The following is a 60843-nucleotide window of genomic DNA, read 5'->3' as shown; positions in this document are numbered from 1 at the left end:
TGGCCTTTTCGGGTATTTTTGGTAACTGTAGCTGTAAATTATTAAAAAAACTTTTTTTATAATGTTTATATCTTTTAAATTCGAATATTTCAACGATTTTTTTTTGCTTATTACATACGAATTTTTATGTAAGTTTTGTTGCAATACTTAATTACTTGTAACGAGTACGATAGGAAATGACACAATGTTCAAAATCTTCGAATCAACAAAATCTAAAGCATTGTTTATCAAAATAAATTTACGTTTATAATTTTTACCGTCTAAAAAAGTTTATAGTTTATGGTTTTTCAGGAAATTTTAATTCAAAAAACCAACTAAACTAAAACACTTAAACTCGTTTATAAAACTTGTGATAATAAGCAAAAAACTTCATCTATAAAAAGCGGCAAAAGTTCTAGTTTTAATCAAAAAAAATTCTTGAATTTTATTTCAAAAATAGAAATGACTACGAATTTTTTCTCTGCAATTTGCTTGAATTCGTGCATGCTTTGGTTGTTTGAATTTTTAATGACGACGTTGAGCCAAAAGGTGAACAGTCATCTATCCATGAGCACCTCCTCAACAACCCTATTTGTGCTGAGAACTACCTAGGTAGTAGGTTCAAAATTCTATCCAGAGCGAGAAACTCTTAATATCTCTTAGATCTAGAATCTTTGTTTATTAGATTTCGCGAGCCGAAAGTTTGCAAACAAAAATATTTTTACAATTTAAAGCTTTATAAATAGCGTTTTTTAGTAATATTGTTGTCGTTTTTTTTTCGTATTTTGTAATGAACTTGTTATTTAATTTAGTTTCAAGTAAAATTTCTACTACCTTAAGTGCTTTTTTGAACAATTTTGTCTTTATATGTAACTTCAAGTCAGCAAAGTATAACTTAATTCTAATTTAAACCTTTAAAACAGACTTTTACACTTTACGACGTAAATATTTTTAGTTAGATATTTCAAAATCATTGTAATGATAACTAAATTTACATTATGTTACTGTCAGTTTTTAGCAAGATTATTCTGATGATGCGCTAAATGAAATTAATTAATATACGTTTTTAAAATGAATGACTTATGTTTAAATTTTAAAGTTAAAAACAGAAATGTATACATTACGATTTTGAAATACTAAAATATATATATTTTTGTAATATGTTGTCATATTTGAATTAAGATTTTTTATGTCTGAACTAAATGCATACTAGTCAATTTGCATTCTTTCATTAAATAATACTTGTTCATTTTAACGAAGTTTTTATAAAGTAGTTTAGCCTTAACACATATACTGGTTATAAATTTTAGTTTTTATTATATACGAATATTCCTAAAATTCTATAATTGTTAAAGTCTTTTAAAACTCTAAAAGTTTATTAGTTCTACTTTAATAATTTTTTAAACGGATATACTATTTTTTAATATATTTTCAGTTTATACAAGCTTCATCTTATAAAATGAGAAAACAAAACAATTAGATATTAGATACAAGCCAATCAAAATAACTCATTATTTGTTTTTATCCTTTTATTGCGTTTTTTCTAATATGTATGTTTTTTTTACTAATTTTGATATACAATATCTTACATTTATTTGTTTAAACACTTTTTTCAGGTCTAATTAATAACTGAAGGTCTCTTATAAAAGTAAAACTCTATATTGTTTTTGATAGTATGTTACAAAAAATCTAATCATTTCAAATAGTTAGTAAACAAAGTTAACTAATAATATATGAAAAAATTATTAAAAGATATTGAAGTACATTTTTTATTCACTTTTAATTAGTAAAAGTAATTTAAAATACTTTTATTTAATACTTTAAAAAATGCGACACTTTTACATTTATTAAACTAAACAACAGTTTCAATAGCAAATAAGTTAATTAAATTAGGTACCGTAAACATTAATTACTTATACTTTACTGAAATTTAAAGTTTAGCAAACGGACCTATAAAATACGTAGCTAGGAAGAAAAAAAACTGAATACGAGAGACAAATAGTTTTTCAGGTAACATAAACTGTCATCAAAAATAAATAAAATACAAGTAGTTCTGTATATTCCCTTTTGTATTATTTTATAAGGTTTTGTGATGTACTGTTGTTTTAGTAGTTAATGTTATGTTAAATTTTAGTGTCAAAAGCTTTAAATAACTTTTTCTAAATGATTTTTTATTTTATGAATCAAAGTAAAAAGTAGAAAAGTAAAAATTGTGAAAAAAAGTTTTATTATAAAAAAAAATTAAATTATTTTGCTAATACTAAATTCAAAATTTCTCGTGATTTTGCTTTATGTTTTAAATGAAGTAGAAAAGTATATCATAAACATGTTAGTTGTAAGAACAGTCTATAGTTAAATTCATTAACCAAAATCAAATAGCTTATTGTTTTTAACAAAAGAAGTAAACAACAAGTAGTTTAAAACAAAAAAAGAAATATATTTTAAAAGTTAAAGTCATTTATCTAGTGCATAAAACGTTAATTACAATACGTGTAATGATAGACTATGTCTGTTTTTACAAACAAGTCTACTGTAATAAAACACCAATTTTTGTTGTTTAGTTTATCTTTTTTAAATACCATAGTGTGAAAAACTTAAGAAAAGCTTTTATTTAATTACCAATTTTCATATAAACATATTGTTTTTTTATTAAACATTATAAATGTTGGTTTACAGTTAAGATGTTTGTATCTTTTTCTAACAACATATATGCTTTATCTGTGTATTAGCTTCAAGTTGATGGAGCAATTAAAATTAGAAGAAACGTTTAATTAATTTTTATTTTTTGTTAAGCCTTAAAAATTATATGTACTACTTACGATGTAACTAGTTGTTTTGTTCTACTATTCTAAGTTTGCTTAGTTAAACTTAGTCATATAAGTGTACTAATAGTCATAGAAATTGCAAACATAAACAAAATCAAGTAAGTATTGCTTGATACAAAGTTTACAAACTTCAAACGAAATTTATATCTTTCATACATATGCATATTTGAATGTACTAAAGACTAACATAAAAAAATCATTTGTTTTTTTTATTACGAAGTGCTTAAGCTATTTTAAGCGTAACTTATTAACAACCTGTAACATTTATTGATTTTTTATCTAGAAATTAAAAAAAATTGTTATATCAAAACTAGATCGTAACTGTCTCTTTTCCTAGAAACTGATAACTATTTTTTAACATTTGAAATTGCCAGAGCTTGCAATTTGTCTATTACAATGATAAATTACAAAATGATAAATAATGATTTTTTATAATTTTTTTAAGTTTTTTACGCTTATCTTTATACTCTTAATTATGTAAAGTTAAATAAAAATTTCATAAGAACTAACTTATAAAAACAATTAACAATTTAAGGTTTTGTCAAAAAAAAATCTATAAAAATCATTTTAAGTTTATTATATTTAATTTTTAACGTTGAAAAATTTTACTTTAAAAAAGTTTAAACCGGTAGCTAAGTTGATGGGTAGTAGTTGACTTGAGACTTACTTGATTATTTTACATTAACTGCATTTAATATCATTTTAATTAACTTTAATAGTATATTTTTACAAATTATCAAAACTCTGCTTACTCTACGAAATAGCTACAATTTAGTTAAAACTTATCGGGCTTATTATATACGTGTTAAGCACTTTCAATTTTAATCAAAATATTTTAATATTTATTATGTACCTAAAAGCTGATTAGTTAATAAAATAATAAACTTAACTTACAATACCGTTAAAAACTTATCTTTAACTTTATAACACACAAAATAAAAATTGTTTCAGGAAAAAAAGTTTTGCTAAGTTGTTAATATATGCTATCAACAACCTTAAACTTTTCATTTACTTAGGTATAAATAAAACTAAATCTGTTTAGAGTCTGAACCTTGTTTCATTTTGTTTAAATAAAATGTCTTATGTTTTAGATATAAAGTATAGTATGTTTTTATGTAGTTTGGAGAAACAAAATATCAAAATATGCGCTAATAAGTTTAACCTTTTATTACAAAATACCAAATATTAACTGTTTGTTTATTTTTTTTTTACTGTTAACAATTCCGCAAACTTTGATTTTGTACTGTTTCCTATTTCAATTAATCCAAGATTACAAAAGTTTTAAATTGTAAGTTAAAACAGTTTTTTTGTAAACTTACAATACAAGCTGCTTTAATTTTCTTGAAATTTAAACATGATAGTGTTAACAACAAACGGTAAAAATATTGCCCCGAGCAAATCTATTGCCGCTGCTACATGTTTCATCTCCTTTTTCAAGAAGGGATGTCTTCAACTTTCAACTGTCTTCAACAAGGGATCAACTCTCTTTGCATTGCAGTTATCGTCACAACATGCAGCTTTGACACCTCTGAATAGTTTAAGCTGTTAATTGTATACTGTTTTAAGTTAAATTTAATAGACATATTCATTTCAATAAGACTAAAAATGTTTTGTTTTGTAATTTTTCTTTAATCAATGTGAAGTACCTGTTTTTTTCTTAAGTTAATGCGTGAAGAGTTTTTACTTTTAATGAATTTTATACAAGTATTTATGCTTTGTTTGAGAAAAACCATCTATAAACTAAAGCAAGTTTATTTACTGCAGTTTGAATGTTAACTCTTTAAATATTTTAAACCTATTTAGTATAAATAACTTAATTACTTTACTGCGAGTGAATTAACGAATTCGCTATAAACGATTTTTGAAAAACTTAAAATCTGATTTAACGTTTGGTGGTCTAGTTCAGGGGTCGGCAAACTGCGGGCCCTGGGTGAAGTCTGAACTGTCAAAAAAACACATTGGATCATTAATTCCTTTTTAGCTAAAATACAAATATTAAAGAAAAAAAGATTGAATTTTTTCCTAATTATAATTAACAAATGCACTTTTGTGCATTTGAGTCAACTTTGTTGAGTATTTTACGTTTAATTCGTTACATAGTTGCTTGACAGGTTACAAAACGGTGTTTGTAAGGCAAACAACTTGTGCTCAGTCATATATTAAGGACTAATGATTTCACTCGTTGTCAATGTTTCATTAGAGACGACTCGCTCAATTTAAGCATGTCACCAAGCGGAAAAAATATTTTTTTTACAAACAATGCAAGCTCACCTCGCTTCCGTTGCAATCATGTTGTGTTCAAAAAATTTAATCTTTCCAACGACATTGGACCGCCCGCCCGAAATCCTCGTCACACTAACTCACACAATAAAAACTGACCATGTTACTAACAACTATTTTCAAATGTTTAAGAAATCAATTCTAACTTGTTTATCAAAAGCTTCTAAACGGAACTTCACAGCTTCATTAAATTCTAAGAAATAAGAAGCAAAAAACTTTATGGTTACGGCCGCAACTAACCATGAAAAGCAGTGAAACTAAATTGAGGTTCATTGTTTTTCATGCTAGTGATACCACTAATGAAGCAATTCAGTGTTCTATCATAGATCAATTAAAATAAATTTTACTCAAACAACTCGTCAGTTTCAAACCGCAGACACTTCTGACCTTCTTGGTAAACATGGTCTCGAGTATTGCCTTCTGCCCAATCGCTATGTTGGCATTTTAATTTGGAAAACGCCTGTTTTGGACCGTAGCCTAAAAGCAGCACGAAAAGCGGTGTTTTTTTATCAAGCTTTTCTTTTTTGTTGACTTTTTTATTTCCCTTGTTTAGATGTCTACTGCTACGCTTGGAGTTAAGCTAGTTAACAAATCTATAGAACAGTGTTGTTTTGAAGTTATTTTGTTGAAAATGACAAACTCGCAATGTGAATGACGTCAAAATACAAATTGTACTTTTTGTCGGGCGTTTTATGTAAGTAAGCTTGGATGTTATAGTCTATCAACGCTTTTCATTTTCTTCTCAAGTACTGTTTGTGTTTTTTATAAGTAACTTTTTGAATTTAAAACTTTGTTAAAATCTAAAACAAATCTCAATTTTTAAACTTAAACAAAACTAAAGTTAAAGAAAATATGCTGAAATACAATTTAAAATATGAGCTTTTTATATTCTTTAACTGCTGTTATTGTTTTCAAAAGTAATTTGGAGAAACCGTTGTAAATTTAAATGTATTCAACACAAAATCGATGTCAAATAACAAACAAATGTTTGATATACGACGTTCTATGCTTACTGAAAAAAAAATTATATACTTATAACTTATTTTTTTAAAACAAAAAAATACTTGAAAAATTTTAAAATTATTTTTCTAGTTTTATATATTTATTAACTGTATATTACAAATTTAAAAACTAACTTAAAACATAAGGTTGTAAAATTAACCGATGTAAAAAAGTATATTTTTCAAATATTATAATTTAGTTGTTTTTTTTTAAAGTACTACAAAACCTCTAAAAAACAGTTAGAATACAGTTAGAGCAAAAGTATTTTATTGTTATAATGCATTCTCAACTAAATTTGTAAAAATTTCTCTATTTAATTGCATAAATAAGTTTTGTTTCTTAGACAACGAGTATTAGGCTCTTCAGATCTGAAAAACAATATACAAAGCATACAAAATAATTTAGCAATTAAAATAGTTTGAGTTTTAAGTTGTAAAATTTTTATCTCAAAAGAAATAGAGAGTGAAAGAATGTTTTTTAATGCATCGTTTAACAGTAAACTTATTTTCATAAACACGTACATTTTTCAATAAACAAACTTCTTTTCTTTTTTTTTCATTTTTGGTTAGTAAACTTTTCTATGCTATCTTGGGCTACCCAAATGAATTTCATGAAGCAGTGGCCAAAATTTTGCCATCATCGTAATTATATAACTCCGTGCACCTTTACTTTTTAGCTGTAGCGTTAGTGAACACTTGTTTGGGAGATTGAACTTTTAAAATTTTCACATATTTTTTTTAATTATTATGCTTTGAAACTGTAAGTGTACAAATTATGCCTCCAAGGTTGTTCGTAAAAATAAAAGATACAACTTTTTTTTTTGATATTATTTAATACAGAGACAAGTATAACTACACACGTTGTAACATGTACTCAGTTAAACCTTGAAAACGCCTGTCGTTGCAGAGGTAATATTTTGAAACTAAAACATATAAAACGGTGTTTATTTTGTTTAAATATGTGCTTTTAGTCAATATGCTCTTAATTTTTTTTTTGTGAGTGATGGTCGTTTTTTGAACGCTTTCAAAAAGAATTCTCTGCCTAAAGAACAAGTGATATTTTGTTTGCAACTACACGGTTAAATTAATATACTGTTCCTAATAAACCTCTTATGATTGGACAGTGCTTATGATACTTGCAATCCAGCTGACTACTTTTTAAAAACCTAATGCGCTTCTGATTGGCTAATATTTTACTTGTTATTGTTTTCACTTAATAAAACTTTTTTTTTCATTAATTTTTAACATACTTGGGTAATTTGGGTTAGGGAGAGGAGTTTAGATGTTATTTATGTACTGCCGTATCATTACTTCACCTCATTTGTATAATGTTAAAATTGTATTATGTATGAATTGAAAGTTCCAAAACTTTACAACTGCGGCCGATAGCTCACTTGAATTTAAACTGCGTCATATATCGAGGGAACAGAAGGAACACTTTTATTTGTATTTGCTGTTAAACTTATGACAAATCTTAAATTTAATGCCTCGTGAGTTAACACACCATTCTGCAGCTTCTTATTAATATCCTTACAAGATACTGATGTTCGGTCATAAAACTTTCCTAATTAGTATTGGGTGATTATTTATCATTTTTTCATGAAGTTTGTACGTGCTTTCTATCAAACCATAGGAAGGCTTCTGTTAGTTTAGGCTTGATTATACGAATGATTAAGAAACATTTTTTTTGTTTAGTCTTTTTGTGGCAACCAAATGAAAAAGTTAAAACGCAAACAGTCTTATATTTAATCGTAAAGTGTTATCGTAAAATGTTTTTTTCTTTAAATGTCAGGTGGACTTGTAAGTCTCAGTATTGAGAAGTTTTTTTAACTACCTCGGTGAAAAAACAGACACCAATTGAATAATTGAAAAATATTTTATCAATTACTACTTTTATTGAACGACACTAAGGCGCTAAATTACTTGGTCCTAGGACCTGGTGCACGAAAAAACGTTTCGGTTATTGAGTTGCACATTACTTGAATACCTTTTAACGTCTTGTCCATGACGATACGTTACATGTTAGATATATAAAGTCTTCATTCTACATACACTAGAAAAAGTGAGTATAGTATTCTGTTTATAGTCTTAAATACTGCAATTTTAAAATTAATTTATTTCATATTAACATGTGTTCGAAACTAATCAAATATATTTTTTAATACAGTTGAGGAAATGATCTTTAGTACAGCAAGATAGATTTTTTTAATAAAACACTTTTAACAGAAATTTTTATTTCAAATAAATAGTTTTAACTATTTTGTATTTATACACCGCATCAGCTTATAAAATAAAGTTTAGACTTTTATAAAAAATATTTTACCTAAACTAAAAAAGTATTTTTTAGTAGCTTGTATAAAATTAAACTTATATAAATTTATTATAATGACTATGAGTCAGAAGAATGCAAAAAGATTTTTTCGTGGGTTTTTTTTATGTATTTATTACTTATTTATAAAAAGTATTAATAAGCTCCAAATCTAAGTAATACATTAAAGCTTTGTCAATTGAATAATAATGGTAAAAAGAAAGTAAAATTTTAAAAGTTATTTTATTGCTATAAATTAACTGTTTAAAATAGTCAGCTGCAATACTTTACAAAACTGCTTTATACTGTAAAAATAATAGTTGTTCAAAAGCTAAGTTAAACAAATTTATAACTGAACAAAAGTCAATAGATCACTTGATTTTTTTTAGTGTTAATGTTTTGCTGTACTATTCTTAAGATTTTGTAAATACTAAAATCTCAATACGTTAATAAATACTTTAAATATGAGTGGTGGTTTAATAATCGTTATATAAAATCTTCTTTTAATAACATTTAAACTTGTCTCTTGTCGTAATTAAAACTGTATTTTTACTCAGAAAGATAACTAAAAACATTTATTAACCAACTAATTTCATAACTGAAAACTTTTCTAGGAATACAAAAATACAAGATAAAAAGTTTTAAAAAAGTTTATTTTAAATTACGAATTATTAGTAAAAATGCTTAATCAAAATTTTTTCCAAAAGCATTAAGTGAAAAAAGTATGTGTTTTTTAAACTAATATTGCGTTAGTTTTTGAAACCATAACATCTTAAAAGCTATTTAAGTTACACACAAATATTTTTAGGTACTACTTCAATTTATTTCTCAACAAGAAAAACAGTACCTCTTTTACTTCAAAGTTTTTTATGGCATACTGTTATCAGCAATACTCTTATGCAGTAAATTGCTTGCATAGTAAATAAAATAAAAAGTATAAGTACAGTAGACTACCGCTTAAGTACGCACTTTTTTTGGTACGCATCACGCCTTAAGTACGCACTTATCAAGAAAGGTAGAATGTCCAACCTGCTGAGTTAGCCTAAGACTTTCACAAATTTTAAACTAGGGTGAGTAATCCTTAGTAGTCTAAGTGGCATGAAATTGTGACAGTCCTATTATTAAATGTTAATAAACTAAATACTTATGTAGTGGTTGCAGAAAAGTGAAAAGAATAATGATATTTGAGCTGTAATGCTAACAAATAAATAAATCTACATGACAAAACTAAAAACCTACAAATACAACATAGTTAAGTCATAACTTAATTTAGATGTACACACATTGATGTTTTCAAAATGTTTGGTAAACATAATGTAGTTTGGTACTTTACCTATAACAAAACAAAATATGGCTTAATATTCTTTTCTATACCATTGACTGACATTGACTTTCTATTTTAATGGTATGTATTAATTATGTAGAAACGTTTTATAGACAAAATAAATCATTTTAAAATCTAATAAAAAGTTTTGCAGATTAGAATTATGTATTAAATGTTATTTAAAATAAAAAGACTTGTTTATTTGAATTAATTATTTAATGGCTAGTTGTAAGAAAGAAAACAAACAACTTGAGTTCATATTATACTATGTCTTCAAAAAGTACGCACTACCCATGCTAAGTACGCACTTTTTGGTCGGGTTCAATTTGCGTACTTAAGCGGTAGTGTACTGTATTTCTAACTACAATACATACGATTTTTAAACGACTTTTTTTTTAAGTAGAAAATCTGTTTAAGTTACAACCGTAAAGATTTTATTTGTAAAAAATAATGTTTATAAAAACAGAACTAGTAGTAGGTTTAGATGATATCTTACAGCTACAGAACTAAATACTTTTACCAGTTTAGTATAGTAATCACTTTAAAGCAAAAAAAAAAAGCAAAATTAAGATTTTAAAAACACTTTTGATATATACATAATTGCAATAAACTACAAACTATTTACAAACTTTTTTTAATAGAAATTGCAAAGTAAAACTTGATTATTGCAAACACAGTAACGATACATCCACAGTGATTTTATAGGTAGTAAATAGAACTTCACAGTTGTGTAGAGAGTTGTTGCAAAATGGTTTCAAACTGATAAGACATGATCATAAATGCGGAATGTGCAATATTCTGTTAAAAACTGTGGTAAGTTTTCATTTCATAAAAATCTTTAAACTATTACTTTTCAGTTTTTAAAAATATTGAAACAAACATTAAGTTGTAAAATTAAAATATCTGCTTAAAAGATACATGCAAAATATTAAGCTAACAAAGCTATCAATTTTTAATTATCAAAACTAAACTTTTTCAATGCAACATAAACCACAGTCTTATATTATTGTTTGTAAAATTGTACTACACACTTTAATTATTTTATAAAACAAATAAAAACACGCATACCTTGAAATTGAAGTCGTTTATTCATCGCTAACCATGGAAGTTATGCTTTTTCTGCGTGAATCTTTTGCGGCACGCTGAATGTTTTTTTAAATTTAAAGTTTAAATACAAGATGACTTTTATAATTTAAGATTAAACTTATTAAAGAAGCAAAGCAATCGTGGTGAATGCTGATAAAACTTTTTCTGTAAAAACGATGATTAATTTATATTGCCATACTAATAATAAAAAATTATAAGTACAACTTCGTGTATAAATAAATTAAAAGCTACAGAAATAGCAGAGAATTTTTTTTCTCGGAAACTTTAAAAATCTGTAAATAAAACAACGTATGAACATTTTGTTAAAAATGTTAAGTACTTTTATTTAAGTTTTATATTAAAGCAAATTTAACTTGTTTAAACGCTTCTACTTAGTTGAAATACCACCAGTTTTATACTATTTTCAGAAATAAAAAGCTATAAACAAAACAAAAACGGCTACCGGCTAAAATGCAACTTTTAAAACTAAACAGTCTTGTAACATTATTGAAAAAAATTTAACTTGCACTGCTTGAAAGAGTCTTCACGCTATAACTCAAGTTGAATTTCTTACAAACAAAAACCTAGCAGTTTCATAACAAAATGTTTATCATAACATTTTTTTTATCAGATAACTATTTTTTCATCCGACTCACTTGCGCCGCCTGCTGCTTCATCTTTCTGCTCCTCCTCTTCCGCAGCTTCTCCTGGAAGCTCTCCTGCTGCCGCTCCCTCGCCGCCTCCCGCTCCCTCATCAGCGTCTCCTGCTGGTCCCGGTACACGTCCATGATCGAATCGAGATCTCCTAAAAAAAACTTTCAAAATATGTCGTTCACACGTCTCCCAGCTAAAAAAACTCAAATAATGTTTTTTGATAGAAAAAAGTCAGTTTGACGTCATGCTACAACAAGTTTCTTGTTCACAGCTTCGAAAAGTGCCATAAGAAGGTTTTTGAATTTTTTTTAACTTAAAGAAAAATTTTTACTATTTAATCAATATTTAAACAACAAGAACAAATCAGTGTAAAAAAAAATTGAATAAACTAAATAAAACCGAAAAGTTCTTCTTTAGTCGGCTGCGGAGCGAGTTCTTCATAAGATTTGGGTTTTTCCCCTTGCTGAAGCTTCTCGCCAGTTTCTTGTGACGGGGTTTCCCCTCCCAATACCACGGCCGCCAGATCTCCCACATCCTCCTCTGATAACTTCTCCACCGATTTCGTACCCTGAAGAAAAGTTTACTTTTATTCTGCGACAAAACTTATCTACAGTTTTGTCTTTGGAAGATAACTAAAATGACATTGATAAAAATGATATATTAGATTCATTTGGCCAGTATTTATTTCGGCCATCATCAACAAAGTCGAGATGTTTTATGCCATCGATAATAAACAATGAACTTCTTCGCACGATCAACAACAACAGTATCCGAGACAATTCTACGACCGGTTTCGTCCTAATTATAATAATTAGATAATTAGGACGAAACCGGTCGTAGGATTGTCTCGGATGCTGTTGTTGTTGATCGTGCGAAGAAGTTCATTATTTATTATATATTAGATACATGAAAGCTTTTTTTTAAATAAAGCTTTACTCATTAAAAAACTTATGTAATTAAGTATTCATAAACTTAACTTAAGTATGAAAGTTTACTTCAACTACAACTTACATCACCGTCCCCGCAGTCAGGTGATGCGACATTGTTAGTTTCTTTATCAGTCGCCCCATCATTTGAAATGACACCAGCAGTTGTAGAGGCATCTGTTGCAATGTCACCATCAGCTGTAGTTAGATCATTTGAATCGACGTTAGCTGGATCATCAGCAACATTGTCACCAGTTGAAACGACTCCAACAGTAGTACTAGCATCAGCTGAAACGGAACCTGTTGAATTGTCATCATTAGCGTTAACGGCTTCATTTAAAACGACATCAGCCTGAGTGTCATCTGTTAGAATTGCGTCATTTGCTAAATTACCAGCAATTAAAACGTCATTAGATGAATTACAAGCTCTTGAAGAGACATCAGCTAAATTGTCAGTTGTTGAAATGTCATTAGAAAAACTTCCAACGTCATTAGCCGAATTACCAGCAGTGAAAACGTCATTAGATGATTTACAAGCTGTTGAAGAGACATCTGCTAAATTGTCATTTGTAGAAATGTCATTAGATAAACTTTCAACGTCATTAGCTGAATTACCAGCAATTAAAACGTTGCTATCTGAATTACCAGCAATTAAAACTGAATTGTTAGAAAATGTTGAAGTGACACAGGTTGAGCCATTTAAAACTTGTTTACCCGAAACAGCGCCTGTTGAAACGACATTAGTAGTTGTAGTGACGTTACTTGCAACGACATTAGAACTTGTAGTAGCCAATTTAATTTTCTCATCTAGTTGTTCGCTCTCGTTTATTTTTTCGGCTTCGACGACAACAATTGCTGGAATTGCTGGTTTCATTTCAACAACTTCTTCTTCTGAGTTATAAATTCACAGATTAATTTGATTCTTATGCAACTTTTAATTTTAGCGTTAAAGTTAATAGCTTGAATTTTTTTCTAAAATTAATATTGAAACCTTATATAAAAAACCAAACCAATTAATCGAAGTCTTACAAAGTTTAAAAAAATAGCATCAAAAAACACGACAACCTTATATTTTTAACTTTTGGCCAATCAAAGAACACATATAAACAAAAACTATTTATTATAGACACGTGAATAATATTAACTATTCTGGTAATAATATCTTCAAATAAATAAATACAAAACTTATTTATTAGATTGGAAAAATTCTAAAAACAATAATAAGATAACTATTATCATAACTACCAATACAGTATAAATAACCTAAGAACGTACAGATATAAACTTATAGATTAAAAATCTGCATTAACGTACAATTTTTCAATCCATGAATTTGTATTAATATCATTCAACCTGTATTTAAAAACAAACTTTCATCTTGCATTTGAGAACAACTTTCAAACCTGAACTTATGTAACAGTCATTTAAGCTGAATTCATTTACAAATCATACAATCTCCATGCAGGTGCAAAACTCAATCTGGGTTCAGGTACAAAGCTTTCAACTTTAATTTGTCTGAAAACCAACCTTCAACGTTCAGGTGCAAACCTTCTCCCGTTTCCTGCTCCACCCTCGCCACCATCAGCCTGAGCCTCTCCTTCTTCAGCTTGGTGTTGACTCCCGCGTGCGTTTCCCTGGTGAGGCGCACGTCCGACAAGATCTTGTTCGTTTTCACCTGTTGTGTTGCAAACAATTAAACACCGAGTTAGAATCAACTCCTCGTTGTTCAATAACTGACAAGTGAGAAATAGTAAAAGATTGTTGAACAAACAGTTCAGATTTGTGGTAAAATTAGTTGTATACGACAAAGAAAAATAAGTAATAGTATTCAAACACTTATTAAAAAAATACAGGTAAAATATATTTTTTCATAAAGTGTAGTTTATTTATACTATAACTTTTGAAGTCAAAAAAATAGTTGATAAATTTTTATTCACGTTGGAGTAATAGCACCTGACATAAATAGTTTGATAGTATGCCAACAACTACAAAAAAAAAAACCAGAAAAGCACTAAAAAATTTTTACACTCAGTATAAAATTAACAAGCCATGTACAAACTAAATTAAGCAAAATATTGATTCTGAAATTGATAACAGAAAAAAAAATGGCAGATAAATCAAAACCATGTAGAAATATTATATTTATGCCCACTAAAGGTTTTTAAGAAGTAATACTAAAAGTGCTAATATAAATGACAGAAACTATGGACATTATAGACATCACGTTTACAACATGTAGACATCAAACTAGTAACTGAAAAAAGCAGGAAAAAAAAGTATATTTGAATAATCACTACCAAAATATTTTTTTATAGTTTTTTTGAACATTTTTCCAACTTTTTGAAATATTAGTGCTTTTTTATATATCTTAAATTTTATCTAGTCTGAAAAAAAATATTTTACTTGTTTATTTACGTCTGTTTGTTTAATAATTTAACGATATGGAAAATCTTATTTTAACTAGAAATTAGAAGCAGTCATATTGGTTTAAATCAATTTCAAGTTATAAGTTATATTATCATCAAGTAAACACCAAATGTATACTTATGCTTAACTAAAGTTTTGATTGACTTCTATATTTTTCACGAAAAAGCAAGTTAATCTAGTTAACAAACAGTTTAATAATAATACAAAGTATATAAACTATTTAATAACAATAAATAATTAAAATATTTGCTATTCTTTTTGCAAAAAATAAACTAGCATTCGCTTAAGTTTTCAGTAGAAAACCTATAAACTCAGTTAAAATTACAAAGTTAACAACAACAAAGTCCCTTACATGTTGTATTACATATATTTAATTAATTACTATTAATAAATACAGCTACATTACAATCATACTCACAGCAGTGATCCACCTCAACAGAACGACGCTCCTCTGTTGAGTTGTCCTGTACACGTGCAACGCGTGGTGCTGTCTGTCGTGCGACATGCCGTCTATGAATATGTACGATATCGCCTTTCCCAGCGTGTCAGTCTGCAAATTTGAGAAATGAAATAACTCTAGTTTGGTAAACAAAACAGTTTTTTAGACTCATTTGCCTGGTTTATAAACATTAAAAATTAATTTTCAATGTAATAAACATTTGATGTTTTCAAAATAATAACTTCAATAATATCATAAACATTGTAACAAAATAACAACTCAAACAAAATAAATACCCTGTAATAAACTTTGCATATCAAATTGTATTTAAATGTTCAACCTTGTAAAGAAAATGAAGAGAGAAAAAACATTTTTGCTAAAAAAGAAGCAAAATATTGAATGTTTTGTACAACCTCACTCTTGTCGCAGTAGGGAACTCTCACGGGGCTGACCAGCTTGTGGACTTGCACCAAATTCCTCTGTGCTGCCAGCAAGTGGTTGCGCGATTCCGTCATCGCCTGCATGCGCGTCATCGCGTAGCTGTGACGTAATAACAACGTTTTAAAGATTATACAGTAATTATACAGCTTGATTATTTAGAGATTGTAGTAACTGAACAAGATGACCTTCGGTAAATTGAATAAATGTTGTTGAAAACTTTTTAAAGATATAATGATTGCACTATTAGTGTGTATATAAAATATTGTAGATGATATTTGATTGTAAGTAGAATAGCTCATTGATATTATTATGCTACTTTTTGTGTTTTATATTTAGAATAGACAAACTTCATTGTGTACACATATTTTTACTAATACTTTTTTGACGGAAAATAAAAAAAACAATTCATTTATATACCTCAAAAAATGCACAAAAAACTTTTGAATTACAAAGTTATATCCGAAAACTAAACGGCAATATATAGTTTAAAAGTACAAAAAAAATTAAAAGAATAAATACATTTTTCAGTCATAAAATTATTAGTAAAAGTATGTGAATACCATGAAGTTTGTCTATTCTAAATATAAACTACAAAAAATGGCAAACTAATATTGATAAACTATTCTACTTAAAATTAGATATGTTATTTGAAAAATATCGTCTACAATATTTTATATACACACTAATAGTGCAATCATTCTATCTTTTAAAAGGTTTTAACAACATTTATTCAATTTACCGAAGGTCATGTTGCTTATATCTTACTTATATTTCTAAATTAGCTTGTTTAGTTTTTTAAGTTCTCACAATTTAGTGTGCTTAGTATTTGAAAATTTACTACTGGTAATAAGCTAAGTTTACTGGTACAACTATATAATTATCTGATTACAAAATAAACATATACCTGGAATTAGTGATGCTCATGACATCCTTCCACCTTCTGCACGCGTAATCCAGCTGCCTGCACGCAGCTTCGCATGTTGCCTGTTAATATTTGTTGCATGTTTATAAAGATTTTTTTTACAGTTGCAAAAATTTCCATGGTTCGAGCAAGCTAACTATTAAGAATCAAATTTAAAAAAAGCATTTATTGCAGCTTGAATCAAGGCTTGAAATTTTAATTAAACTATAGTGGGATACAGTAACCTCTCGCTTATTTACGCACATTGTGTCCACAGAAAAAATGCGTAAAGATACGAGAGGTACCAAATATACTTACTATAATGCTGTTTTTTGAGATTGCTTCTAATTAAAATCAGACTTGGGACTTTCCCACTTTTAACAATTTTTTTGCTTTATTTATAAATATGAAAACAAAAGATAAAACTATAAATACATATATTTAAAAAAAAAAAAAGGATATTAATTTATATGAAATAAAAAAACTTGTAGAAAAATTTTACTAATTTAATAGTAAGTAGATTTTGTCTTTATCTTTATTTATATGTGACTTATTTGATACTTAATATTTATATTCTAATCTACAAAGCAAATTCAATTTATACTTAAGCATTTGCTTACAACTAAGAAATGGTGTGGTGTCTATATTAAAATCTATTTCTATAGCCTTTTACAAAAATATGCATTTGGTGCTGTAATGGATTTCTTCTTTGGAACAAAATATATAAAATATAAGAAAAATGTTTAATAGAAATTGTTTATAATACTACACAATTTTTTGTCTTAAGATATAGAGAGGTGAGTTAGCACTTAAAAACATATTTTAAATTAAAAATATACAATATACCTAATTTGTGCAATATTAAAAAAGATAAAATTTATATTTTTTTCAACTATTTAGAATTCTAAAATGCGTAACTAAACGAGAGTGCGTAACGTCACGAGTGCGTAAAGATGCGAGAGATTACTGTACTTTAAATTTAGTGTTGACTACTTTAAGTTATATGACAAATGTTACGTTTTGAAAAGATGAATGTAAAAACCTTAAAAAAATATTACGTAAAAAACAAAACCATACACTTATATAAATTTTCAAGCTACATATAGATCGAGCTAATGCTTTTATGGAACAATGATAACAAGCCTCAAAAAACTGAGAAAATTTCATTTTTATTTACTTTTTACAAAAATTTATTTGAAATACTTCAAACAACTATTTAAATCTAGTATATCTAAATTTTTAATACTTCAAAAAAAACGGCTGCAACCACCAAATACTTTAGCATAGCTACTTTGAATTTAATATTGACTACTTACTATACTAGTAATGTAGAGAAATTTATGTTTTGTACTTAATTATGTGTGAAAACCAAATAAACAATTTTCCTCAAAAACAGAACCATACACTTGCATACTTTTTTGAAGATACATACATCGAGCCAGTGCTTTTAAGTATCATTATAACAAACCTGAACAGTATAAAGAAAAATGTTTATTCTTTCATTCCACTTAACAAAAACATTTGAAGCACAATTAGCAAACAACATAAACTTGTACAAACTTCGGCCTGGCTCCACTGCTGCAGCACGAGTTCGAGTCTTTCGAGCTTGTGCTCCAGCTCATCGCCCTCCTCCTCCAGACTCTGCTCCAGCTTGCTCCCGTACTCCCCATCGAACACTCGCTCTGTTTGTGAGTTTGTTGTACAACTTTGATAATTTGATACCAGCTTAACTAACAGAATAACTGTATTTAAAAAAAATATATATATGAAAGGAAAGAGATCAGGTGACAATAGTAAATCTTTAAAAGCACTTTTACCAATAAGTGCTTTTTAATAAACATAACACTTGAATAGATTTAGTAAAGCATTTTGAGAAACAAAGTTTTTAAAAAAAAAATTTTTTTGAGAAATGTTATCAACAAATCTATATAAAAACACTTTTTAGGGCAAAAAAATTATACAGTTTACTTTTTTGGACTTAATTAAATATTAGCGTAGTGATTTTAAAACTGTTAGCCATATAAATTTACAAATTTAAATACCATTTACAGAAAGCAACAAGAAACAGGATATTATTGTAAACTGACTATTTTTTACATTTTTTGATAAATAAGAATAATTTACCAACTAAATTTTTAAAAAGAGCTACAGAAAATATTTACTTTAATTATGTGAAAAAACTAAATGTGATAATATTTTTTATACTTAGAATAGTTTTACTTAGTTTTTATTTTCTTTAATTTCATTAATACAAGGTAAGAGGCAAGAAAGATGTTAGTAAAATAAAATAAAAATAGTGTTACAGTGACAAAATTTTACTTTCATTTATATCTCATAAGAGGCAAAAGTTATGTTTCAATGGTAATTTTAATAAAACTTTCCAAAAATAAAACTTTGTGTTTGCTAAAGAGAAATTAAACTCAACAAAATATATTTTGATTAAATAGTTGCCATTGCAACCATGAAAACAAAATTACTCAAACTATAAAACACCACAAAGAAAATATTAGCAAACAAAAGAACAATAAGCACTCATTTATAAAATCAATTCATCAAATTACAGCTACTTGTAGAAACACCCATGGCTACGATTGTTTACAAACGCTTTGTACTTTAAATATTATAAAACATATGAAACTATTTAATACCATTGAATGAGTAAAACATAAATTTTATACTAGAGTTTTAAGCAACAAATGACAATTATTAAGGTTACAATTATGGTAAACTCCTGATTAACGTTTGAACACCCATGTAAAAGATGTCATCTAAAATTTTTTTAACATTAAGAGTATTTTAATACTTTTTGCCAATTAAGAATATTTATAATACCTTACCTTATTTACAAAACTTAGAATTACATTGTTTTTAAGTAAATCAAACTTTAGATGTATGAATAAATTTATCTAAAAACACTTTTATGAGTATACAACTAATTTTGTATGAAAATTGTACTCAAAGCTTTGTAATATATTTAGTTTTTATTTTTATAAAGACTAAAAGTTCTAAATATTCTTGTTTGAGCTGCCTCTGCAGTCTGAAAACTTACTTTAATTTTCTTACAAAAATTAAATTGAAATTAAGTTTGTTAGGTACAACACTAGGTATATTTATTAGTTTATAACAAGAGTCTGCAGCATTTTATAGGTCGCATTTTTTCTAAAAGAAAGTTGACCTATGGCAACATATATTTAAAATAATTTCATTAACCAATAAAAAATTTAAAAACCACTATTTTAAACAAAAAAAAAACTAAATAAGCCATATTAAAGCACTGGTAATTTGTAGTTATTAAGTTGAAAGCTTAAATAAAAGCTGTACTTCAAAAAAATTATTTTACTGTTTAAAAAATATGAATTTATACTTAAAAACACACTGCGGACCGCATATTTTCGCTAACCACTAGTTTAGACACTACTAAGTAATCAAACAATATCATAAGCTTTTTTTTGACAAATTTCCAAATAAACTATGAAAAGTATAATTAAAGTTAGTTGTAAATAGTGTTTGCTAATAAACGATCCAAGCAAAACAAGATTTTTGGAATATAACAGTTATATGGATTTTTTTTATAAGACAGAAGTTTTTTTTTAAATCGGTAGAATTGAACTAGTTAGAACATATTTTTTTAATAAATTGAGAACTTTTTTGATCGTTTTAGTATAATTAAAACAAAACTAATATGTGTCAAATTTTTTTGTATTTTGTCTAAAATTATGACTACATATTTTAAGTTCAACTTAAAACATAAAAAAATGTTTTAGAAAAATGAGTGATTAAATATTTATTTAATTTTTAGGGTCTCTTACGTGAAAAATTGCCATTTTTTTGAAACATTTATAACTCTTTTTAAATATTTATTTAATATATTTTTTTATTCTTAGTCAAAATAAGTAAAAAAAGACATATATAATCTTACTTAATATATTCTGTTGTGTAACTTTACATGCTTTGAACCTAATAAAAATATCTAAAATATAATATAAAAAAATTTAAATATTAAAAATGAGTAATTATGGCTACTAAATTAAATTGATTACTCTTATATTTCATAAAGTTACAAATAATGTTCAATTCATTTTTTATATTAAGTAAAAGTTTAAAAAATTGACAAAAATAAGTTAATAATGAAGTATATTTTAAATTCTAAACCAAAAAAAAAACAGTTCATTTTGTTTTTTTTTACTTAACTTTTTATTCATAAAAGTCAAGGTTAAATAAGGATTTCCAGAAAACGTTTTATTTATTTTATAACTATTTGTTTTATAAAATATGTCCGAACATAGGTATAGTGGAATTCCTTAAAGACTATAATAAAATTTAATCAATAATATATTAACAAAACTTTTATCTTTTTTTATTCATACGTAACATACCCAGTATGTTGTCGCGTTTGTCGTACAGAGCGGCCAGATGCTGTTTCTCCATCGTCAGCTCTTCTATCTCTGACGTCACTTTCACTTTCTCCTTTCTGACGTCACAGAGCTGCACGTGACAGTTCTCCTCCTCACTCCTCGCCTGCACGTACTCCTGAAAATATAAATGGTTTGTGAAAATGTCTTTTTATTTTGAGCAATACTTTACAGTGAAGTGAACTGAACACTTTACAGTTGAGAAAGTATTAAATAATTAAAGGAAATTTAAAAACAAAATACATTAACTTGAACATTGTTAAAATGTGGTTTTCGATTTAAAAAAACTCGTTAATACTTTACTAAGTCTTACCGAGTGTAAAGTAAGGCGAAAGGGGGTAAATTAAATAATTAAAATAAATGTTAGTTTACAAAAATTAACATTGATCCTTGTTTTAAATCAATAATTATGCACTAGAAAAATATATTTAGAGAACATAAAACTTTGATTTATTTTTAAGATTAGTCAGTTTAGCAAAACTTTTGGTGGAAAGATAAAAATATCTCAAAATTTAAAAAAAATAACACTAAAAATGAGATTATCAATACTTTCCTTCATTTTTAATCAATTGACCTCAAGTTTTAGGACGATTCTTGCATTATAAGAAAAATTTTACTGTAAGATTAAAAAATAAGAATTTTCTGATCAAAAGTAAAAATATTTTTTCTTTAGTAAAATATAAATTTACTTATAAGTACATTTATGAAATTTCTATAGTTGGATTGTTTATTAAGAAGTTGAGACTATACAGTTTAGGAACAGTATCTTAAAAATATTAGAAAATAAATATGCCTGTTAAATTTGGTCCCAAAACCCTACAATTTTGAATCCCTATATCTCAAATAATAGTTTGATTAAAAAACGGTAAAAAGCAACAGCTAGCTAGGTTGAAGATCTTTAAATTACGAGCATCTTGATTAAAAATTGCTTAAGACCACAAAAACCTTAACACCCACAGCAAATAAGTTTGTGTTTTTCAGTTGCTATACAAATAAAAACTATCAATTCTTTGAATTACATACTTATTAAAAAGTTTTTAGTTTACTTAAAAAACAATGATTAAAAATAGTCTTTTTCAACATTTTTTATAAGAAACGACATATAAAACTCTACTACTAAATTTTAAAACATGAAACTAATACTGTAATAAGGTTTTTTAATCCTAACACTAGGAAGTAAAATAATACTCATGTATTCAAAAGTCTAAGAGTGTCACTATTATTTTTGCTAAACTTTAAACTTTAAATTTTTAAATCATTAACCGATAACTTATAACAGACGATGCCAGACGTTGGTAAAGCTTTTATATATCTTAGAATAGTCAGTATTTTTCTGAAAAGTATTCAAAAATTTCATTAAGTATGCCTTTGTTTGTGATATGTTTTGTTATACTTAAAGTTTTGCAATTAAGTTTTAAGACAAAATTTTGTGGAACTCTCATTGAAATTTTTTGAATAATATAGTAGCTTAAGGCCAAGCTTTATTTAAAAATTTATTTATCATTTGGATAAAAATAGTGTTAAAAATAGAATAATAAATAATCCCTTAACTAGTCATTATGTATCAAGACTAGAAATCAAAGTACTTTTAAATGTACTTGTAATTTTTTTATTCAATATATTGACTTTAGAATTCAGACAACAGTCAAATACCAGCAAAATTTCACTTTTAACAAAATAATTTTACTTATAATAACCCACACTAGTAAAATTGTAAAAACCCGAAGTTAAGGTAAGACTTAAAAGTGCGACAATTTTTTTTTCACTGAAACAAAAAAATCTAACACATACAATAAATAAGCACAGTTTTATATGTGCATAACTAAAAAGTTAATTTTCATTAGAAAACTAACATTAAAATACTAAAACAGTTTTTAAAACTGATCAATGATAAGTGTACCTGTTCTTCTTTAGACAACTGCTGATCAAAATGTTCAGTTGTTCCAAAGTATTGAGAAAATGATTCTGATTCCTTCAAGTCTTTCAAACTAAGAACGTCTGCATACTCTTTTTCACTGAATTTATAAAACAATGGAATTAATCAACTTTTTATTTTGTATAACTTAAAAGGTAATAAACACTAATCAGTTCAAAAAGTACTACAATGTTTGTAAAAATTAATGAATCAAACTTTTTTTAAACTATAACATAGTTTGATACCAATAACTACTTTTTACACCATAACAATACGTATATAAAAACTAACTAATAAGTAAAAACTCTATAAACTTTTGATTTAGTTTTTAAGGCAAAAGTCTAATTGTATTTTGATAAAAAGTTAAAGCCAATTATTTAAATATGAAATAATAGTAGTAAATACCTTTAATTAAAAATTTATCATTTATTAAGTGTTAATAATTTTTTTATGAGTTCATAAAGCTAACAATCTTTAAAATAAAATGTTAATAAAACATTTAGAAATTACTGTACAATGTAGCTCCAAATACAAAATAAAGAAAAATAAGATTTTTTTTCAACTTTTTTTTAGCTATAGTTTTTATGTAAAACATAAGCTATTTATAAAATTAATAACTTAACAATATAGACAAGAAAATATTTAAGAACTTAATAAAATACTTGTGAAAATGTTTAACTAACGTATTAGCTTGAAGTACTTTATACTTTTCTTCTAGCTCAAGTAAATCTTCATTAACTGATTCTTCTTTTTTCAATGCGCTTTCTAACAAGTATGAAGTCTTCTTTCTTTCCAAAACTTGTATTTGTTGGGTAATTTTTTGGAAATCAAGAACTATTTCTTTTGTCACAACTGTCTTTTTATCCAGCTGCAAAAAGTTGTATTTAAAATGAAGATGTTTGATAACATTTTTAAGCTATACTTTGTTAAACATCGTAGATACAAAATGAATGAATGAGCTGAATTTCAAAATTTAAATAGATGGTTAAAAGTTTCAATGTTAATTAAAAGTTATTTAAGACTACTGGACTTAACATAGCACTAAAACAATCCAACATATTTTTAAACAACTAAATATTCATATTAGAAAACAGTAAGTAGACCAAGATTTCCCAAAGTTATCGATGCAAGTAAGGGGGCCAAAGGGGGACAATGACAATAAAAGAGACCATATGGGGATACTTAGATATGTTTCACCAGATGTTCAAAACTTACACTAGATATTCTGGAATTTGTATTGAAGAGCAAAAAAAATTCAAATGCAAAATTTACCGCAGATTCAAAACTTATAGAAGTTATTGTGGGGTTAGTCATGAGTGGGGCCACAACTTATAAAATTTTGAAAAAAAGTTGCTTATGAAAATGAGTTTGGAAACCCTGGATTAGACCAAAGTTAAATAAAACAAAAAAAAAAGTTATATTTAATATATGTCTTTTGTAAACAAAACTTATTGTTGTAAAATAAGAGGTCAAAGAACTAATAGGGAAGATTTTAATTTACATATAATTATTTGTTTTAAATCTATATCATCAAAGTATAATCTTACAACTTATTTTTGTTTTAGTAAGATAAAACCATTTTAAAAATTCTGATCTTAAAAATACTAACAAATTTTAATAAATATATCAAATAATGTTTGCAAAATAATTTTTGATACATTAAGATATTTTTCACTTGTAAAAGAATTTGAAATATTTTAGGAAATTGTATTATTAATATAATATTGTTATCATTAAATGAAGCTCTAGCTATGCTATACTGAGTTTTGTTGGTTTTTGGTTTAATGTAAACTCCATAGTTGATTTATATTTAATATGTTAATATGTTATGTCCTTTTTTATTATTGAGATTGACATTTTTTCGTGGTTTCTGACTGATATTAAAACTAGTGTGTATATAAATTATTCTTCTATGCATAGTGAAGAATTGAATAGTAAAACAAAATAGGTGAACTTTCGAACTTCATCTATTTTAAGCTCTATTCTTTTAAAGAAAAACTTCAAAAGTATTTATAACAGTATTACATAGTAACAGAAAGCAATTGGATATTTAAACAAAATTGGTAAATTTTTGAACTCAAGTTATTTTAGATTCTAACTTTTCATTAACAAAAACTTTAAAAGTATTTATAACAGTTTTACTTTGTATTAAAGCTACGTAATTAAGTAAAATATATATAAAAATTTATACAATAATATTGCAGTATATTATAACATATTAAATATTAATCTAATTATACATTTGATCAAGGGCTAATTTTACTTTTAAAATAAAAACTTGACAACCTTGTCAACGAGTTTAGGTTACCCTATGTGGGTGTGATGTTAAATATAAACTTTAAAGCATTTCAGTTAATAAAAATAAAACTATATAATTAAACAAAGTCAAATGGTATATTTCACATCAAAAAATATATATGTATGATCTTTGAAAAAAAAAGTTTAAAAACATCTTGATTTACTTTTTGTAAACATCTAACTTCAAATAAACTGTTTTAATTTTATCTATAATAAACCTCTAAATTGTAACTTTTAACACTTCCACTAGATGAAGATGAGGATGATGAAGAGGACTTCCTGCTTTTTGTTTTGTTCTCAGCAGGTGTATGAACTGTTGCTAAAGCTTTTGCTTGCTTCGATATCTAAAATATTTTTATATTTAAAATTCCTTTCTAGAACTTAAATTATTTTACTACTTAAGAAAAGGTTTTTGTAAAAAGTTTCTTGCATTTTTACAAATGTATTTATAACTTTATAAACACATTTACAACTATATTTTACACATTTTTAATTTGTAGTGCAGTTTTACCTAACTATCATTTTCATAACTGAGATCAAAAAAGTTAGATTATAATTGATTACTTAAATTAATCTTCTGTTTAATAAATTACTAAAAGCCATTTATCAGATAGAATTGATTAGATATAATTGATTAAAAAGAATTAATTAATTTTTTTTTAAATGAAGTTAAAAAGTTTTAGTTAGATTTTTCCATACTGCACTATCCATAATATGGTTAGGTACATAGTTTCTAATACATTTTTCAGCATTTTCAATAACTAACCTTAAATATACAAACATAAATAGCACGTTTTTAGCACTAGGTTTAAAGATTTTAAAGCGATAGTAGTATAAAAACAAACTAACATCATTGATTTGCTCATTTACTTTTGCTGATTGGCTAGCTGAGCAACCCATTTTTCTTCTAGTATTATTTAGTTATATAACTGTAAAAAACAATAAAAAATCTTTTTTTAACAAAAACAATATACACCAAAAACACTGATTAAAGACTTTTCAAACTATTAAAAAAGTATTTTGTTTGATATTTAAAAATAGCATAATAAAAAAATAAACTATAAATCAGCATTTAACTTTATGTATATGTGAACAAAGCAGATTATTGAAACATATTTTAGAATAAAAAATATATTTTTATCTTCAATGACAATTTATTTTTATTGTTATAGCTTTTTCTACAACCTATAGATTTTGCTTAAAACTATAAATAATGTTAACCTATATATTTTAGCTTTACTTTTATTTAAAAGCAGTAGTGTGTATATTATTAAAACTTTTTTTATTAGAATTTTGGTTTTCCTAATTTACTTATAGAAACTTTACTGTTTATTTGAATTAAAAAGTTAAAGGCCATATGGGTAATGGCATTTTGTTTGAAAAGAAAATTACCTCTTAAAAAATTTTTCATGTACAAATTATAAAATTATTATGTAAATTTTTATTAAAACAGTTTTATTAATTTGAAAAACAAAAACCTTTCAATTTTAAGATACAGTCACTAAAAAACAAAAAAAAAGTATAATTTTAATTATAACCTACTTATTACTAAACTTTGAAGCACTTGTTCTAAAATTCTCATTAAAAGGCTTATAAATTTTTAAACATGCTCTCATTTGAATTTATTCATTTTTATAGGAAAAATGTATTTAATTAATCAGTTTTATTTCTAGCGTTTATATTGAAAAATATTTAAATTTTGCTAATTATATCTGATTTTTCATAAAACTAATGCCATAAAATCAACTGCTTACTTAAAACAATTCAATCACCTATTCAAAAGACAAACTGATTCTCAAAGATAGCACATGAACCAACAAAATCTGACATAGTTAATAATGCCATATAAACTTATTTAGCCGGACATGTAAGAACCTGACATGTAAAAACCTTGCTTCTCTACATGATATGATGTCATCATAAGTTGCCACTACTAATAAATAAACCTTTTTATATAATTTAATCAATAGACTATCAATAGTTTAAATTAAACAGTTGAAATAAATATAATTGGTGTATTTAAGTAATGTTTACAATACTTTGTTTTAGAAGCACATATTTTTAGCTTGTTTTAGACTTAAGTTTTTAAATTTTAAAGTTTTAGTAAAATGATTTTTTATTAGTGTATTTAACAGAAACTTTTTCTTGGTGAGTTTTAGAGAAGTGGTTACTTTAATGGCAATATTGTTTATTATATTAATTGGAGTAAATTGGTTAAACTTAATTAAGCATTTGAACTCTAGATATTCTTTAAACATGTAACAAACAAACATATGTACTATGTTCTAACAGCATGATGCAAATGTTATTTGCTCAGAAGCAGAGCAAGTTATCTGATATTTTAAACCTGTTCAATTTTTGGACTGGTGGTATTTTGTCATAATTAAGGCTTTTAACTCTGTGAGTTGAAGGTTGCAAGAATGAAACCCAGTGGTTAAAACATACAATAATACAAACAAACAAACATAAAAAATAAAAAATTAAAAAGTTTAAATTTCTTTAATTTTAATATTTAACATGAAGTTTTTGAAGTATATTAGTTTACTTGGTTTTAAAAGCATAACTTTCTTTTTGGTTAATAGCTTTAGATCAAAACCAATTTGCCATTTATTTATTCAATTGCTACTACCAACCATGTGGTAGAAATTTTAAACTTGATTATAAGAAGTCCCCTAAATAAAACCAGTAATGCATTAAAGCTTGTTTAATTGAGTCACCTTATACTGCTAATTTTTGTTTTTGTGGGGAAAAATAGTATATTAGGTTAACATAACTCTATTAATCCTAAAAATATTAAATGGTAATTAGATCTTAAAAATAAACTTGTTTGTTTTTAAACTTACCATCTGAAATTAGCAATCAGTAAAAATTTTGAATGTACTTGTGATTAAAAAAAATAACATACGTTTGTACTAGACTAAAGCACAACCTAAGAAATAAATAACGCTAGAAGTCAAAAAGCTCAAAATTTATGCGCAAATAACTGTTTTTAATGATATTTGCATGTAACTTATCGTCTAGATAGTTGTGCAGACGAATAAAACTGATTAACATAAACTTACTTTAATGTCTTGAGAATTGAGTGAAGAGCTCCTTCCTCGCTTTTTCAAGTGTAAATAAACTGATACTTTTTATATCGGACCAGCTGAATACAACGTTATTTATTTTTTGAAATCTAATGAGAATTATAAAAAAGTCTATTTTAATTTAAGATCAGTTAGCCGTACAATAAACCTTGGTCAAAATGAATTTGTCAAGCAGACGATTTAGTAGATAACTTTAAGTCATCTTTGACCTTATTCTATCAGGTTATTTTGACCATTTTTTGACAGCTTTCTTTATACTTCAAGTAATGATAGTAGTTTTCAGGGAAGAAAAACAATTAGTTAATTCTTTTAAAGTAAAAAACATAACTTCATTTAATAAGATATAAGCTTTATACATGCTTATAGTGAAAAAAATACTTAATTTGTAAGCGTTTTTATATACAAACATGATATGATTGTCATTTACAGCTAAGAGCTGGTGTACCTAAGAAAAAGATAAACATTTACTCTGCATGCAACAATATGTAGTTGTATATATTGATAACATTACTTAAATAAAAATATTGACATAATTTCAATTTGATAATTTACTTTACCTAATTCGAGTTTTAAATTTTGATGTAGGGTAATAACTAATAACTATATATAAGTGTTCAAATATTAAAAATACATAGTTTACAATGAATAAATCTAGATTAGATTTTAAAGTTCAATTTTATGTATTTAGCTCTGTTTATATAAATGTTATTATGCGAAAAATAGTTAGCTAATAAGTTAATCAACTGACCACTATGTTTTATTAGAATATTAAAGTAAACTCTGTTTTAACTTTCTTCAAAATAAAGACATTAATAGTTATTGATAAGCTTTCAAATACTTTACACTAGGGGTGGGCAATCCGACCCGGAAAGTGAAAATGACCGGCCCGCAAGCAAAGAGACAGGCCCGCGAAAGGTCAATATCACAAAGTTTTATAAAACTTTGCATCATATTTTTACAAATCAAAACTGTGAGAACTTGACTTTAAAAACATGCTAAAAATGACTTTGTAAATTAATGTGTACCAGGCACGTAGCTTTGTTTGGTACGTTTCTGCAAATATGCAGAAACGTATACTTTTGTGTGAAAAAACTTGCTTTTGTTTCAATTCTTCAGTTTATAAAGGCCCTGCTTTCTTAGCTTTTAGTATTCATTTATACCTAGTTTTGTATTTCTAAGAGATAATTTTGGAATGTACGTACTATTTAGGACTTTTAGTGTCGTAAAATTTGACCAAATTAGATACAATCGTATACATAAACTCATATTAATTTTATTTAATAAAAGCTACGCATTTTAAAACTGATTCTAATAAAGCCTGTGAATTTTCTTCAACACGAAGGCACTTTTGCAAGAAGGGACAAAATTGCACGAAGACACTTTAGCACGAAGACAATTTTGCACGGAGGGTCAATTTCGCACGAGTGAAAGTTTTGCACGGAGACTGTTGAGACTAAATTGATAAAAGAACAAAAAAAAAAATAAAGCTACCGACCGAGAGTAAGGGGTAACAGTGATAGTAAGAAACAATAAATTACTAAAAAGTAAAAAAAATAAGTTACCGACTGAGAGTAATGGTCAGGGGTAACAGTGATAGTAAAGATAAAATAAATAGAAAATTTGATATAATAAAAAAAAACAGGAAAAAAATTTAAAAAATACTCAACCCGTGCAGAAATGACCCTTTGTGCAAAAGTGTCTCCGTGCAAAATTGTAGCCTCGTGCAAAAGTGTTTTCGTGCAATTTTTTCCCTTCGTGCAAATTTGACATCTAGCCAGTTTAAATTGTTCTGTTCCCGCTAGGACGTTATCACGCGTCATTTCAGGTGGTTTATTTATTTTGCAGATTCATAACTTTTTTGAGCTAGCTACTTCCTTGCTATAGAAGTTTCATATTTCTCATCAATTAATCTAAAGACCCTTTTTGCGCTTACTTTTTATCTCCAAAGTATATATTGTAAGATAAAAGATAAACAAAAACTAACTAAAGTGAAACTCCGGACTTTTCAAAAACTTTGATTAAATATTTTAATTACATTTTACTTCTCATAAACTTTGGACTATATCGTAAGCTAAGTTTATAAAACAATTTAATTCCACTCTAAATTATACCAACTCAAACTTAACTTTCTTCTATATTTTTAATTTGACGTACTTTTAACATAAAACTTATTCAAAAACACATGAGCGTTCTTTTTTATAAGTAAATTTAACTTATATACAATTTATCAAAAATATTAACGTTCATTTTAAATGTAAACAGACTACAGCCTTACATAAAACCGATATTTACAAAAAAATAAATAAACGATTGTTTAAAAATCTACAAGTTTATTGCATGCGAGTTCAAATCGATTTCGGACAACAGTCCTTCATCAGTAAATTTAAACTAGCAGAACTAACACACATTCATGCAACTAAGAAATATAAAAAATATATATTATTATGACGTAGTAGTTTAAAACTGTATATAAAACCAAATTTTTAAAAGCTAGACGATTATTTATATTATAATGATACTTTTGTATTATAAGTAAATCCAAATGAAATGAATACAATAACAAACACTTTACCGATATAAACTTTAAATTAAAAACTATCTTAGTAAGGAACTGTTTGATGTAAGTTATTGGTAATAAATAATTACTGCTATCGGCGATATAAAAATAAAAACTTTTCCCAAACAATACTTAAAGTAATAACAAAAACCTATATTAATAAGAAACTGTATCTTACAAACTTCTTATTATAAAGAAATAGTATTATCGATAAATAAAAATAACTATTTTTAAACAAAACCTAAGTAAAAAAATGTTACAAAATTTAAATAAAGAATTAAATTAAATTATTTTGACAGCAAGCTATTTTCCCTAAAATATTGTTTTTAAAGTAAACATTTTATCAAATAAACAAATGATTAAAAACTATTCTGAAACAAAAGTTATTCTTAGTAAAACTATCCTATTAAAAATTGGTTATTGTAAAATTATTGGTTTTATATGTTTGCTATTATGTATAAAAATGCAGTATTGTTTTATTTATGTTTATACTAGCTTGTAATAAAATAACCCATTTACTCTCTAAATAATCTAAGTTCGTATGGTTGCTTGTTGAGTCTGTAAAAGTGATTCAATATGCTTCTTCAAAGGTTTTGCTCGATGTTGGATGCTTGTTGGAATAATGAAGTTTGAGTGCAGCTCGTTCATTTGTCTCGCTGGGGGTCAATTTCTTTCAGTTATGTCTGTGAGAGCATCATCTTTGGGAAAAAAACGTAATTGTCTGTCCCACATAGTGCTAACCACAGACATTGCACTTTGCGGCATAAATCCCAAAAATTTTGCAATTAAAATTCTTTTAATTCAATTGTTATACAACTTTTTGATTATATTAAGTTAGTTTTTATAACCATTCCGCCTACTCCCCCTCAGTTGCATAATATATATAGTTTATTTACTTAGTTGCATGAATATTTTTTAGTTCTACTAGTTTAAAGTTCACTGATGAAGGACTGTTGTCCGAAATCGATTTGAACTCGTATGCAATAAACTTGTAGTTTTTTAAACCGTCGTTTATTTATTTTTTGTAACTATTGATGCAGGGAAAAAAATCACAAGTAAAAACAATTGACTGTGTCCAGGATCAATTAGAGAATTATTTATAAATCTTGTCTATAAAACCGGTATAAAAAAAACTTAGTCAAAATATTTTTCAGTAATATTTACAATTTTTAAATTGGTTTTTATAGTTTTTTTTTCACTTATCATAAATTTGAGAACAACAGACCAAGTAAAATGTAGCATAATCGTTTTATTAAAAAATTTTTACAAAACTATCTGTTTTAAAAGTTCTTAAAGTTTATTGAACGACGAAAAAACGCTTAAAATGTTTATTCCTAGGACCTGATGCACGAAGAACCTCTCGGTTATCGAGTCGCACACCACTTTCAACGTTTTGTCCAGGACAAAAAAGTAAGACTACAACATATCAACTAAATAAAAATGACTAGTTAAAAACTATTTTATACTTATAATTAGTTTGCTGTTTTTCTACTCAAAAGTAAAATTCATTTGCATCAAAAGCAATGTATATATTATTTGTAAACTTATCTAATAAGTAAAATACTTTCAGTTAAAAACATATAACACTAAATTCAAAAATGCTTGTAAAATATAAAACATTAAGAGCAAATATGTTTACAAGTTGGACATTGGTTTCTTGTTTTTCATTGTCATCGACCACATATTCATTCCAATATACACCTGAAGGTGGTGTATCGTTATTTTCTTCCAATGCTGGTGTTTCTGAATCAAGAACTTCTGATTCTGGGAATGTTGAATCAAGAACTTCTGATTCTGGGAATTCTGAATCTGGAACTTCTGATTGTTGAAACTCTGAATGTGTAGCTCCTTTTGAATCTGAGTTTTCGTTTGAAACTTCTGAACATGTTATTACATCCGAGTTATTACTTAAAATATAACCGCCATTTTCTTCCGAAATTTTATACGGTACTACAAATTTCGGAAGAAAACGTTCAGTTCTGATATCAAACCACCCTTCAATACAGGTCTTGCAGTTGACATGTCCACAAGGCAAGCGACAAACTTCAGCACCAATTTCCAGCTCATCCATGCAAATACTGCATTTTAGCATTTCTCCGTTCTCGTCTGTAGATCCTTTGTAAGTACAGCAAAGCTGGTTAAAGTAACCACGAGAAATTTTACATTCCCAGAAAGCATAATCTCGTTCAGATAATGATTTTTTAGCTCCTTATAAGATGAAAACTTTTGATTATTTTGCGGTGTTGTGTTACCTAAAAACGCTTCATAACACAATCTTTCAAGTTCTTCACCTGAATTTACTTTTTTGTTTATGGATGAACTGATCAATTTTTTAAGGTTTCGATTGTCAAAAACAAAACTACTATCGATACAAATTGTTTTACCAAATTTTTTATACCGAAAAAAAATTCCAGCATTTAGTCTGTATAGAGTATAGACCAGACATGTTAAAAAGCTCTGCTTTGTTTACTCGAGCGTGAAATTACTAACTTAAAACAAACCAAAGTTTATACGCTTCATTGCTGAATTACCATAGTAACTATTAGCATTTTACCAACTCTGGTATAGACTGTCAAAGCTAAGAAATTTTAAACCATTTTTCGAATAATCAAAATCAACTTTGGCAAATTCAAGTTTTGTTTTCGAAGAATGTGAGATGTAAACATTTTTTAACTTAATTATACTTTTGTGAGCTACTGCAAATTCATAAAGTTCTTTTAGAACTTCGTTAAACTTTCTGACATGTAAATTAAAATCATTTGAATCATGGCCAGCTATCGTGATTTCACTTAAGAAACATGTATATGCATTTATGATTTCAGTTATATGATTAACTAGTTTCACAGTTCTATGGTTCTCTGAATAGTAATCTTTTAAATATTTAAGTAAACTTTTATAAAAAGTTATTTTGTAAGTTTTCTTCAAGCGTTTTTTTCCAATAAAATATTCACCACATAATTTCGACATGCTTTTCTCTGAAAGTGCTTCTTTTTCAAAGAATTTTTTCAAAGCTCGTAAAGTGTTTTTTCTGTTGTAATTAACTTTCAATGTTATTGTATACTTTTGCTTTAAATCTTCTATTGATGTATCATTTTTCATTTTCCGAAAAATTTTCAAATAACTGTTGAAATCCACAAGTTTTGAGGAATCGTCTAGATAACAAAAACAAACTTTTTTACTGATATTTGTGTCATTAACATTGAAAACTCTTGCTTTAAACTTAAATAAGTTTTTGTGCATGTATAAAAACTTAAAAAAGTGTTTTCTTACTTCTTCAATTTTGTTTTTGCCTAAAGAATGACTTGTTGGACAATAATAAGCATGCTGAGTAAATTGCATTATAACACATTATAGTGATCTAAAATATTATGAATAGTTTTATAAAATATCTGCAGACATTCTTGTGCTCCAAATGTGTAATAGCTTTCTTCAAAATCATATTCATCCACACAAAGCTTTTCATCACAAGTTGAAGCGTCGTTTGGCAAGTTTGCACACCTGTAAGTAAATTTCTGTTTGTTTATATTAAATTCTAAGTTAAATAAAACGTATTGTGTAACAACAAACATAAAATAAGATCATAATGTATTATTGTCTATTTTAGTACCGTTTTTTTAATTTAACAATCAGGTTTGACACTGGTTTTTGAGGAATTTCTTCCAGGTTTTCCAAATTTTTTCCAAGTTTTTAAAACTACACGTTTTTTGGTCTATTTTTAGATTAAATTTAGGTTTAATGTTGAAAACTATGTTAGGTAGTATAACAACATGAAAAATATAGGCTACTTTAGATGCAGCTTTTTTTGGAAAAATATTTTGATGATGACAAAAAAGTTTTATATTTGTTATAGATTTTTCATTTCAAAGCAAAATTTTACTACTTAACTTCTAAAAATGAATAATTTTCATTTTTTTTGCAAAATTTTTTAAGCTAAAAGGATTTTCTAGCCTTTTCAAGCCTAAATTGTAACTTTTACAAAATGCTTGTGGTGAAAATATACATTTTCAAAAAAGAATACATTGTAGACAAAATAACTATAAAAAATGTGAATTAAACATATTTGTTTATTTTTTTAACTTTAAGTTGACATATAACTTTGTTTAGTAAAAATAATAAGTCCATCTTCGCACAATAAACTCCAATAATAATAATAGTAATAATATTTATAGACATTGTTTTAACACCTGACATGTCTCAATATATATCTTAAATTGACAGACTTGAGAAAGATTTTCGAATTTTAAGGATTCAAAAAAGTGATTCACTGTATCAATATAACTAGTTTCCAGCCGGATCCAAAACTTATATTTTAATTAGAGTCCGACCGGATCCGGATCTCGACTTAAAATTAGTATCCAGTCAGATTCGGATCTAAAAAGTCATTATTCGACTGGATCCGGACACTGGATCCGGTAAATAACTAATTCAAAATGCTCCGGCCCGCAAAAGACTAAATATTTCCGGATCCGGCCCGTTGATTGAAAACGTTGCCTACCCCTACTTTACACCAATAATTGAAACAAACATGACAAAAAATTACAGCACACAGTTATCAAACTGATAAAAGCCCTATTTTTTAAGAAAAGTATCAATATCACCTTACAACCAAAAAATACACCAAGCTAAATTTTAAATACAAAAGCCACCTTAAAATCAATACTTATTTCAAAATATTGTAGCATTTATTAATTTTCAATTTTTTCATTTAAACTCACATTAAGCAGTTTAAACAGTGTGTACAAATAGTGTATTTAAATTGAATACAGACCCCAACACGTGGCTTCAATTCCGAGCTCAGGCCTCCACGAACTCAAATAAAAGCTCTGGTTCTTTCGAATTCCTCATTGAACCATCAGCTACAGAATCCAGAACAGTGCGGATCAGACACGGTGAGGGAAGAGCAAGAAAGATTGAGGGAGAGGTGCTAGAGTTTTTTGATACTTCTTAACTTTCATAAAAACAGCATACAACATTGCTAGGCAAGTATTTTAAACAACAGCACCTACGCTTTAAAAAAAACACAGTTTTTTAAGTGTAATAAGTTATATTGTAGGTTGGGCGCCAGTCGCATAGGTCAGAATCGTTATTCGTTTCAGTCAGATGAGGTCAGGCTTGATGACATCATAACAAGGTCCCTACTAGAGGAGGTTGAGTTGATGCAGAGGAAGCTGAACGATGCGGAAAGGAGCTTGTATTGAACAAACGGGTTTGTATTTAATATTAAAAGATTTCACAATATATTAAATTATATACATAAAGTTTAAAAAAATATTGTATGTTTCATTCAAATCTTGTTTTTTTATAAGATTATAAATTACAACCTTTGTTAATATGTTAGAAGCAAAAATTAATGTATTTATGTTAGAAGAAATAAAAAATAGTTGGGTTTTTACTTGATTTATTCTTTGAAAAGTTCTGATTAGGAAATTGCATTGACTAAAGTATAATATGTGCTGTTTGTAGCAAGCCTACTTAAAAATATATCTATCAGATTTTCAAAGGTTTTGTTATAATAGCAATATATATATATATATATATATATATATATATATAAATAAGATACAAAACTTTACAAAGGAATCTAAATAAAAACTTTAATAATAATTTTCTTATTAAGTAGTTCAAAAGTATAACTTTTTTTTTATTTAGAAATTAAATGATGCGACTCAAGAATTAAGTGAACATAAAAAGAATTGCTCGAAGCTCACAAAAAAAGTCAAAAACTTTGAAGCATTCATAAGTAAGTAGCATGAACAAAAACAAGATTGTAAACTGTTAGTAGAAAGGAAGACTAAATGGGAAGGAAAAATTACATGTTTTGAAGAAAAAAACTTTGTGTTTAAAAATTAATTTATTTTACTTTAAATAAGAACAAACAACTTTTTTTTTATTAGCTTTTTGATAGTTTTTTTAATCGATGTTTAATATGGTCTTAAGTTAAAGTTATTATTATAAAAAGCATATTTGCTCATGTAATTTAACGAAAAATACTTCAAATTATAAATTAGTGTTTAGCTAAATAGTTTAAAACTAAAAAAAGAGTTCTGTGTGATTTTTACTGTTAAAAACTAGCTTCTTTTTTTATCAACTTACACATTATATTAATGCTAAAATATTGCACGTTTATTTTTAAACTTTGCATTTTCCCGCAGATAAGAAACGGAAGCTGACCAATCTTCAGCTTTAAACATGCATAAGCAATTTCAATATCAGAGTTGCCGACTTTCATTAATTTTGGTAGAAAATTGAAAAAAATGGAAAAGTATAGCAGTGAACTAGCATCAAAAATGATGTAGAAATTATAATAAAAAATTGTAATAACATGAAAATTTACTATACTTTGAATTATAATTATAAAAACAATAAAAAGTATATTTATTTTAAGTTTATATTGTGCAGATTAACTGAAATGATACTCACAATATTTTTTCCTGTTTATTATTTATATTTAATTCATTTTTCATAGTTTTGATACCACATGAACATTGTAACATAAAAAAAAATTACAACAGTTCTACTAACCATATGCTTGATATAAACCAGTAATTAATACTATTTCTTAAAAAGTTGTAAATTACTTTTTTTGTTTTACTGTAGATCACAGTGTACAAGTGACCTTTTTGTCACTTCACGTTGACACAGAACAAAATTTATACTTCTTTAGTTTTCTACAGGCTCATGGAAATAGAGCTGACCACCCCACCATCAGCAAAGAAAAGTCACGAAAGCGCCAGACATTTCACCGCAGAGTTCTACGAGTGCATGCTGAACGCACAGAAACCTCAGCAGCAAGCACACAAGCGGCAAGCTGACATTTCTGCTAACCGGCGCGTCAACCGAACAAACAGAACAAACGAAACAAACGATCAACATTTATTCCTGCCATTTTAACACCCCTGCACCGAGAAAACTAAAAAGTTTACAAGTAAAACTGTTACTTTCGGTTCAAAAGTTTGTACACAAAAGAGGTATGCAGGCGAAGGCTCGGAACTGGTTCGGAGCTGAAGCTAGAGATCGATTTGCTGAAGAAGAATAGTAAGAAGTCTGCGGTTGGTATTTATGAAGATTCGATCTGCAAATTATATCATAAGGAATTCACCGACACGAAACGCGATAATGATGCCTCTTCGTCTACAGATGATGAAGATTCGATCGATCCTGATCAACTGGACAACACTTGGGAATAATATTTCTTTATTTTTTTTGAACAGTAAGATTTGTTTAAGTGTAGTTGGAAAAATCTTATTTTGTGTTGTAGTTTCATTGATGACTTTAAAACCTGGTGTATATCATAAAAATTGAAAATGTTAGTTTATAAATAGCAAAAAATGCATGTTGTATTCAAAAGTGGTGATTCAGTTTTACATATAATTTCTATATAGACTAAGTTGAATTTTTTGCTATGTGATTTTATTATGTTTGGTTTATTAGTGGAAATGTTTATAATTTGTCTGGATTTTGTTACTTCACTCTTTGCTAAAAATAAATAGTTGTTATAGTTTATTATCACGCGTGCTATTTCAGTAGTTTTAAAAAATAATACTATGTTACTAAGATTAAACAATTTAAACAACTACCTTCGCTTACAATAAAAGAAGCTTAACATATAAAAAATAAGAAGATTGTTTTAACTTGTGAATTATATATATTTTCGAGTTATATGCATAAATTACCGTAGTACATAATAGGCCCAAACGCGCTGATCTGAAACAAATACACATTTAAACTCGTGTTTCTTTTTTCATAAACTAACAAAAAACTGCCAACTTACAATACTTTGATATAATTTTTTGCACTTTAAATGATCCGATAAGTTAGCAAACATTTTTCTGATCACGAAGTATTAAAGAGTCCACATTGTAGTACATACTACATAGTTCTGTTCATTTTATTTTTTTATGTATTCTTAGTGATATGTATAGATAAACTAATAATGAACGAAATAGTGTATAAAAGCCGATACTCTTAAACATTGCTGGAACAACCAAAGTTCAGTCCACCACTCTGTTAAAAATAGATTTTAACATAATTAAATCTATTCAAGATGATATTTAAAAAGTTAAAAAAGTGAATATGTATAAATAGAAAAATATTCAAAGTTCAAGTACTTCAGTTCCGTTAAATTTTCTAACAAAATCTGAAATCTAACGTGTTTTGAAAACATTTTGTTGTAGATATTGAAGTTTGAATAATACTTACAAGCTAGTTATAGGAAGTGTTTTTCAATAAAAATTGTGTTTTCAACTTAATCTAAATTGAAACTATAAATAAAAAATAAAGAAATTCAAACTTTAAATCGTTAGTTTTTTACACATAATATCAAACTATAACTTACTCAACTTCACATACAATAAGTAATTGTAAAGTAGCGGAATTTTCAACTTTATGTGAAGCTATTCTCATAAACGCTGTTTACATAAATAATTATAAATATTAATATCTAAGAACTTTTTCAAACTGTAAGCTGTCTTCCTATAAATTCTAAATTTAACTTTTATGTTTAGAAACTTGACTATAAACAAAAAAATGATTTTAACGTAGCTATATTTAGAAGTGTTGTAGTTTTGCTTTATAGAAACTTTTACTGTGTTAAATTTAATAACCTTATATACAGTACACAAAATAGTCATAAAATATTTTCAAATTTAGCATTTACTATCACGTAATAATTAATATACAAAAATCATTAGTATTACAATTTTAAGTCATAAAACTATAGACTGTCAAAGCTAAGAAATTTTAAACCATTTTTCGAATAATCAAAATCAACTTTGGCAAATTCAAGTTTTGTTTTCGAAGAATGTGAGATGTAAACATTTTTTAACTTAATTATACTTTTGTGAGCTACTGCAAATTCATAAAGTTCTTTTAGAACTTCGTTAAACTTTCTGACATGTAAATTAAAATCATTTGAATCATGGCCAGCTATCGTGATTTCACTTAAGAAACATGTATATGCATTTATGATTTCAGTTATATGATTAACTAGTTTCACAGTTCTATGGTTCTCTGAATAGTAATCTTTTAAATATTTAAGTAAACTTTTATAAAAAGTTATTTTGTAAGTTTTCTTCAAGCGTTTTTTTCCAATAAAATATTCACCACATAATTTCGACATGCTTTTCTCTGAAAGTGCTTCTTTTTCAAAGAATTTTTTCAAAGCTCGTAAAGTGTTTTTTCTGTTGTAATTAACTTTCAATGTTATTGTATACTTTTGCTTTAAATCTTCTATTGATGTATCATTTTTCATTTTCCGAAAAATTTTCAAATAACTGTTGAAATCCACAAGTTTTGAGGAATCGTCTAGATAACAAAAACAAACTTTTTTACTGATATTTGTGTCATTAACATTGAAAACTCTTGCTTTAAACTTAAATAAGTTTTTGTGCATGTATAAAAACTTAAAAAAGTGTTTTCTTACTTCTTCAATTTTGTTTTTGCCTAAAGAATGACTTGTTGGACAATAATAAGCATGCTGAGTAAATTGCATTATAACACATTATAGTGATCTAAAATATTATGAATAGTTTTATAAAATATCTGCAGACATTCTTGTGCTCCAAATGTGTAATAGCTTTCTTCAAAATCATATTCATCCACACAAAGCTTTTCATCACAAGTTGAAGCGTCGTTTGGCAAGTTTGCACACCTGTAAGTAAATTTCTGTTTGTTTATATTAAATTTTAAGTTAAATAAAACGTATTGTGTAACAACAAACATAAAATAAGATCATAATGTATTATTGTCTATTTTAGTACCGTTTTTTTAATTTAACAATCAGGTTTGACACTGGTTTTTGAGGAATTTCTTCCAGGTTTTCCAAATTTTTTCCAAGTTTTTAAAACTACACGTTTTTTGGTCTATTTTTAGATTAAATTTAGGTTTAATGTTGAAAACTATGTTAGGTAGTATAACAACATGAAAAATATAGGCTACTTTAGATGCAGCTTTTTTTGGAAAAATATTTTGATGATGACAAAAAAGTTTTATATTTGTTATAGATTTTTCATTTCAAAGCAAAATTTTACTACTTAACTTCTAAAAATGAATAATTTTCATTTTTTTTGCAAAATTTTTTAAGCTAAAAGGATTTTCTAGCCTTTTCAAGCCTAAATTGTAACTTTTACAAAATGCTTGTGGTGAAAATATACATTTTCAAAAAAGAATACATTGTAGACAAAATAACTATAAAAAATGTGAATTAAACATATTTGTTTATTTTTTTAACTTTAAGTTGACATATAACTTTGTTTAGTAAAAATAATAAGTCCATCTTCGCACAATAAACTCCAATAATAATAATAGTAATAATATTTATAGACATTGTTTTAACACCTGACATGTCTCAATATATATCTTAAATTGACAGACTTGAGAAAGATTTTCGAATTTTAAGGATTCAAAAAAGTGATTCACTGTATCAATATAACTAGTTTCCAGCCGGATCCAAAACTTATATTTTAATTAGAGTCCGACCGGATCCGGATCTCGACTTAAAATTAGTATCCAGTCAGATTCGGATCTAAAAAGTCATTATTCGACTGGATCCGGACACTGGATCCGGTAAATAACTAATTCAAAATGCTCCGGCCCGCAAAAGACTAAATATTTCCGGATCCGGCCCGTTGATTGAAAACGTTGCCTACCCCTACTTTACACCAATAATTGAAACAAACATGACAAAAAATTACAGCACACAGTTATCAAACTGATAAAAGCCCTATTTTTTAAGAAAAGTATCAATATCACCTTACAACCAAAAAATACACCAAGCTAAATTTTAAATACAAAAGCCACCTTAAAATCAATACTTATTTCAAAATATTGTAGCATTTATTAATTTTCAATTTTTTCATTTAAACTCACATTAAGCAGTTTAAACAGTGTGTACAAATAGTGTATTTAAATGGAATACAGACCCCAACACGTGGCTTCAATTCCGAGCTCAGGCCTCCACGAACTCAAATAAAAGCTCTGGTTCTTTCGAATTCCTCATTGAACCATCAGCTACAGAATCCAGAACAGTGCGGATCAGACACGGTGAGGGAAGAGCAAGAAAGATTGAGGGAGAGGTGCTAGAGTTTTTTGATACTTCTTAACTTTCATAAAAACAGCATACAACATTGCTAGGCAAGTATTTTAAACAACAGCACCTACGCTTTAAAAAAAACACAGTTTTTTAAGTGTAATAAGTTATATTGTAGGTTGGGCGCCAGTCGCATAGGTCAGAATCGTTATTCGTTTCAGTCAGATGAGGTCAGGCTTGATGACATCATAACAAGGTCCCTACTAGAGGAGGTTGAGTTGATGCAGAGGAAGCTGAACGATGCGGAAAGGAGCTTGTATTGAACAAACGGGTTTGTATTTAATATTAAAAGATTTCACAATATATTAAATTATATACATAAAGTTTAAAAAAATATTGTATGTTTCATTCAAATCTTGTTTTTTTATAAGATTATAAATTACAACCTTTGTTAATATGTTAGAAGCAAAAATTAATGTATTTATGTTAGAAGAAATAAAAAATAGTTGGGTTTTTACTTGATTTATTCTTTGAAAAGTTCTGATTAGGAAATTGCATTGACTAAAGTATAATATGTGCTGTTTGTAGCAAGCCTACTTAAAAATATATCTATCAGATTTTCAAAGGTTTTGTTATAATAGCAATATATATATATATATATATATATATATATATATAAATAAGATACAAAACTTTACAAAGGAATCTAAATAAAAACTTTAATAATAATTTTCTTATTAAGTAGTTCAAAAGTATAACTTTTTTTTTATTTAGAAATTAAATGATGCGACTCAAGAATTAAGTGAACATAAAAAGAATTGCTCGAAGCTCACAAAAAAAGTCAAAAACTTTGAAGCATTCATAAGTAAGTAGCATGAACAAAAACAAGATTGTAAACTGTTAGTAGAAAGGAAGACTAAATGGGAAGGAAAAATTACATGTTTTGAAGAAAAAAACTTTGTGTTTAAAAATTAATTTATTTTACTTTAAATAAGAACAAACAACTTTTTTTTTATTAGCTTTTTGATAGTTTTTTTAATCGATGTTTAATATGGTCTTAAGTTAAAATTATTATTATAAAAAGCATATTTGCTCATGTAATTTAACGAAAAATACTTCAAATTATAAATTAGTGTTTAGCTAAATAGTTTAAAACTAAAAAAAGAGTTCTGTGTGATTTTTACTGTTAAAAACTAGCTTCTTTTTTTATCAACTTACACATTATATTAATGCTAAAATATTGCACGTTTATTTTTAAACTTTGCATTTTCCCGCAGATAAGAAACGGAAGCTGACCAATCTTCAGCTTTAAACATGCATAAGCAATTTCAATATCAGAGTTGCCGACTTTCATTAATTTTGGTAGAAAATTGAAAAAAATGGAAAAGTATAGCAGTGAACTAGCATCAAAAATGATGTAGAAATTATAATAAAAAATTGTAATAACATGAAAATTTACTATACTTTGAATTATAATTATAAAAACAATAAAAAGTATATTTATTTTAAGTTTATATTGTGCAGATTAACTGAAATGATACTCACAATATTTTTTCCTGTTTATTATTTATATTTAATTCATTTTTCATAGTTTTGATACCACATGAACATTGTAACATAAAAAAAAATTACAACAGTTCTACTAACCATATGCTTGATATAAACCAGTAATTAATACTATTTCTTAAAAAGTTGTAAATTACTTTTTTTGTTTTACTGTAGATCACAGTGTACAAGTGACCTTTTTGTCACTTCACGTTGACACAGAACAAAATTTATACTTCTTTAGTTTTCTACAGGCTCATGGAAATAGAGCTGACCACCCCACCATCAGCAAAGAAAAGTCACGAAAGCGCCAGACATTTCACCGCAGAGTTCTACGAGTGCATGCTGAACGCACAGAAACCTCAGCAGCAAGCACACAAGCGGCAAGCTGACATTTCTGCTAACCGGCGCGTCAACCGAACAAACAGAACAAACGAAACAAACGATCAACATTTATTCCTGCCATTTTAACACCCCTGCACCGAGAAAACTAAAAAGTTTACAAGTAAAACTGTTACTTTCGGTTCAAAAGTTTGTACACAAAAGAGGTATGCAGGCGAAGGCTCGGAACTGGTTCGGAGCTGAAGCTAGAGATCGATTTGCTGAAGAAGAATAGTAAGAAGTCTGCGGTTGGTATTTATGAAGATTCGATCTGCAAATTATATCATAAGGAATTCACCGACACGAAACGCGATAATGATGCCTCTTCGTCTACAGATGATGAAGATTCGATCGATCCTGATCAACTGGACAACACTTGGGAATAATATTTCTTTATTTTTTTTGAACAGTAAGATTTGTTTAAGTGTAGTTGGAAAAATCTTATTTTGTGTTGTAGTTTCATTGATGACTTTAAAACCTGGTGTATATCATAAAAATTGAAAATGTTAGTTTATAAATAGCAAAAAATGCATGTTGTATTCAAAAGTGGTGATTCAGTTTTACATATAATTTCTATATAGACTAAGTTGAATTTTTTGCTATGTGATTTTATTATGTTTGGTTTATTAGTGGAAATGTTTATAATTTGTCTGGATTTTGTTACTTCACTCTTTGCTAAAAATAAATAGTTGTTATAGTTTATTATCACGCGTGCTATTTCAGTAGTTTTAAAAAATAATACTATGTTACTAAGATTAAACAATTTAAACAACTACCTTCGCTTACAATAAAAGAAGCTTAACATATAAAAAATAAGAAGATTGTTTTAACTTGTGAATTATATATATTTTCGAGTTATATGCATAAATTACCGTAGTACATAATAGGCCCAAATGCGCTGATCTGAAACAAATACACATTTAAACTCGTGTTTCTTTTTTCATAAACTAACAAAAAACTGCCAACTTACAATACTTTGATATAATTTTTTGCACTTTAAATGATCCGATAAGTTAGCAAACATTTTTCTGATCACGAAGTATTAAAGAGTCCACATTGTAGTACATACTACATAGTTCTGTTCATTTTATTTTTTTATGTATTCTTAGTGATATGTATAGATAAACTAATAATGAACGAAATAGTGTATAAAAGCCGATACTCTTAAACATTGCTGGAACAACCAAAGTTCAGTCCACCACTCTGTTAAAAATAGATTTTAACATAATTAAATCTATTCAAGATGATATTTAAAAAGTTAAAAAAGTGAATATGTATAAATAGAAAAATATTCAAAGTTCAAGTACTTCAGTTCCGTTAAATTTTCTAACAAAATCTGAAATCTAACGTGTTTTGAAAACATTTTGTTGTAGATATTGAAGTTTGAATAATACTTACAAGCTAGTTATAGGAAGTGTTTTTCAATAAAAATTGTGTTTTCAACTTAATCTAAATTGAAACTATAAATAAAAAATAAAGAAATTCAAACTTTAAATCGTTAGTTTTTTACACATAATATCAAACTATAACTTACTCAACTTCACATACAATAAGTAATTGTAAAGTAGCGGAATTTTCAACTTTATGTGAAGCTATTCTCATAAACGCTGTTTACATAAATAATTATAAATATTAATATCTAAGAACTTTTTCAAACTGTAAGCTGTCTTCCTATAAATTCTAAATTTAACTTTTATGTTTAGAAACTTGACTATAAACAAAAAAATGATTTTAACGTAGCTATATTTAGAAGTGTTGTAGTTTTGCTTTATAGAAACTTTTACTGTGTTAAATTTAATAACCTTATATACAGTACACAAAATAGTCATAAAATATTTTCAAATTTAGCATTTACTATCACGTAATAATTAATATACAAAAATCATTAGTATTACAATGTTAAGTCATAAAACTTCGTACATTGTATCTTTTGTGGTCATTTAAACCTACTTCAACGATAAAACTAGTTTGAAATATCTTATACTTTGTTTTATTCCATCCTTTTACCTAGCAACATAAGTTCTAAACAAACCTATTTTTATATCCTATAACAAGCGGATAAATTAACAAAAATTGCTTTAATCAACATTAACGAAGTAAACATATACAGCAACTACATATTTTTTGGAATATAATGAAACTTGATAGCGATAATTTTACACAAAGAATTATAAATTAACATTAACAAAATAATGTTTTCAAAGTTATATAAAGTAAATTCAGCTAAAACATACTATACCTAAAGTTTATAATCTAAAAAGTTAATGAAATTTAGTGGACATTGTAAGAACAATTATGTTTAGACGAATATGCGACATGTTTAATTTTTCTAAATAGCAAAAAAACTGTGTTATACTATGTTATAACTTAATTTTTTTTTTATTAGTTCAATCAGGACTTCTTATAAGTCAGTTACAACAAATTAAGTAGTTCATATCGTACCTCAAACATGTTATTTAGAAAAAAGGAACATAAATCAATAATATCATGATATTTATTTTAATGGTTGTAGTATAAAAATTGTAATGGAACTAATTTTATAGAATGACAAAAAAAGAACTCATAAATATTTGGTCCAATGGCCTAGTGTACGAAAAAACTTATCGGTTATCGAGTCGTACAGTTTACTTCTAAAATCCTAAAAATCATTTGATTTACTTTGCATTGTTAGTTCAGTTTTTGATTGATATGACGATTTAACGTTATGATTTTTATTCAATTAGTTTTAAATAGTATTAGAACAAGTATATAATTTAAATAGTTTAGCTGTTTTTTTATTTCATATATTTTCTTATAAGTTCGTAGTTTTACAGCGCTGAGTATTTAATACTTGCTGCTTAGTTTAGAAAATTCATTTTACTTTTCATAACTTTAATTTTCTAAACTAACTTAACTATTTACTTTAGATAGTGTATTGTTTGTTGTACGACAAAAAAATTGCTCAAAAATTTTGGTCCTGGGACCTGGTATACGAAAATATACATCGGTTATCGATTCGTAAACTACATGGATTTTAACGTCTTGTCCAGGAAAGTTTATTGTCTAAGTTGTCTATGTTGATAAAAAATGTTTGATATCAAGTATTTATTGTACTTTAAATATCAAGTTTAAAGTTCATCAAATTGTAAGTTTAAACTGCTTTAGTTGTTAGAAGTCAATTTTTAATTAAAAAGTATTCGACGGTTTTTGAATACTTTTAGTAACTTGTCATTTTGATTTAAGTCTTTATTTAAATTAAAAGTAGATAATTAATTCTAATTAAAAGGTTTTTTTACATATTATTCACAGAAGAAAAAATATTACAATTAATTTAAAGCTTTTTAAGCAGTACAATTTCATATGTTTCATAAGACTTTAATTTAATAAGATTTGTGGAAACGAAATATCACTCAATTATGTACTTTTAATGCAAAATTAAAAAAATTTATATAGTATACTTAAATAAAAATTTTAAAAACTTTCAACAATGGTATAATAAGTTACATAAATTCAACTACACCCTATAGAAAACATTCGCTTGACGTAGTTTTTTAACTTAGAAAGGAAATTATGACTCGCAATATCGTGTGATTAAACTATTCTAAAGAGAAATGTCTGTAATTGCTTTAATGAGAAGTAAAATATATATTTTTTTCAATTATTTTAGTTTTGAACGTTTTCAATATGATTCTATAAACTGAGTTAAATTAAAAGTTTAGTAACTTAATTTACTTTAAATGTTTGATATGTTTGACATGAACTTTTTCTTTTAATAGCAACCTAGTTATTTACTTGTGTTTAAAAAGTAAAGCTAATAAGACTAGTATAACAACTTTTTATCAATTTTAAACTGTCTTAAGTGAGAAAGATCTAGTTACTAAGTTTTTAAACTTTGTATATTTTTTAACAGGTTGATGTCATTATACATAGCTATAATACTTAAACAATTGTGTTTTGTTTTTAAAGTACAATTACTAAGACGACGTTTGAAATCAGAAACAAATAAAAAATGTTTCAATGTTTGTAGAATAATTTATATTAGTGTTATACAAAATAATCATACATATTAAAAAATTGGAATGAACTAATTAAAATATTTTAATTTAGCATTAAAAACTTGTTTTTAATAGTTTTATGTCAGTTTTAAAACTTTATTCATACAAAAAACGCTTTGGCCTGTTTTTTTTTCAATTTTTCCTTATGACGCAGTTATTGTTTTACTTAATTAAATTAATTTAACTCTGTAAACTTCAATTTTAATATTTGTAAGACAATTTAATTTAGTTTCTGATCACTAGTTTTAGTTTTAGTATATTTATTTTAGGAATTTATTTAAACTTAAACAAAACAAAGTTAAATGTTTGAATATAATTCATAAATGTAGTTTGTTGAAGAGAATATATTATAAAACTAAAAAGAAATAAAACTAAAGCTTTACTTTAAGTTAATCTATTTGTTTTATAAATCTTTTAAACAAACAGTTTTTTTTTAATTATTAAGTTAGCTACAAACTAAAATAAAAAAAAAGTTAATAGACTATTTAGAAAACATTGTTGTTTTTTTTTCAATTGTGACCAAGGTTTAGCTTTTTAACTTAAAATTAAATCAATAAAAAATTACTTTGTTGTTACGACTGTATATCTTAAAAGGTTGTCATTTTATTGACATATGTTAAAGTTATTTGCTTAATGTTTTAGATAGTTTTTACAACTTGAAAAAAGTGCATTAAAATGGCTGTCCAATCGATGACCTATTTTGTACATACTTAATTTTCTTTTTCTTCATTCTAACTTCATGAATGGAAGTTTGTAACATCAAATATAATTTTTAACAAGTTTAGAATTTTGAAATGCATAAATTTGTCTTGTATTTTAAATCTAGTATATTACTTATTAAAAATCCAAAACTTAAAGAATCGTTTTTCTACATTTTATTCAGAAATATTTATTATTTAGCTAATAAGTCTTTAGGATTTTAAATACATAAACTAGTTTTGTGCTCTAGTTTTGAATACATAAACAGAATCTTTTATTTGTTAAATACATTTAACGTATCAATTCCTTAAAACTCTGCACATAAATATTGGTAGAATTAAACTAACTTTAATAAAACTAGCTTGAAATCGTTAAAGATTCGAGCTGTTTTTCAAAACAAATTTGCTAAATTATTCAATGAACTTTTAGATAAAGTACTCCTAACATTATTTTTATCAGTACTATGAGTTCTATACTTCTTTTCATCAACGCTTTCGTTGCATTATCAATCAACGCTGAAACTGTTAAAGGTAAGCTGGAATTATATAATTCAATTAATAAACACTTTCATTTTGATCTTCTTCTTGTTTTAAAAGTTTCTAATACAATGTACCAAGCTTTATACAAGCCTTGCGCACCTAAAAATAAACTTGTCTTGCATGGTTAAGAGAATATATAAAAGTATTAGATCAAATGCACTACAAAAAAACAACCAATTTAGTAGGTTTATTTGCTACCTCTCGTTTAGTAACGTTACATCGTTTAGTCACACACTTTTTCTGTTGACACAATGTGCGTAGATTCGCGAGAGAGGACTGTAGTTCAAGTATTTAGAAACTATAGTTTCCGAATTTTTGTTCGAAAAAACTCATAACCATTCTTAGAAACTTTTTTATTTCCTCAAAATATCAACCGTTATTCAAATAAATAACAGAAAAATACAAGGTTATGAGGCACTTAAACTATAATAGATAGTGTCTTATGATCGCCGATAGAACTATTAACTATCAATACTTTTTAAAGGTTTTCTTGCAATAGATCACTTTATAGCTTGGTTAAAACTCTTTAATGTTTACATTGTATTACACACTTAATTTGTTAAAACTTTTTTTTTCTAATTACTTAAAATTTCGTCTAACATAAAATTAGCTAAATAATTGTTAACTTTGGTAATTTTTTTTGACTATTTTAACCGTTATAACTTTAGTCACAAGCATTAAACTGAAATGACTAGAAATGATTATTAAACACACTTATCCAGATTGTCCGCAAATAAAGAATATTTATAATGGTGTTACAAAATGCACCAAAGGAAATAAAGTGGGAAGCGAGTGTACATATTCTTGTAATCCTGGTAAGTATAAGGATGTTTTCTCATTTTTGAATTTTTTTAGATAAGTATTTATTTTACAACATGACCATAATTTATTGTTACTATGCTTTTTTTTGTGCAGTTTGGACTCAGGTATCAAAACCTTTGCCACTTAAACTGGAAAAAACAACTCATACTCAACATCTTAAGAAAAAAAACATAATAATATATAAAACATAACTAAGTTTATAAAAAATAAAATTAAAAAATTTAAATAAAAATGTTTAAAATAAAAGGCGATAACTTGGTATATAATTTATTTTTTTAAATTCATTGTAAATGCATATTTATAGGAAAATACAATTAAATGGATGATTTTCTACAAGCATTGTTTATAAGACATAAAACATTCATACAAAATTATTAAAAGAAAGTTAGTAGTCTGTGGGGGGAGACGTAAGAAAATAAAAATTATAAAAATTATACGTGAAAAAAAAAATTAGTACTTAATTTAGATGTAATAAAAATTTTAAATTCCTTCAGAAATGTTTATTATTTTGTTTTTAGTGGAAAACTATTGAATTTTACTGATATTTATAGTATTTAAATTAAACCTTTTTATTTTTAAACGAAAACGTTTTAGCTACCAACACGATACCATATCCTTAGGTAACTTGTTCCACTTATTTTCAAGAACAGTAAAAGTTCATTGTTTATACTTAACTATAACTAGTAAGAACATACTTCTTACTTAATGTAAAGTACTAAAAGTTTGATTGAAAAAAAATCTATAGTTTTCTCGATTATATGCTATGTTTATATTCAAGTTGGTAAACTTAGTCAAAATTAGTACAACAAGAGATCATAATTATGCTCATTTACACGCTGTACTTAAAAACATTTACAACAAGTTTTTTGCCATTTTGTGATTGTAAATAATTATAACGATTACTTACGAACTATAGAAATATTTTCCCTTTTCTAATAAAACATATATTTTAGTGTTTTTCTTTCGTGTTCTTAAGGTTTTCCTATTACTACGAAATATTTAGTGATTGCTCAAGCAGTTTGAAATTGAAATTCTAGCCTAATTAGTGAATTATTTTCTTTAATCTCTGATTAATCACTTTAATTTTTTATTGTTTTTACCAATGCCCTGAAGATAAGTATAAGTGGTCAAACTTTCTTTATTTTTACTTACAATCTTTTTTTCCATGGATTACTTTAAGATAATTTGAATATCAAAAAATAGTTTTATTGTTTTTTGTATGCTTTGTTAAATTTTGTCCTTGGTTTCATTAGCTTAAAAAACCTTATAAATGTCTTTGAATAACCATATTTTATATTTTTTTTACCAGGATACGAAATTGACGATGCCTGTTTGACCGTCAACTACTGCATAGATGACGGGTACAACACAGGAATGTGGAAATTGATTGAACCTGAATGCGTGCCGAAAACTAAGTGTTAGTATTAAAATTTTAATAGAAAGTTGATGTTTTTATAAGAACTTACAGAGTTTGATATTAGAAAATGTATTAGCAAGCTTATAAGACAAGTGCTTAGTGAGTAGTTTTCTTAGAGTCACTAAAGTTAATACTGATTTCATTGTTTTTCTTTGAAAGTTAATTAAACATAAACTAATATAATAATGCTTTGTAAAGGTTCAGAGAAAAGCACAAGTTTTAACTGTTTATTTAACGCTTTTTAAATATTTTTGTAAACAAAAACAAAACTTTTATATTGTTAAATCAATGGTAATTTTTAAAAAAATTCTTTAATGTACTTGACAGGTTACAGTAAAAGGTTTTAATTATTACTTAATCAAAAAATTATTTGGTAAACTAAGTTTTGCTCAAAGAGTCCTTCATTGCATTAAATAGACATTTGTTGGAAAAATACCTATTTTAAAATTAAACTAAGCTAAGTTTTAACATACTGTTAAAAACAAAAGATTGCCAACCATCAAAAGAGTTTGGAATGAAGTCGGGAGTTGAGGATTTTCTTGTTGATGGAAAACACGTCGACCTGTTATGTGAATTTACATCAAATAATGAGGGCTGGACAGTTGGTAATCGTTTAAAACATTTTTTTTTCTATTTTAATGAACTATAACTTAAAATACTACACTCAGTTATTTGTTTGTAGTATGAAATGCTTTAACATTTGAATTTAACAAAAAAGTAGATAAAAAAATTTGAAAAATATGTATATTGTGTGTAAATACTTCTAAAAACATCGTAATATAATACAAAAATACATTAAGCCAGAAAGTTTATTAAAACGCCAAATATTTTTGTTATTTCACTAAGCACTTTAGTATAGAATTTAACATTTTAATTATTCTGTTTAGTAAATTTATTATACAAATATTTTTGTCACTACATGTACAAAGTGTAAGTAAAATGTTATTTAGTATATTGACTTATTGTTTGTAACGGTTAATTGACTTGCGTTTATATAAAAAATTAATCAAAATTGGTTCAAATAGACTTTTATTTTAAAATAAACCAAACAAAAACATTAGACAGAAGGTTTTATCTTTAAGTTTTAAAGTATAAGCTCGTATTAATTGTCGTCTTAAATGAAATCATATAAAAACTAGATGCATTCTTAATGTATAATCAAAAGATTGAAAAAATAAACTAGTTTTTGGTTCACAGTGTTTGAAAGGAGCCTTAACTTGCTTATTGTTTTTCAGTTAAATAGTCAAACAGTTTAATACACAAAACGTATTCACCGCAAACAACAAACAGCAATTTACGTTGTTTATGTCATCACACGTTCACTGTTTACTTTTATATTTATAGGTGATACACAGCAGGTTCAACGGGCGGGTTGATTTTGCTCGCAACTGGTCTTCATACGAGGAAGGCTTTGGCGATTTGAGAGAGGAGTTCTGGCTGGGTGAGAAGCTTTTGAATATATGAAATTAAAAACAGCTGAATAATAATGTTAAACTTTTATTTTTGTATTAAAAATCAACTCGTCGGCAACCAGAAGTGTAAAAAAATAGTTCAAATAAATCTCTTAACCTATGTTGATAAACAATTTCCAGATATTAACATTATTGCCGATACTTTTGTAACAATTACATTTAAAGAAGACTCCTTTGTTCTGAGACTTAAGAAAAAACAAATCATAGGTTTAAAAACAATCAATAAAATAACCAACGATGGAAGAAAATACACGCTAAGAGTTGAAATGACAAGTTTTCAGGGAGTAGTAAAATATGAACTTTATCCGTTAGTTTATTTTAAATAACGACTACTTGAATATTAGAAACGAAGACAAACTACATAGTTTTTATTAGTATTATAATAATAAATACTAAGGCCTATATCTTTGCTAATAATTTTTTATTTGTGGACTATAAGTTTCTGAGACTATTTGTTATAAAAATAAGTCTAAAATTTTCAACACTATATTTAAAACTGGTAATCATACATTTCGTTACAATTATAGTTTTTATTAAAAAAAAAAGATATTAACACTTGTACTATTATATTCCATGTATGTAAAAAATACCTAAAGATTATAATTTTGTTATTTGTTTAAATAATTCTGCTCTTAAAACTAATGTGATAAAATAGAATTCTTCTTAATTCAGTTGTGACGCCTAAATCAACAAAAAAATATATTTTTCTAAGTTATGCTGAAGTTGTTTTTTAACAGTTTACTAATCACTATTTGCATTTATAGTGAGGACTAAAACTTTAATATGTTTATATACAAATTTTTTTTATAGGTTATAGTTTTTTTTTAATACTCTTAACAAACAATGATAACTACACTTAGTTAAAAGTATTATTTTTTTTATTTAGAGGTTTTGCAATAGGAGATGCTTCTGACAATTACAGACTTTCTTACGAACCGCATACTGCATGGGGACCTGCAGGTTTATTCTAAATATTTTATTTGAAAAACTTAAATAGCTTAAAAAATATTAACATCTCCTTGTTAACTCTAGTTTTTTGCTTAAGTTTTAAATTATAAAACAAATAGTTTTTATTAGACGCTATAATTTTTTGTTTCGTAAATTTTTTTTAAATAACCAAGAAATTCACATTAAAAAAAGCCTAAATAAAAATGTGCAAAAATGTTTAAACTAGGTCATCAGCTGTTGTTTGAAAAAACCAAACTTCAAAATACGTCACAGGAAACTCTCTGCGCTTTCACCACTGGGAGGCGCAGTTTGCCAGCTACGACGGCGGCGAATCGAGCGCGCGAAACTGCGCCGCTTCGCTCGGAAACGCGGGAAACTGGTACCGGATGAGACAAGGTAGGTGCGCCGCGCAGATGCTGTTCGGGAGGTACGGGGGCGAGTCGGTGGAGGGCGATGACGTCATGTACTGGCACGGGTTCTACGGGGACACGTCATCGTTGAAGGCGATGCGCTGGATGCTGAGGCAAAGTGTTTGAAGTTTATCAAAGTTTTCTGGTACGATGATATTTTTTCACGGTATAAAAATACTTAAACTTTTTTACTTTTTAGTGTAATAAACATGACTCAACGACCTCGTGTTTTTGATTTAGTTTATAATTTATGTGATGTGAGTAATAAACACTTTTAGACGTTATTTTGTTTGGTGTTTCTAAACAAAATGATATGATTTACACAACCTTTGGTCTAGCCAAGTTTTAAGAAACACCAAACGTTAATACTCACGAAATTCAAGTATTAGTGTTTTTTAATGATATACTTTAAATTTAACTACTTGTTATTTTAAATTAGTTTTTTTTAATTTCCATGTGTTCAAATCTTTTATTTAATAATGTACTAAGAACTTAAGTTTTGTTTGCAAACGTTTGAAATGGAAAATTTTGTTTTGACTTATGTAGTTTGATTTAAAATTACATTTAAAACTAAAATATACCTGTATTTTTGATTTGATTTTTCTAATTACTGTTTAAAAGCTGAAAACTCTACCAAAGAAAAAGATGATACAAAAAGTTTAGCTTAACAAAACTGTGTATGTAAAATTAATCGAAGTCCTCTTTTTTTAAGCAGTTGCTAACAAAGAATAAATCCTTTAAAACTTTTTACAACCTAATCTAAAACGTAAGGTTAGTTTGCATAAGCTAAATCGACAGTTTGTAATTTTTTTTTAATTTTCATTAGTGAACTGAAGTTTATTTTGATAGCCTTACTAAACGGTTTTGCGTAAACCAACTAGTTAATAAAAAACATACTTAAATTATTTTTCAAAGTTCAAGCATACTAGTCTTTATGTAGGGAGATTCTAAAATATGGGTGAGCTACTTTTTATAGTCGGTGGGCAATATTTACCAGAACTTGTTTTCTGGATTTCTTAAGCAAGTAGCTTTGCAGGTCGAGTAAATATGAAAAAAAAAATAATTTGAAAAATCTTGAAAATATACATAAATATATGAATTAATACAAAACCGCTGTTTAATAAGCATTAAGCAATGATTTGAAATAAAAACAAAAATAAGAGCACATTTCAAAACATTTTTTTTATTAAAAAACCTTAAATTTTGTTTTTCACAAGTTGTTTTCGGGTGCACGACAATTTGAATTAGGGCAATTCAAAACTTTACTGCTCTGTATTTTTGTTCATATTTCTTTTATTAGATGTTAAAAAATACTATACCGAAATAGTTTTATTAACTAGATCTACATGCGAAACTGAAAAAACTTACTTTCTAAAAACTAAAACTTTTTTTAAGATAATGCTTTTATTTAATCAGTTTCATAATGCCATACATTTTTCTTCTTAAGACACAACTCATCTCGATCAAAGCTTACAGTGGGTAAAAAATACGTTTTTTCGATACTCTTTATAATATTTGAAATTTAAGAATATTTTATTAGATTTCACTGTTAGCCTTTATTTGATAGTCTTTAAAATTATAATTAATCAATAACTTAACTTTGTTTATTTATTCAATAATAAACAAGCTTAGGGTTTAAAATACAATAGTTTTCTTCCTTATGGTGTACTCTACTAACAAAGACTATGTTCTTTATAAAACTTATCACTTTACTATATACAAGATGCTATATACTGTGTAAGCTGTTTGTGAAACTTTTAAACAACGAGTTTATTTGCGACAAAACAAACATTGTAGAATAAAAACATAACAGCTATAACAACATACCAATCTAAACTATAAGCGCTAATAAACTTTTAAAAAAGTGCTTTATTTAAAATGAAATTTCAAAACTGTTTAGAAATATCGGTACATAAATAAAAGAACAGGTTAATAAAAAAACTGCAAAAATGTTATTAGTTGTAGTATCGTATGAACTTTTTTTGAAGTTATGCTTTGCAAATTACACTATCAACATTACAGGCCATTGGAGTTTAGTTCTATTCCTCTCCTACAGTAGACGGCGAAAAGTCTAGAGAATATACGAATAATTGAAACATAAAAAACACCCAGTTAAGGTGAATTTTTTTTATTAAAGTAAATGGTCCTTTGTTTCTCATTTTATTGCTAAAACAAAATTAGATAACTAAAATAACTGTCATTCTATTCGAGATAACAACAATCATAACGTTTATAATAAACTACCGTTTTTTAAACCGAGTTTGAAAAATCGCTCAGACCAAGTAAAACAAAAAGTGTTTAAGCAGCTGCGTCAAATTAATGTAAACTAATTTGAAAAAATAATAATTCAAATTAAAGTTAATAAAAACCCAACTCACCGCACCCCTCGAACTTGAAGTCGTCCAAGTTGACGTGATCGGTTGCCGCGTCTGTGACGTCACCCACGTGCACCTCCAACCGGAAATCCCCTTCACCGACACCCAGGTTCACCCTCGCTTCCCTCCACTCGCCCACCGGCACTTTCACGTGCGCCTCGCTCTCCCACAAGCTCCTGACGTTATCGACGGAGTCCCGATACCGCATGGCGACGGTTAAACGGGGCGTCTGTGGCATTTTGGTTTTAGTTAAAATGCGGCGTTTTTGCTTGCTTGTGGTAGTTAACTCTAATTACAAAAGCAGACACAAAAAACAAGGTTATTGCAAATAAAAAACTTAGTTCATTCTTTATTCTGCCGAGTGACAAAGCTAAAAGGCGAATTTTGTTGTAAATTATATTTATTGTAAATTGTATATTTATTGCTTATAGTTTCTGGAAACATAAGTCGATTGAATTATGCAACTTAATTTCTTACCGACTGATAAACAAGACTTTGACTTCTAACGAGGTTTTAAAGCATCAGAAAGTAAAAATTTAGGATAACCAAAAATTAAAAATGTTTTTATTTAGTTACAATATAATTGTTATTCAACAAAAACAAGTTCCAATCTCAAATAAATGTGAATATCATTTAAAATTTAATTCACAACAGTAAACATATTCCAGCCGTTGCTTAATTAAATTTCTTAAATTACTATTACTGAGGTCATGAAAAATAATACCTTGTAATATGTCATTAACTTACATCAGGACCGTCAATAAAGTACAGAAATGTCATAACACAGGAACAGTTGTTAGCTGCTACAAGGTATGGACTCCAAAGGGTGTTACCCAATCTACCCACCCTCTGAGAGGGCACAAAACTCAACACGTCACCTCTACCTAAAATTTCGTTATTGTTTTAATCATAGTTTTTCAATTCATCAATAACAATAAATCATACTAACAATAAGCTTTTAAATTGAAGGTATACTAAACTTTGAGATAATTTCAATAGAAGTATATTTGAAAACTTTCAAAAAATCTAGAGAACTCAAACATTAATCTTCAAGTACTAGTCAACATAATAATATTGGTTACCTTCTAACTGCTCAGTGTTCACTCCGTCCAGCTCATAATAATCTTCATATGTTAATTTATTAGTCATTGTCCATCCTCCATTGCTACCTGTCCAATTGCAAATTGCATCGGTCAGATCATCTTTCTCTATCTTACCATTATCGGACATTTTTGCTGTAAACTGACAATCCAGAAAAGTCGAGCCTAGTGTAAAGTCATTTTTAATTCAAATATTAATTCGGAAATTGGAAATTTGCAACTTTTTTTTTGTTTTTTTTTCAGTTGAATACAGAATGACTTAATAGTTTTTACTAATTTTAAAGAAGCTTCATTTCGCAAACATGTAAACACAGTAAAGAAAGACTATTATATAAATAAAAAATTCAGGTATTATATTTTAATGCATTATCATAACAAAATAAGAAACTAAATACGCAGTATGTTTTATGTGGTAAAACACTGAAGCTAAAACCTTCTTTTTCTGGCGAGCAACTTGGTTGTTTGAAACTAACCACAATGTCATCAATGGCAGCCACCGTGGACGGCTCACAATCTCTAAGGAATGCTTTTGCTTCGCCTCTTGCATATGACTTGGCTTCCAAAACAAGCTGTAAAATAGTTCATAAAGAGTTTTGTGGTTTCTGTACACTAACTACACTATTATCTAAAATAACTACTAAATCTTATATAAATACTACCAAATATTGAATTTTTGATATTACTTTTAGAAATTAAAGAATTACTTGAACTAAAATAATAACTGAAGCCTTATATCGGTTTTAAACGTTTATTTAAAACTTTAATTTTGTAGTCTAACCTAACAACATTAAGTTCAAGAAAAAACCAAAAGTATTTTGTTTTTGTAAATCGTACTAAAATACCGCCATTTGTCAAACAAAATTAAACAAAAACTATAACTATCCACTAAAAAAATTTCAAATGAAAAAAAAGTCAAAGTTCACAAACAACGGTAAACTCACGTGAAAGCTGTCGAAGTCCGACGGAACTTCAACCTGAACTCTGGCGAAAACCCAACTGTCTTCCTCGACCCAGACCGAGCTGCTCTTGTTCACCACGGTGTGAGCCAAACTGTCCTCGACGTCCTCAAAGTACTCGCCGACCACCCTGACCGCGAGACCGCTGCCGGGCGTCACCAAGTGGTAAAAAGAAACTTCGACGACGTCCGAGCTCCTTCGCATGAGCGGCGAGAGGAGAAACGATGACGTCATCAGGCTCGGTGAAGTCTTCGATGCCGCGAACCACTGGGTGTCGTCATTGCGGTCGACGCGCATCCCGCTGCTTATCCACTTTGTGCTCTCGCGACGCCTGAGACATTCGGCGGACCGGACGCGTTTGAAGCTTTCGCCGTCGGACTGCAGCGCTACCCAGTGGCACTTCTTCGCGTCTTCGAAATCGCATTTCAAACTTTCAAACCCGAGAATTCCCCTTTCAAGCTGCCCGCCTGACATCCCGTGGAAACTTTTGCAGGGAAGGAACTTGACGGCCGAGTACGACAACTTGAGCCAATCGCTCCGCTGCTTCGGCAGGACGACGTAGGTTTTGAACCAGACCTCCCTCTCGGTGACGCTTGCCGGCAGCAAAAAGTAAGCTTTCAACGCGGGTGTAACTATCGTTTTGTTGGGTTTTATGACGTCATACCTGAATCCGGACCGGTGATGATAATACCTTTTTAAAACAACGTAAATCGTTGCGTTTGTCGCAAGGAAGTTGGGAATTTGCACGGTGAACCCGCATTCTTGCTTTCCGAGTTGGAATATTTGCGACGCTTTCATTTTTGTACCTTCGTTCAATTTGAAGTTTGCCCTTTTAGTTATTTCTTTGATCTCTGAAATGTAAGTTTTGTGAACACGGTCAAGTGTGTATTAATGTTGAGCAGCAACTACATTTTTTTTAAGTTCACTTAATTTAAAAAAAAAGCTTTGTTGTAGTAGTAATACAGTTTGCAATAAAAATTATTGTGACAAAAAAGAAACAAACCTAGTTTAGTGGGCTCTTTCCAACCTATCGTTTTTTCGTTTACCACGTTTCGGCTGTATTGACGAACATCGCTTGTTGACGAGTTTGAAGTGATTTTTGGTACTTTATTCAAGTTTTTGGTTAATCGCACATTTCAAAAGTATATTAAGTATTGAAAAAATAGCTTTTTTGGTTTATTTTTAAACTTTGTTGCTAAATTTCTTAAAAACAATTTTAAAGATTCACAAAGTTAGCTTTTACAATATTTTTTCGGATTTCAAAATTGTTGGATCTTAATCTTAATAATTAATAATAAGGACTACAGCAAAATATAAATTGTTTTTAAACTAAAAAGTTTAGAAAGTTTTTGAGTTTTAAGAAGTATCCTTACAAAAATATTTTTTCACAAAGCTTTCAGCTATTACATATTTCAAAACCAATTTAAATATAAATACCTCTCAAGTAATGAGCGATTGTTGTTGCGGGGAAGAAAAGTAAAACGGTAGTCACTGCAAATGAAAATGAAGTTATTTTGTTGACCATTTTAATCAGTTTCGACTATTTCCTTTGACTTTAACTGCGTTTTTCCTTAAGTTAAAATTCCAAGCTGCTGAAAATATATCAGCATATTTTTACCTTAGTTTAGACTCGTTAATAGTAAAAAAATTATTCAAAAGTCCATTTACAACAGTTATTCGCATAATTTATAAATACTTTTCAAAACAAGTATGAAAAAGCTAAACCCAAATACAAAAGAGCTGTTATATATAACAACTTTTGTACAATCAGTTTTAACATTTGTTAAGTTTACTTTTGATCTGTTTCCTAAAAATTTACCAATTTTTTAATATTATCAAAAGAAAATTTCTTTTTTAATAACAAATTTTAATAAAAAATACATGTATAAAGTTAAAAACAAAAGTTCCAAATTCTAATCTTCAAAATTTTAAATAAAAACAAAGTAAGTGCATAGTTTTTTGGGAATTTTTGAAAACTATAAAAAACCAGTAAAAATTGTTCAGAAATAAAACTAAACAGTCTTTAAACTCGATAAAAACAGTTTAATATAAAATATATAACATAAACACCCTATAAATAATTTTTTTGAGTACTTAAAAAATAGTAAATTTATTTCTGAAACGAAAAAAAAAAGTTTATTAATACTTCAACAAAATTTTAAAAGCCTTTACTCTTTATAAAACTTATAGTTATTAAAAGCTTATATATGTATTATACCAATAAAACGCTCATGTTTTATTTACTTTAATCTGAAAAAAA

General features: G+C 27.0%; 2 protein-coding genes across 2 annotated transcripts; one reads left to right on the top strand and one right to left on the bottom strand.

The window, feature by feature from the left end:
• Positions 1-9308: 9308 nt before the first annotated feature.
• Positions 9309-26144, bottom strand: LOC145828446 (uncharacterized). Its single transcript, XM_082936205.1, has 15 exons — positions 26066-26144; positions 25435-25560; positions 23602-23786; positions 22904-23018; positions 20968-21121; positions 18152-18273; positions 16595-16674; positions 15663-15789; positions 15229-15360; positions 13911-14058; positions 12469-13274; positions 11857-12025; positions 11460-11608; positions 10786-10859; positions 9309-10515 (listed from the first exon to the last, which is right to left on the bottom strand). The coding sequence occupies exons 1-14, from the start codon at positions 26114-26116 to the stop codon at positions 10803-10805; spliced, it is 2421 nt and encodes an 806-aa protein (XP_082792331.1). The 5' UTR covers positions 26117-26144; the 3' UTR covers positions 9309-10515; positions 10786-10802.
• A 22863-nt stretch (positions 26145-49007) lies between these two features.
• LOC145828445 (fibrinogen-like protein A) lies at positions 49008-54278 on the top strand. Its single transcript, XM_082936203.1, has 8 exons — positions 49008-49074; positions 49806-49898; positions 51215-51322; positions 51811-51923; positions 52667-52763; positions 53002-53101; positions 53681-53754; positions 54016-54278. Exons 1-8 carry the CDS (start codon positions 49008-49010, stop codon positions 54276-54278), a joined length of 915 nt encoding a protein of 304 aa, XP_082792329.1.
• Positions 54279-60843: the final 6565 nt, after the last annotated feature.

This window comes from Thalia democratica, chromosome 2 (assembly GCF_965202585.1).
Source record: "Thalia democratica chromosome 2, ktThaDemo2.hap1.1, whole genome shotgun sequence".
NCBI classification, from domain to species: domain Eukaryota; kingdom Metazoa; phylum Chordata; class Thaliacea; order Salpida; family Salpidae; genus Thalia; species Thalia democratica.
Note: the sequence above shows the minus strand (reverse complement) of the source record. Positions and strands in the feature narration are given on the sequence as shown.

Excerpts from the sequence above, each read along its gene's own strand:
- LOC145828446 (XM_082936205.1), bottom strand. The coding sequence starts at position 26,116 with ATGGGTTGCTCAGCTAGCCAATCAGCAAAAGTAAATGAGCAAATCAAT. Across the intron at positions 23,787-25,434 it reads TTAAAAGTTACAATTTAGAG|CTGGATAAAAAGACAGTTGT; the intron begins GTTTATTATAGA and ends AACTTTTTGCAG. Across the intron at positions 21,122-22,903 it reads AGTTGTCTAAAGAAGAACAG|GAGTACGTGCAGGCGAGGAG; the intron begins GTACACTTATCA and ends TTATATTTTCAG.
- LOC145828445 (XM_082936203.1), top strand. The coding sequence starts at position 49,008 with ATGAGTTCTATACTTCTTTTCATCAACGCTTTCGTTGCATTATCAATC. Across the intron at positions 49,075-49,805 it reads CAACGCTGAAACTGTTAAAG|ATTGTCCGCAAATAAAGAAT; the intron begins GTAAGCTGGAAT and ends ACACTTATCCAG. Across the intron at positions 52,764-53,001 it reads GAGAGAGGAGTTCTGGCTGG|GTTTAAAAACAATCAATAAA; the intron begins GTGAGAAGCTTT and ends AACAAATCATAG.